At 46.5% G+C, this 72,089-nt stretch overlaps 1 protein-coding gene across 1 annotated transcript; it reads left to right on the top strand.

Annotated features, from left to right (window-relative positions):
* The first annotated feature begins 35,126 nt into the window (after window positions 1-35,126).
* LOC119450121 (uncharacterized) lies at window positions 35,127-61,310 on the top strand. Its single transcript, XM_037713487.2, has 4 exons — window positions 35,127-35,500; window positions 56,490-56,928; window positions 58,973-59,112; window positions 59,855-61,310. The coding sequence occupies exons 1-4, from the start codon at window positions 35,498-35,500 to the stop codon at window positions 60,956-60,958; spliced, it is 1,686 nt and encodes a 561-aa protein (XP_037569415.1). The 5' UTR covers window positions 35,127-35,497; the 3' UTR covers window positions 60,959-61,310.
* Window positions 61,311-72,089: the final 10,779 nt, after the last annotated feature.

The raw sequence follows: 72,089 nt of genomic DNA, 5'->3' as shown, positions 1-72,089 counted from the left end.
CTTGATCTTCTAACCAAGACGAATTTTCCCAAGATAGCTAAGCTTCCAGCACAGTTTTCTTAGCGCTAATTTCAGGCAAATGCCGTACAAATTTCTCTTTAAGGAAGCCAATATGTGCGGAAGAACTCCACTTGGGTGACGCAACGAGAAGAAAAAGACTTTTTCGATTAGTGTCAAATCCCTTGCATATCACCTGACATCTGAGCAGAGCTAAGAAGATCTACGTAAAAGACCTAGATTTAGTTGGTGGACTTCACTGAACATTCCTTGAGCTGCCGCGAAGGATATGCAAGGATATAAGAACGTAAACACAGAAGCGACGTGAAAGACATTTTCCAACATGCAAATTGCAACGTGCGAAGTGAACATGCCGAAGCCACATAGCGAACGTTGTTCTGGTCTGTTCTAAGTCAATTGCCGTGTAGACGCTGAGGCTAGATGCTACCTTGGCGGCTGCATTTATCTTTCATAAGCAGAAAGACAGCAAAATAAAAAGTTGAGTCACCTGGTATAACGTGCCCAAAGCAACTCTTTGGCCATGAGAGGGGCAGTAGTGGAGGGCTCGGGTTCAATTTTGACCACCTGGGGTTGTTTATCGTGCACTGAAATCCAGGCACGCGAGCCTTGTTGCATTTAGCCCCCATTTTAACGCGATCGCCACGACCGGGATTCCAAATTTCCACGTCGTGTTAAGCAACACGCTACTGGGCCACCGTCACCTCCCAGGTCAAGAAAAAGAAACGAACAAATTAAATCTATCGATGCGGGTTCGGACGTGCACCGTGAAGAGCGAACGTAAATACGAGAACACATAAACGGCATAGCAATTTGGCGCGCACAGTCATGTACTATAAAAATGTGTGGTTTAGACGAAACTTGAATTCATGAAACCAGTTCAGTCAAATTGCTGACTGTGTAGGCGTGAACAGAAGACTACAGAAATGCGGTCTCAATTAGCTTCGAGCGCCATGAGTTGCCTGGACAGCAGTTCTATTGAATTATTTTTATTTTGCGTGCGAACAGCTCTTAAGTGCGCTGATTAAAGCATGAGTCTTTTGTTAAGGAGACACACTCATGCTAAATAGGGTAGGTTATCTATTTATTTTCTGTAAACAGGATTTCAGAGAGAGCTTTTTCTCCGCAAAATATAATACCACTCCACGCGCATTAATTGCTGCGCCGCTAAATCTCACTCATTAACGCAGGAAAGGCGCTGCGTGGCCGCGAACGGATGCGGCCGCGGATGCCATGTTTCTCGTAATGTATTCCGACAGCATCAGCTGCGGACCCCAAAGAGAAACAGAGGATCGGAAGCCAAGGCACGGGTTAAGGCGAACAGGAAGAGAACAACCAAGGTTAATTAACACTGCATTACAACTCGTGGCTTGCCTGCCCGCTGCTAGCCGTATGCGGATTGTGGCTGTCAGGGTCAGGAGCTAACGAGGCTCGTCCTTGGCGTCGGCACGGCATCAAAAGCTGCGAAAGTGAAAGGCCCGGACCGGCGCACGCAATTCAATGGCGACGATCCGCACCACTTCGGGCAAGCTTTGTTTACTATACGTGCTGGCGCGGATTGATTGTGTGACACGACTGACTCATTGCGAAGAGCTGAAAGTGCCACAAACACGTGGATGTGGCCAGGTGTAGCGAATTGATGCGCGCGTGACGAGATAAGTGAGCCGTCGTCGGTACAACTGGACCACCGAGCATTGCGGCAGGATGTTTTCGTCTTGGCGTTCAGGTTCCGGTTTGGAGTCGGGCGCATACGCGTGGTGTTGCAACCGAAAGCCTTCAAAGGATGCCTTCGGCAGTGAACTGTAAACCGCTTTGGCGAAAGTGAATGACAGAACTGTCAGAAGCGTGGACGTAATGCGCCAGGAAGTATGGGCGGATAGTAGAGATAATAAATACGAAGGGATTTTGTTTACCTATAAGAAGTTAAGTTTTTCCACGTACGTGTCCCCGTGCAGAAAGGTGACGAGATTGTCACGCTACACGTGCGCTCGAGTCGGTTCTATTGACCTGTACGGAAGCGACAGGTGGAGCCCACATAACCTTAGCAGTCATAGATGAGCAGGGTTGATAATGAAAGAAAATGCAGCACAGCTTAGAGATTCATTCGGCTTCGAACTCATTTACTGGCGATGGCGCGTAGAAGGAGGGCCATTAGCTGCAACTTAGACCGCCATCTTACCCAATGCACCCCAAGTTTGTGCAAGACTTCTGTGAATCTGTACAAGCTCGCCAAACTGCAGTATGCGACGGCAACCGATGCAGCAGAGAGCGACAAAACGACGATACGACGACGGCGAGATGACGACGACGGTCGAGATGACGACGATGGCGTCGCGACGACGACTGCGGCAGCGGTCCTGGCGACGCCACTTTAGTAACTGAAATCTAAGACAGCGATGAGCTGTCTTTTCCGAGAACCACTGAGAATGACCGTACTGAGCTGAAAACCGCTCTTTCCGAATGATCGCTGCATCCTGCACCAGCTACGTTGCAACTGCCCGTTGCCTGCTGCTTTCTTCAAAATACATATGCGCTGATATCACAAACCTCAGAGTCGGCGTGGTGCACGCGGCAAACCCCGCGCGCACAAAGAAGCACGGAACCTGCAAGATACCACAGTGCTTAGCGCGACTGCAGTGCCTAATAATCGATGTGCAAAATCTGCAAATGTGCTTCTCGGCGCATTTGGTCTGCCCGAACCAAAATGGCGAACTCCAGGCTGGAATCGTGTATAAGGCGGCGGCGCACAGATTGATGCCACCTCCCCTGTTGCGCTCAGTTCCTCACCCTATATATGCAAGCTTGAAAAACGCGCTTCTTAGCTTCAATGGTGCTGCTTAAGCAATTCTAGGTCACTCCAGCACTACTATCTGGAGGTAGGCCGTTTTGGTTAAGACAAGTTAGATGTGTTGGAAAGCCTGCTTACGGAATTTTGCAAATCGTACATTGACAAATCGGCATGAGTTCAAATCCCAGTGAAGGCGGCGAGTGTACTTAGATTTTCTTCACCACATGGTGAGGGTGGGGTCATGGGTAAGGAGGTGTAATGACGACGACAGCGTGACGGAAAGTCCCGAAGGAGGAAACCAAGCTTCAAGTTCCTAATTTATGTCGACATAAAAATGTTAATTTGCTTCCCACAAGCGAATTTTAGACTTAAGCTTGATTGACTGGATAGCCGAACACATGTCAGTGTTTCACTCAAGGACGTAGATGGCGCTTGTATGCTTGAAGGATTAGAACACCGCACGGCTGCGACATAGTTGCAGAAACTGTTATGCAGAGCAAGGCTCAGTGCTTGTTATAGTATCTGCAGCATGTTTTCCCCAGATTCAGGTAAAGATTACTGTTGGATAGGTATAGTCATGCTTTGCTACACTACAGAAAAGCAAGTGTTAGCACTGTATCAGAACCTCTGTCGGGCATGACGTTGTGTATAATAGGTACACATGCCGGAGCAGTGGGACGCTGCGCTGTCCAGCTGGGAACCGGACGACCAGATTTGGCTGGATGAACGCGCCAGACGGGCAGCTAAGGCCGCGGGAGTCCTGAACTGAGGACCCATCCACAGGCGCTCCGCAGAACCCTACCTCTGAAGCAAATAAAGTTTATTCTCTGTCTCTGTCAGGCAAAGATACACGGCAGCGGATTGCTACCATTGCCGTATGCTGACATGAAAATACAGATGGACTAAAACTTATTTTCTTGTGCTTTTAGGAAGAATGCTTCGCGCCGATCTGACTGGATATCTAACTATACAGGACAGAATTTGTCGTCAGCCAACACTGAAAACTTCCAAGTACGATCAGATGCTGGAATGTTTACAGGCGCAATTATTGCATGCGAGAGATTAACATAAACTGTCTGCTTAACTATCATGATTCAAGATACTGTAGAACTTATCGGCAAGTTTATGATAATAACTGTCTGCATTACAAGGACAAGCCTCACATCGGATGACTTGTCGAGCCCCAGCAAGCACACTTATACACAATTCTCGAATGGCTTCGTGTACTTAATCCCCTTGTTCAAAAATTCCTTTTCATGATTACCCGAGTTCTTTTCTATGTGTTTGTAGTAAAGTCCTGGTGCTAAGTCGCCTCGTACGATGAAAGCTGCCTCAAGAGCTGAATCTATAGCAACACAATGTACCCATGTATATGGAGTAGCCGGAGAAACGATGATTTGTGGAGACCTTACTAGACGGCCACCCGTCTGTCTCGGCCACCGGCGCATCCAGTGGCCTCGTAAAAGTTTCAAGGAGAGCGCTGAGGTCGGAAAGCTCAATAGGGCGATAAATATTTTTTTTGTGACAGAAACGAGCAGAAGACGGCATGCATAAATCAATGGTATGTAGGTTAAGCATGTCGTAAGCACTTTCAATTGGCTGCGTTCGTAGACGGTGCGTGCTTGTTTCTTTGCAGCAAGACATATAGTGGCTAATTCGACCGGCCGCACCGGCCCAGTGTTCGTCGCCAAGAGGTGAGCTCGTTGAGAGCGTATAGCTGGGTTTCAGAAAAATAAAGCAACCGGAAACATTAATAAAAATGTTAATCAGACCTGCGAAAGTCCGCTTCACGGTCGTCGGGTCTTCCGCTAGTCGTGCCGAGTCCATCAACGGGGTGAACACCGCCGTGGCTGGGCAAATGAGGCGTAGCTTGCGTTTTCTATATACTTTTTCATTCGCCTCGAGCAGCGCCATGTGAGTGACCAGCTCCTTGAGAGCGCGTCCTTAGCTAGCATCAAAGGAAGCGAAAGCTATTAGCAGCTTCGTAAGGGGTCGCCTTTCCGTTCGTACCAACGGGTCGCAATCGACAAAAGCCTGGAGATGCAGTTTTGGTCGCCCTTCCATGGCTGGCACGCGTTCGCTCGCAGGGTCGACTCCATTTGTCTTGAACGAAGGGTTTGTCTATATACGACGACTCCTTGGGGAGCACCGCAAGGCTTATAAATGTCTCACGCCAGGTAAAATGCTTCCTGTTTATGGTCCACTGTGCTGGCCGCCTCAACAGACTATGCTTTATTTGTCAAACCGCTCGAGTAGTCACTGTCGCAAAGCGGTCGTTTGGTGCTGCTTCTCCTAGTTGGACAGGCAAATGTTGTAAAAGCGTTGCGCGAGTATACACTTTAAACATCTCGTTTCTTCGGCGGATAGAGATAGCACGACGGTGACGGAGAGCAATTGCGCAAATTGTGTTGATAAACTGTCAATGCTTGCTCTTTACAGCATCCACCCATTATAATTATACACAGTGGCATGGGCATGAATACTTCTCATTTTCTTTTTCCTTCTTGCTCCAATGTATGCTCTTTCTTCCCTTTTCGCCTTCCCCCCGTGTAGGTTAGTCAACCAGGCTGATGTATTGGTTGATCTCCCTGCCTTTCATTTCTCATTCTTTCTTTCTTCTCAGATATAGCTTGTTATGTTATTGTCTTTTTCCTTCCGCACATGTAGGGAAGCCAACCGGACGCACCCATGATTAACTGCCTTGCCTTTCTTTCTCTGTCGCTCGCCAAAAGTCATCAAGATGCGGTCGTCTTGGGCGCTTTTTACTTAACTATACACATATATTCAAGTGGCTTCGTTCATACTCCTACACCTGTTAGAAGTAATAAAGTTTGTAACCCTCAAAAAACGACACATTTCGCATCGTTCTTGTACTGAGACGTCGCGCAACTAGGTCTAAAATTTGTAAGAAAAAAAAAAGAGAAAGTGTCGCAAAATATTCTTTGTTGGCGGACATTGAAGCACGGAGTGACAGCGTGTAACCAGTGGGGACGTAATGTTGCAACGATCAATTTCTCCTTTTTTTTCCAATTGTTCTTTTCCATTCGTCATTGGCCGGGATGCCACCGCACCACCGTTATCACCATCAACAACTTCGTTGCAATGCGCAAAATGTCGACCTCGTACGCTACAGTATTTCTTGATCAGTCCTCTTCAAAGCAAGGCAAAGACGGCGTCTCTCTCATGGTATGTGTGGCGAACAAAATCCCGCTCAAATGGCCAAGCGTGAAAGTTGCGCGAACGAGGAGGGGGAGGATGGTTCGGATCTATGCTCCGCCCGAGTGTCAACTTTTGAAGTGGCGGAATAAACATACCCCCGAGTTAATCGCTGCATAAGCAGGTCTAGCGCTACCGAGACAGATGAAGGTAATTACAAGGAGTAGACCTATGTGTAGAATGCTGCCACTCCAAGTTAACCACGTGTACCCAGTGAGAATATCTTTACTGCATCAAAAAATTAGCAGCGTTTAGCAGTATTTGCGAGGAGTTGCCACCCACCGGATAGCTAGACGTATCTTGACAAACAACTTCAGGAGGAGGCGGGACACCTCTCTCCTGGAAATTCGGTGTCCCCGCGGGTAGATGATAAGCCCACCACAGTAGCTCAGGGAGCCACTCTTGACCCTACGTTTGTATCAAAGAGTATTCTGTCTTCAGTATGCTGGTCCACAGATGTGGGGACTCGTGGTACAGTGACCACTTCTCCAGTTACATTCAGTTTAACTATAGCCTTTCTACAAGCCACTGAGCTATGCTTGGCTTGAGTTGCCACAACGTAATGATGGACTTCCTCGCACCTCCTCCTCCAATCATTATTTCTAATTCATTTTCCTCCCCGTCCTTTTCCCCCAGTGTAGAGTAGCAGGCCAGAGCAAGCTATAGCTCAGGCCAACCTCTCTGCTTTTCTGTAAATGAATATATACCATTCTGGACTCTGTGTTTCAGTCCATCAAGGAGTGTATTGAGTTAATCCACGAATTCTGGACATTCTAGCAAGCAATGTTTCAAATCACACATGAGCGCGGTAGAACGAACACGTTCGTGAGGGCGACAGTCTTATCGTGCGTAATCGCTCGATGGTTAGAGCGTCCATTTCCAAACTGCACATTGGCATTCTATCCCCAGGGGCGCGCGGCAGTTCACAGTGTTTTGTTCTTCGTCGGGATATGAGAAGGGTAGAGCCGATGATGAGGAACTGTCCTGCCGATGATGACGTAGTTGACGATGACGACGACGGCGTGACAAAAAGGACGGGACGACGGACGGATACAGCAAACCCAGTTCCGGGCTTATAACTGCAGTCGCAGTAATAGAAAAGCACAGACATTTAGACGATTTTGCGGCGAGCGAGTTCGTCAAGTCTTCCTGACAAAACGCGTGGAATGGTGAAACAAATCATTGCGCACCATACTGCTCCCGGCGGTTCTGCGGAAATCACGAAGCGCGACGGATACAATGGGCTCCGCCGGTGGCGGCCCGCTCTTCACTCGTGCCCGCGTGGAAGAGCAAAAAGAAAAGTAACTGCCCGCTTGTCAATGGAAAACCGTGACGGCTCATAACGCTCTTACTCTCTTTCGCTTCAAACCTCGTCGTCCCAGGAGGCCATGAACGGAGAGAGCGCAAGACGCGTGGAATTTTCCCCGAGTTATGTAGATTGAGTAACGCCTCGCTTGTCTTCACCCCAACACGAACGAGTGGGCACGCGATGTGTGTCTATTAACTTCAATGCAGGTCTAACCAAGAAAGAAAGAATATTGCTGCTGGGCTGCCCGTTTGCTGGGCTCCCTGTTACTGGAACTCGAAGTCCAGATTTGTCGTGGGATGGTATACCTTGTTATCTATTATTATTATTATTATTATTATTATTATTACTATTATGCGCAAAAGTTTTCTTTAGCTGAAAATCTTACGGTTACAATATTTAGGACCTTATGGAAGGCAAGGAGAGCAAGGCGTAGGGCGCAGCGGTTCTGACTCATGTCCCACTGCGCAAAGCATGTACCTTACACATCTACATTTATGGCAGCTCATTTGTGCTGGCACTAGTATAGTGCACGTAGTGTGCGTTTATTGTTTTTATAAGTACCGATGATTCAGTAGAAAGTGAGTTGTGGCAGATGGGTGAACATAAATTGTTCAGCCATATGGTAAAGCTAAGCGTAATAAAGGAAAGACACGGCACTCGGACAATCGCCACTTTGCAAATGAATACCCAGATAATATTTGTGCTTCTTTTTTTTCTTGAGAGGAACTTAAGTGTTATGAATTTACAATTAAAAATATAAAGGTAAGGCAACAGAGGTGAACGGTCGCTGCGAGCCGACGATACACCAGGGTCCCGCCGATTTGCGGGTCGAGAAGTTTTGAGGCGGTTGCTGAAGGGAAAGGGGCGGCGAAGGAGAGCGGCTGTTGGATGTCGCTACGTTTTATAGCGAAGCTTTCTTTACGAACCCTCCTGGTCTCTGGTCTGTGCTGACCATGGCTGCTGCGGCTGTCTTGCCGGATAGCTCCCACTCTGGGCAGAACGTGCATATAACAAATCGACTTATATATATATTCTTCTGTAGTGCCCCTAAGATGACCTGCTCTGGTGACCGGCTCAGTTCGTTTTGGCATTAGGTGATAAAACAACGCTACCTAAATATATTCACCGCAACAAATATACGCCTTTAAGTGCATAATTCCTATATTAAAGGGGCCCTTTTTATGCCTTCTTTCTCAGGGTTTGGCGCATCGGCTCGGTCGGTTTCCCGCCGAGCAAAGTGGGCCGATCCTGGAGACAGTGCGCGAAGTGGGCCGGCACTAGAAAAAGTGTAATCCATGGTTTCGTGGGTCCCGGTTGATATCCGCACTCCCCTCCCGAAATACATGCACAAACACCTTACATTACAGTTTCTGCTGGAGTGCGTACAAGGTCACAAGAGGACATAGGAAAATAAGCGAGTCTTAGCTCGCGATCCTTCAACCTCGTGGAGTGGCCTGGGACCTATTGCCCTAGAGGTGTTAGAGCCGAGCATCCAAAACAACTCCGTAATCGGCTGAAATGATCCAGAAATCAACTGCTTTTACCATAAACTCTACCAACCGCACACTATAGAGAGGACGCTGTACTAATCCGCCCGTCACAAACCCAGCAGCCAACGATGCTTAATACCAGATTGAGAATAGACGTGGAATGCCAAGTCCGTGGCATATACACCAACGCACCCCATACTTACATGGGATTACCCTGGAGCTCTTTCTTCCCATTACAAGAACTGATATTTGGGCGACTTTGAAAGAATTCCTACTTGCGCTCGTCCTCATTCTCGTTCTCATGCTCATTCTAGCGCTCGTTCTGTCTGGTCTTTCTTCTTGTGACCTCGTTTCTTGGGCTTTAAGCCAAGTATGAATTTCTCACACTGTTTATTTCCCTCAAACATCCCATCATCCGTTACATACACCTGGCCGAGATGGGCCGCTCCACCGCAAGAGCTGAGCCCTGTACATTATGGCCATTGCTGGTGGCCCACACCAAACACGTCAATGGGCCTAGGCACATGGACTCACCATCAAGACCAGGGACTCAGCTGGACTCCTACAGCGACGACTCGGACTAAGAGTCGTTCAGAAATAAAGCATTACAGCGAAGCTGTTCAGGGGCGTTCCGAAGCCGCTTCTGTGCCCCCTGTAGGCCGAATTCACAAAGTTTCTTGTTAGTAAGTGTTTGTTTGTCATTTGGTCGGCCGCCTTAACTAATATTATGTCTGTCATAAAGATTGACTGAAATGTTCTCTTACGAATAATTCTAGCGTAAGAATTGTAAGTGAATGCAGGCCTGGTAGCTTTGGTTTCTCTCGTCACATTTTACCAGCTTCACGTGGGAGGTCAGCTTGTACGGCTGCTGGGTTCCCGCGGCTGCGGAAACTGATGGCGTGCTCAGTATCAAATGTCAGCGAGCAACGCAGACTGCGTGGGAGCCCCGAAGCGGCCGTGTGACCAGGACGTCGGTGAGAACGCCCGGACGGCGTCGGTGATGAATCATCACTAAGAACAGCTAGCAAATAAAACCCTAGTTCTCCCAAAGGGTGTGAAAACTCGCTCGTACAATTTCGCTGTCGTTCATGCACCAGTCCTTCAGGGAATGAATTCAAACAGCTTTTATTTCGAGGGCGTTCTTTTTCGTTGGCCCTCGCCAATCAAATATCGAGCATTAGGATTGGCTGGTGTTTTCACTTGCGAACAATTCTGTCGTAAGAGCTTTTTATGAATACGTGCCCAGACTGGCATACATCTTTGAATGTTTTCTTTTTTCTGTCTCTCTCTCTCCACGTCTGGCCGGGCAGGCAAATAATAGATATGCCGCAAAACGCGGTGCAGAAGATGAATAGTTGTATTGAACTTAATGAGCCGCTTTACAGAAACTTCGATTCACACAGATTGCAATAAGCGCGTTGGATGTACGTACATAATTTATTAATTTTGCATCCTGAAGAATATTTCAAATATGGGTTGCATGTTCCGAGAAATGCATTTGTGAACATCGTTCGGAAATGTTGAGTACAGCAGAATAATACGAAATGACGTCTTTCAAAATTTCTTGCTACTCGTTTTTACAGTTACAATGTTATGTTTGTCGATCCCATATCTTCTAATATTTTCACTTAAAATTGGAAATCAGCATGGTGTCGCATAATTTCATTGATACTTGCTAGCCTAGAACGAGAACAAACAAACAATCAATCAGACAGACAAACAAACAAGCAAACAAACGAAAAAACAACAAACAAGCAAGCAAGGATACACACAAATAAGCTAACTAACAAAAAGTTTAGCGATGTATTGGCGACGTTTCCCAAGATGTTGAATGCAACTTTGACCTCAATGAACATTCGCATTGCATTTTCATTACCCCATGAAAAAATAAAAGGAAAAGACTCATCAGTTCAAATATCCACAAGGTCATCTAATGTGTCCAGCGAGAACCCGCGTTTGGTACTTCTGGCCACCCAGGCGCGTCTGATAAAACGTGTGTATTATCGAAGTCATGATGGTTCCCACCACTGCTGCTTCAACAAGGTCCTCTCACTAAGGTGATTAGCCCGTGTGGCTTAACTAAAATCACACGTGGAACTTGTTCTGTATGTCCCGAAGCCCTCTCATCTTACCGGCAGTGTAGGCACCATCAAAATGCATGCACCATCACCACCGCCATCACAAGTCGGGCCCTTCATGCGCAACGCAGCTTTCTTCGCTAACCCCGACGCCACCCCTTGGCTTTCTGATCACTTGACGCTTGGGCATATTTGGACGCCAACAAGTGAATTGTAGATGCTCGAGGCAGCGTAAGCGCCGTCTGGAAGTTCAATGAATAAAACATGCTCTCCGAGTCGCAGCTCAAAACGCCCTGCAAACCCAGAACGGTCGCAACGGGTCTCTCTCTTAATCGCTCTTGAATGACTCTATGCGTTGAAGGGTATCCATATTGAATGCATTAGCCTCGTGTCCTGTTCTTCAATTGCATCGAACGCTACATTTCGTAAAATCAGCTACACAATGATTGCAGGTATACTTCCAACCATGCGGCTTAGGATCATCAGCAAAGCGATTTGCGGGTAGTTCCCTCCTACACAGGAATAGACGATGACATCAAATGTGCGAGTTTCAACGAATATAGATAAAATGTCTTGTAAAGGGGTACAAAACACAAACTTGCCCAATAAGGTGCATTATAGTACGACAAGACGCTGACCTACTAATTGTGCGCGGCTAAGGACACTGCCGCACCTTGTCGGAGGTTCCGCTGCCCCTCACCTTTCCGACGCCGCACTTTCACTCAAGAGTATATAGAAACTAAAACGAAGCAGGGAGAACTAGTTTCCGCTGATTTACAGAGTCATTTCAAACGTATACGCCCATCGCTGCTCCATGGCGTACTCACCGTTCAAACGAAGATTATTGCGTCGTTATTGCTTCGTTCCTTTTTTTTTTTCGTCCTTTGTTTGTCTGCCTGCTCACTCGCATACTCCAGCGGCCGTGGCGTCCGTGGCCCGGCGAACCCGAAAGCTCGGCATGCCGCGATTTCCGCGTTGGTAGATTGAAGGTTGTCCTCCTCCGGCAATCTCGCACTTTGAAAAGTTTGGCTCGAGTGGTTGCTGGCGTGTACATGCGTGCGTGAGGCGCGTACGTACATTACTGGTGGAAAGAGCCGGATGATGCATCGGCGGCGACCTATTGTGCCAGGCCAGTAGCGATTCTGCGAAGAAGCTGCTATGAAATAACTGGTCACTCCTCGCGGGAGCGTCACGTTATGTCCGCTCGGCGCCAAATTGTCGAGATGTAAAGAACCTGCAAGGTATATCTAACCTGTTTACAAGTGACTGCACGGTGGCGAGTACGCGTTTAACGTCTCCAGATCGTGAAAGCCCTATCAATCTCAATCGAACGTGGCAATTACCGTTCTTTAAGGATGCTTTTCTCATTCTTGTTGTCTGCCATGTGGTCGTCTTCCTGTAACTAAACCTAGCCGAGATGTTCCTGGCGCTTTTCACACGAGTAGACGAGAACGCTAGATTTCTTTAAAGGCTCGATGCGGGGCAACTTAACGGCATAGGCTGTGGCTGCGAACAGATATATCAAAAATCTATTCCTACATCACATACGCATGGATGATACAACTGCTTGCAACGTTACCGGTTGAGAAAGAATAATTCACGATATTTCTATTCCCTGTCAACATTTCAATGTGCAGATTATCATCGCACTAGAGTGACTAGGGTATACTGTCCACAAGTACAGTCACCGCCTTTATGAAAGTTACTACTTTAGTCCTACATGTCGACGATCATGAAGCATCGCAAGACAGTTTATGCTTGCTATGAGGTGAAAAAGTTAACCCATCTAGCTAGCAGTTCATGTAGTCTATGTTTAAGTGTCACTTTCGTGGGAAAGTAAGCTGCCTTCTTACCAGGAAAGACCAATTAGTACGAAAACTTTGCGTGCAGACGATCGCCTTCGAATCGCTGGTAATTGTACACTGCTATAACACCAAACTTATCGTTCGAATATATCTAAAAGGGCTGCTATTCACTAATGGCTCTTTGACTTCTACAGACACTTTTGACTGTGCGACATGGCTTTGCCTCTTGCGAGCACAAGCGCCACCTGAAATATACATATCTCAGTTACGTCGTGATCCCCCTGTCCACAGTATAAAGCCCCGAGCATGATCTTCTAGCTAGCCTGTTTCATTTTTCATTTTTTTCCCGTTGCTGCTACCGTATAAGTTCACAACTGTTCAATTTAAATATTGCGAAATGATGTGCATTTCGATGCGTATATATAGTCATGGTCAGATGTGAGCTTCACGCGACACGTGAGCTGAGCAATACATCACGTCTGCAGCCGCCTATTGCATGGTAGGCGCATAGGCGCCAAACCCGCTGACAAAGATTTGATCAAATGCATGTAGCTTCTTGTATGCGACTTCAGTCACGCTACACACAAGCCAACAAAGTCATTAAAAATTTACGAAAACCATTTGCAATCTAATGGACAGAAATGCAATGTACTGCTGAACCCCAGTTCAAGATACTGGCAGAGATAGAAAGCACATAAAGCAAGGCAGGGAGGTTAACCACAGATAGTTAACCATGGCCCAAAATGACCATCCCGCATGTATACTCGAAAGTAAATTGATTTGATTGATTGATATGGGTTGTTGGCTACCCTGCATAGGTGGAAGAGGTAGGGGGGTGAAAAGAGAGGGGGAACAAACGAAGTAAATCGCGCACATAATCTAGCAGTACTAGGCCGCATTCTCAAAGTACATTAGGCAGTTTCCGAGAAATTAGGGACTTGAGCGGCGCAGATGCAGGAGCCATAGATTAAACGACGGAATAATAGAAAAACTAAACAGTCTAACGGCACCGGGGTTTAAACACTGACCACAATGACTACATCCGGCTTTCTGCACGCGGCATGAAAGAACACGCGAGGCTTCCTTGACTGGCTGAAAGAAGGAATGACTATCCGTTTAGCGTGTACCCGAAAATCCTTGATGCAATGTCATCAGGACCACACACAACTTTCTTTCTTACTTTGGGTAAACGGGCCTCCTGGGCCAACTCTAAGGTACCAGAACCACTCTTGTCTCACCAAACCCAGCTCCACCATCAAGAATCCCAGTGGCAAACGGTCGTTTCCCTTCATCGGAAACGCCGCCTGCAAAAACAACAAACCCCGGGTAAGCAGGACCCAGTCGGGCAAACCGCGGCATCGAAAACCCAGGCGTCAGCCACCGACGCGAAACCCAGTTCGCCAGCTACCTGCGAGGAGCGTGGAGCCCGAACACCCATTTCTGAAGACGCGACTGCAAGGAGCAGGCCTCGCCGACGTGCGCCTCCGCTCCCGCGCACCGACATGAAAATCATCATCCGCCCGGCCCCGGGCCTCATACTTCGAAAACTACAGACCCATCAAGTGGCCAGGGCGATCGTCCAAGCCACCGGAGGGGCGCCGACCTGCAAGGGGGACGATTTCATCACCCGCCTGCGACCCGGCTCGAATATCATCATCGTGAGCACCCCTCACGAGGGTACGGCGGCCACCCTCATGAAAATTATGAGCCTCACGTTCCACGGACGATCACACCCTGTGAAGGTGTATCTATCAACACCCGAGGACCTGCTTAAAGGTGTCGTACACGGCATCGACGTAGGCACCAGCGAAGAAGAGCTTATGGCGAATCTTCGAGTCCGCACACATGGAGTCCGCATCGTGCGGGCCCGTATGCTTGGTCAATCTCAGACAGCCCTGCTCCACTTTGAGGGACCCCAGGTGCCTAGATTTGTGTACTTCTACGGAGGGGAGATGCCTTGCCGAGACTACCAGCCGACAAGGCAGTTCTGCCCCATCTGCAGAACCACCGGACATCGACCAGACGTCTGCCCCAACCCAACGGTTCGCGCGTGCAATACCTGCAACCACCCTAACCCAGAAGCCGGTCACACTTGTGTTCCGAAGTGCGCCCTGTGCGGAGGGGCCCATCTCACGGCCGCAAAAGACTGCAACAATAAACTAAAGCGCATTCGCCCCCGAGGGAAACCAGCCTCCACCACCGCCCCCAAAACCCAACGACATCCCCGCCCACGGTGGTTCAGCTCCGAGCGGGAAGACTCCGACTCCGACTACTCGGAGTTGTCGATGACCTGCAGATCCCGGTCCGGTTCCAGCCCGAGGTCCAGGTCCCGCTCCTGTTCGCGGCCCCGGCCTCATTTCCGGTCGCCCAGACGGCGATCTCAGTCGACGTCCAAGCAACAGCAGCAGGGTACACCCATCATAGCGGCGCCCAAAGATAAGGGGTCCCAGCAAAACCAACGGAAGACCAAGGCAGCCTCACCCAAGAGGACCAACACCAAAGAACAAGAGGTAAGCTGGGCAGCAGTAGCCTCCCCCTCGTATAAAAAACCACAGACGCCACCGCCCACGAAATTCGAACAGGAACTCGCGAGCATGCGCGCACAGATACAAACACTAACACAAGAAAACAGACAACTCAAACAACAAGTGATACAGCTCACACAAAAACCACAAGAGATGGCACCACACCAGGCCATCATTGACCTAAAAACCAATGTCGATGCCATTCAAACCCAGATGCAAGCCTTCATGGATGCTACACGCGCCCAGATGGAACAAATAACACAGACTGCCCTACAACGCACAGAGGCAGCAATCAAGCACATGGAAGCCGCTGTAGACAGCAAGCTTAAGGGCCAGCTTCACTCCATAAAACTGCGAAAAACACTACGACAGAACCTCTGCAAAGTCACACCTGCGGCAGGACATAACCGACACCAACACCCATCACCGACCATAACATCACCGACCACAACACCCAACAATGCCTAGACCACACAAGCAAGTCAAAGAAAACTTAGAAATTTGGCAATGGAACTGCCGTGGGTACCGAAGGAAAAAAGGGCTACTGACACAATTGATCGCTCAATCCTCAAAGCCGCCAGGGGTCATAGCCCTACAAGAGCCCGGTACCCGACCAACACTACATGGCTACGAGGAATACCACGCAAGTCAAGACGACAAATGGAAGGTAGCCACACTCGTGGACAAAAACATAACAACTATACAACACACATCTATACACGACGTAGACGTACAACATGTACTCCTAGAATTCGTGTACAAAGGCAATCAGACAAAGAGTGCCTTTGTTCTAAACGTCTACTGCCCCCCCAGCCAAAGGCGGGCAAACATTGACAAACTCTTCAGGGACACTCTCCGCCTTGCCAAAGATCGCCCTCTGGTAATCATGGGCAATTTCAACGCTCAGAACACGCTATGGGGGTATCAGAGGCAGGACTGGAAGGGTCTCCAGCTAGAAACACTAATGGAACAGAGTCACCTCACACTGATCACAGACCCGAACACTCCGGCGAGGGAAGGGAACAGCGTAACACGCGACACCACTCCCGACCTCACCTTCATCACACAAACCACGCGAGCCGAATGGCTCAACACACTCGAAAACTTAGGCAGCGATCACTACATACTGAACATAACGCTACAAACCGGACGCCTACGCAGGCAGATCGGCACAGCCAAAATCACTGACTGGCGAAAAATTAGGGAAGCCCAAGAACAGGACACAGACACAATCACGAACCTGGAAGACTGGTGCGACAACCTCCGTCGACAGAAACAACACCATACAAAGGAAATCGCCAGAACGGAAGAGACCCCAGAAGTGGATCCCCACCTACTACACCTGTGGGACGCCAAACGAGGTCTCACCCGCCGTTGGAAAACACAGAAGTACAACAGGAAACTGAAGACACGCATAGCACAAATAACAGCGGAAGCAGAAGAATATGCCATGCAACTCGCCTCGGCGAACTGGTATCGATTCTGCGACTCCTTCGGTGGCACCCTGGGTACCGCCAAAACGTGGCACATACTCAAAGCCATCCTGGACCCCACCAAAACCAAAGGAGAGGGGCACAAGGCCCTGGAGCGGCTACTACACACCTACCCAGGCAGCCAACAAGACCTCATCGACGCCATCAAGAACAAGTGCTATGGAGATCCAGCTCCCACGCAACCATGTACAACACCATACATGGGACAACCCAACCCACTTTTGGACGAACCCATCACAGAAAACGAGGTGAGAGCGGTCATCGCAGCCACCACCCGTAACACAGCGGCGGGCACGGACCGTATCACGAACGCCATGATCAGAAACCTTAGCGACAAGTCCATCTCCGCGCTCACGGCCTTTCTCAACCAACACTGGGAACAAGGTACGGTGCCGGCGATGTGGAAACACGCACGCATAATCATGATACCCAAACCGGGGAAGAAATTTGCAATTGAAAATCTGAGACCAATCTCGCTCACATCCTGCCTCGGCAAGGTGTACGAGAAAATCATACACAAGAGACTACAGGGACACTTAGAAGACAACAAGCACCTGCCAGACACCATGTTTGGTTTCCGCGGAGGCTTGTCCACACAAGACGTTTTACTGCAAATCAAGGAAGAAGTCCTCAGCAACGTTCCCCGCAGCGGCGAACATGCCCTCCTAGCAATCGACATCAAAGGAGCTTTCGACAACGTCAGCCACCAAGGAATCCTAGAAGGGCTCGCCAACACCAACTGCGGTGAGCGAACGTACAAGTACGTTCAGAGCTTCCTAAGCCACCGCACGGCAGAGCTGAAGATTGGGGAGATCCAGACTGCAGTATACCACCCTCCCAACAAGGGCACACCACAAGGAGCAGTCATCTCACCCACGCTCTTCAATGTCGCCATGATCGGCCTCGCAAGAAAACTGCAGGACGTAGAAGGCCTCCGCCACGCCTTCTACGCAGACGACATAACACTCTGGACCACAACAGGGTCCCTTATTGAAAAAGAAGAACGGCTGCAAACTGCAGCTGACCTCATCCAAGAATACGTCAGCCAACGGGGACTACAATGCTCGCCCGAGAAATCTGAACTCATACGAGTCTGGCGAGGCCGGGGTAACCACACAGTCCCCACAGACCCAACACGAAAAATCGAGGTACACCTCAACGGGAGCCTCATACCAGAAACGTCATTGCTCAGGGTGTTGGGCATGTGGCTGCAGTCTAACCAGCGTGCTACACACACCCTTACGCTCCTCAAAACCAGTGTCAAGGCGATATCACGCATGATATCCCGTGTAACATCGAAGAATAGAGGCATGAAGGAAGGGGACACACTCCGACTGGTCAAAAGCCTGGTGGTGAGCAGAATCACATACAGCCTGCCCTACTACCATCTCACACAATCCGAGACGAAACAGGCCGACACGCTCTTGAGGATGGCTTTCAAGACCGCTCTCCGCCTGCCGATGAGTACATCGACTGAGAAATTATTGGCGCTGGGGTTACACAACACCCTCAGCGAACTCACAGAAGCCCTTCACGTCTCACAACAACAGAGACTTGCGCGGACTCACACGGGCCGGCAGGTCCTACAAACTTTGGGCTTCAAAGCCACAACACGAACCCAAGAAACCTGCACGATACCTCGTCACGTCCAGGACAGGTATCACATTGCCCCAATACCACGCAACATGGACCCTAACCTACACTCCGGAAGGAGGAAAGCAAGGGCCCAATACATAGAGAAAACATTCAGGTTCGATACCACGGCCCGTTTTACGGACGCCGCTATGTACGGAACGAATAAAAGGGCGCAGTGGCAGTGGTATGCGACCGCCGAGGCCACGTCACCTCCAGTGCATCGACCCGCCCCTGCACGATCACGGAAGCGGAAGAACTGGCCATCGCGTTAGCCATCCGCGAAGGTCAACACGCAAAAAAACCACTGACGATCCTCACGGACTCCCAGCAGGCCTGCCGCAACTTCCTACAGGGAAGAATCGCAAGACCTGCGGCACAAGTCCTAGCCCAAATACCTAAGGAGGACACTGACGACAACACCATCATAACCATCATTTGGATACCGGGTCACGCTGCCATCACGGGTAACCTGTATGCCGACAGAGCAGCTCGAGAATTTGCATATAACCGAGCACTCATCACGCCGACTGCAGATGACCCTGACCCAGTTGACCCCGAGTATTCAGCAATCCTGAACTACCACAGAGGGAGTCGCTTGCGATATCCCCCACCCCATCGAATACTAAAGACGGAGGATGCCGCTGCCTGGCGTAGGCTCCAGACAGGCACTTACACGAACCTACACATATTACATCGCCTGCACCCCACAGCCTACAGGGACGAATGCCCGTGGTGTGGGGCCACACCAACCCTATACCACATTACGTGGGAGTGCACGCTACACAACATAGAACACCATGACACGAACACCACGAGGGAGCAATGGGAGGCACTGCTGTCCAGCTCGGCCCTCGACGACCAGCTCAAGCTGATCCAGAGAGCAGAGAAGATGGCAAGAGCCAGCGGAGCCCTGGACTAGGGGCCCAGACCATTAGCGATGCCCCATTGGGGCAAGACAAAACTATATTTGAATTAAAGTTTATCTATCTATCTATCTCACCAAACCTTGATGACAACAGTCATCAGGTGAGAAGAATTGTGAAAAGAAATACGTTTATACAATCTGCACGATTGCTATAACTTCTTCGGAAACGGCATTGCATGGTCGTCGCTGTAATAATTGTCCGTTTTTGGTGCCAAGTTTCTGTATCTACATCGGGCACCATGGTGGTTACAGCACTATTGCATCCTGTGGTGCAATGCTGTAACTGAGACGGAGCTCGCTAGGTGCACGCATCCGGTTGGTACTGCGCCCCAATAAAGGCAAGAGAACAATGGACGACAGCGCCTAACCTTACACTTCCCTTCCTGTTTGCACCAGTGGTTGACTAACGAAAATGATGAATGGGTGTTGATTATAGATTGAGAACTTCCTATTATCCTCTCAGTCTAAGTAAGGTGCGCGGGTGGCGTTCTTTGCCGTAATATGCTCTTTTTTACATAGATTAAATTAGAGATTTGAACTATTATAGAGGAGTTGCTTCAGCGGCAGATCGCAAAAAGCAGACGGGTGACTCTTTCTACGTTAAATGCGCCTGCCTGTCTGCTACGACGAGAACGTTCCGCGGCTCGAGGCGGCCTATAGCGGATGTTTGGGCGTAATTATACGATTGGCTATTGATCTTCATATTTGGTTAACCTCCCTGCCTTACCCCTTTCTTCCGTGTCTCTCTCTCGGCTAATAATAGTAACTTTTTGAAAGCAGGTCGGCAGCATACGAAATTATGGCTAATTTGTAAGTCATAACACCGTACACAGGCGTTTTGCATTTATAACCTCGTTCTAACTGGCCCCAAACGCATCCAAATGGAAGCCTATGCCTGGATTACCGGTCAAGATGGGAGGACAATAAATCGAAACTGAGGTGATCTAAGCCTGGTGTTTGGGAACAAAGAACAAGATTTATGACAAACATGTTGGAGTTGATGGCTTATTTGTAGACAACCTATTACGTTAAACTAATGTCAAATCCCACATGAACGAAGGAAAACAAGATGTAATGACTATACCTCGCTTAACATATGTGGCATACTATGTACTATATCACGAACTATCTTGAATTCCGTGCTGGAGGAAATCGCAATAATTGCTCTTACAGCAGCCCTAATAAAAAATCATCTATTTAACACTGCTACACTTTAGTATACCTTCTAAAGCTATGGACTACCATATTGAATTCAATGCGCTAAGTTATGCAAAAATGTGCCTGAAAAAAAGAAAGGAATGCAAGAAGCAATGTTCTTTTCCCGATGGTATCGTTTACTTTCCTACTGAAGTAATTAGGAAAAATAAACGCGGAAAGGTCAGCGTCATTCACCTGTAAAAATGTACTGCAGCCGTTGACGCCGAAACTTAAAACAGTGTTGTTTAAGCTGAACTTGCAGTTCATTCCTTGTTGTAACTTTTTCCGACGGAAAGACCTGAAGACTTTTCTGCTGACGTTTCACCTGAACGGCGGAACGCATAATTGAGTTATGTCGGCTGGAGGGCTCTTGCGGAAGCCTGCCCCAGCGGATTTCACAGATCTGCGACGCAACACTCCTCCTGGGGTCTCTGTGTATAAAGACCTGTGGTAATCCTGAGAGGATTAGAAACATGCACATTGAACTGGCCACTACTTGACCAATCACTGCCTTTGTTATCTCCTTTACTCAACGAGCTCTATGTGGGAACATATATATATTTTTTTCGTTCTGCTTCTAGCGATGGTTTCGTAAACGCATGTCTAAAGATTGTTGCTGCTCTAGAGAAGAGGTGTATAGCTCACTTGAAAGTGCAACAGCATTCGCAACAATATGCTTTTTCAAGATACTAACATTCATCATGTAGACAGATGCACGGTACTAATTAAGGATGCCACTAATTTTTGTTTCCTCAAGAACAACAATGCCTTGGGGTGTAAACAACACATGTTTTTTTTTTTTGACTAACTGCTGCTGCGTTTCTGTCAATTCCTGAGGATCCTTTAAAAATAATAAAAAGTTTATGAAATAATTTAGTTTTTGCGTAACTTATACAGTTAGGAGCCTTTGATGCTCATGTTTCATTGAGTGCATGTAACTGAACCTAAAAAAATTTCGTCGTATTTGATGTTTAATTTTTTATTAGTGCATATGAGTTGAATGCATCACGTGAATGACCGTAAGGGTAGGCAGCTTGAGATTTAATGAACAGTTACATACTGTGATATACCAGGTGTTTTTTAAACACCCGTTTAAAAAAATCACCTGTGGCAGAAAGTATAATTCTAGTCATTGTGCTGGATTACTTAAAGAGACAGGCATTACTTGCACGATCAATTTAAATGTACAATAGACTAACTAACAAAAATCATTAATTAATTTTGATTAATGAACCTATGGCACACATTGCAATTTACGAATTGTAGCCGGTGAGTATGCAAAATGTATCCACTTGGAACGAATGTTCAGGATGGCACCAGTTTCAAGATATTCATTTCCAATCTGTGCGACGAAATGCATTGGCGTTCCAGTTACTTCTGTGCTTCAATGCATAAGATGGCGGCTTGTTAAAGAAAGTTAGTTCTACAATAGTGCATTTTTACCTCAAGTTTCACGGCGCATATCTCGAAACCCGTGTGATCATTAAAAGTCATTAAAAGTCTATATGCCTTGCAAACTCACCGGATAGAATTCGTAAATTTCAATATGTTCCTTAAAGTAATTAACAGCAAAGTTAGTGAATTTTCGTTAATTAGTTGATTATGCATTTCAATTTCTCGTGCGAGTAATCACCACCGCTTCGCGTAATCCAGCTCAAGAACTACAATTGCACTATCTGCAACAGGCGATTTGTGAAAATTTCGTATGGTTAAAAAAAATAGCACCCCGTCGATAAATTGGCCAAAGTAAACGGGCACGAATTACACAGGGGCCACAACGCTATGTCCCTGAAAGCCGATTGTGTGCTTAAGCATATAAGGTAGAATAATAAAGGTGACAGAACGTTGATTATGAGTCGAAAACAAGAAGAGAATCTGTCCGGTTTTATTAATATTGCCAGGGGAATTCTAATTGCGGTGCCATTGCCGTTCCTGTTGACAAACGTTATGTCGCTCAGAAACCACGACGAATATATCAGTTGCCAGAAATGCATGTGGAGATATAACTCATGAAGAGGGAACGTGATGTTTTCCCCTTGATTGTTGTTCAGTTAGGTTTGCGTCAACCTCAGAAGAAGCTTACTGGCAGAAAATCAATTTTTACAGATGAGTGTTTTATTACAGGTAGTTCAGCGTACACTATGGTGTTTCCGGCCCTATAGGTCAATGAAGTCTATTCAAGATTTCTCGCTCGACTACATCAACTATAAGCAAGGCTTTGTGCCATACTGGGTGGAACGACGTTTATTTCCTTAACGAATGTGCCACAAAACAAAGTAGCCTGCTTGATCTCTAATTCAATGCTAAGCCTTCCGTACAACATTCTAGCGAAGTGCTGATACAATGACATGATTGTTTAATATGACATTGTGCAATATGTTCAACATGTGCACACCGCGGCATTTCATGGACATGATTAATTTTGGTGGGTATTATTTGAACACGTTCTGTGTGATCATCTTAAATAATGGGGTTTTACATGCCCAAACCAAGATCTGATTATAGGGCACTCTGTGGTGGGAGAGTCCGGGATAATTTTGACCACCTAAAGTTCTTTAGCGCGCACCCAATGCATGTTACATGGGCGCTTTGCCATATTGTCCACGTCTAAATGCGGCCGTCGTGGCCGGGATTTGACTCCACGACCTCGCGCTTTGCAGCGCAACGCCAGAGCCAGGAAGCCACCACCGCGGGTTGCGTGATCGTATTATACAGGCTTTACAGGGACAACCACTCGCAACTGCGCTAGCTCACGCTGACGACAGACCATTGTCAGAAGAAACCAATTTGAGATGTGAACATCATAAGTCGTCGCAGCCGTGGGTATTGTTACAATTCTTTAGGACAACAACCCTGCACAGACGGTTTTTAACGTTATCTGGTGTTCATTGTGACCCTGAGCTGTGATCATGCATTGTAATGATGTGCATGCACTCTGTGCGTTTCTCTCTGTTTCTTCCATACCAATCTCTCGTCGGCCCTGAAGGCAGTGAATCAACTTTTGTGCTTCTTAACATCAGCGCGAGCCGCCGTGAACGCCCTGCTGCGTTATTTAAAAGACACCGAACTTGGTGACAAATTGTTAATGTACACTGTGTGACGTAGGATGGGACGCTGACACTGTGTAACACTAGAACGCCTTCGCAGACTGCGTGACAGGGCCCACAGAAACAGTTCTGTTTTACGTGTGTGTGTTTTCCTTTCATTATTATTTTTTCTCTCTTTCTTACCTATCGCATCCCTCTACCCCTCCCCCGGTACAGGGCAGTCGACCGGAGATAATATCTGGTTAGCCTCCCTGTCTTTCTTTTGTCTTCCTCTCTCTCTCTCTCTCTCTCTTTGTGAACGTATTTGACTGCGTGATTCCGTCCACCTGCGTGCATGCATTCGCAACATATTTACTTCCTCTCTCTCATAGAGATTCCCTTGTTCCCTTCCCCTAGTGCAGGGTGATCCACAAGATACATTTCAGGTTAGGAGATTCGTGCTAACTCCGTTCCTTTTCTATTCTCCTCCTGTACGTTTCTCTTTTTTCTTTCGACCCCCTACGTTACTATGGTGTAAGGTAGCAAACCAAATCATCAGTTCTGGTTAACTGTCCTGTCCTTTCTCCTCTTATGTCTCTCTCTCATCCCAAATTGTATTGTTTCTTTGTTTCGGAAATGACCAGGCAGACTTAATGGCAAGACGTGTTCATGAACACGGTGATTAATGCATCATTCTTCCGTTCATCCATGACATAAAGTGACATGAAAGAACTTTTTGTGACACTATCATTTACATGTTTCAACGATGTTGCAACATACCAAAGATTAATTATCTGCGCATCAAAAAAAAAAAAAAAGATCATGAAAAATATTAAACATGAAAAAGATAAGTTATCTGCGCATTGTATCAACAAATATTATTCAGGGGACGAATTCACCGAGATTTTTGTTCATAAGTGTTGCTCGCCATCGAGCGACAGGCTTTGCTAATATGTCCCAGCTTCACGATTGGCTGGTATGAGCTCTTACGAACAGCTCTAGTGTTCGGCAGCATATGGAGCCCGCATCACATTTACTTAATTAATGCAATAAAACTAATCAAAATCGTTCAGCATGCTTCGTAACATCTCATATGGCCCTCCCCACAGCACTACCGATGTTCAATTATCGCTTAGATTCAACCCAATCGTGCATCGCCGCAGGATGCTCGTCCATATATGCTTGTTTCAGCGCTTAACATAATTTTCCACATCTGCACAGAAAGATACTGACTCCATCAGCCCGCACATCACTTCAACTTTTCAACTCTTGCGCAATTCAGGGCCTACGTGGTTCAACTAAAGCTTTTAATAAATCATTTTTATATAGTGCTTTATATAGTGCCATAGAGTAATGCACCAAATAACCTGATATATTTATTAGTGAACGTAACCCGCTAATATTCGGGCAGCTAAATTTACTACTTGTTCATTACGATTACTATGGCCTACAATTTTTATTTATTTTGTATGTTCCGCTAACATTGTCTTCTTGCTTAAGTATTTTCGCTAAATAATTAGTTTCTGTTGGAAAGTTGCATGCTTCCTCTGCTTTATCCTGCATACTGCACCCTCCCTCCCCCTTATGTAATACCCCGACAGGGACCCCTAATAAAGAAAAAATGTCACAGTTTCGCCCTAAGGGCGAAGCAATGAATGCGATAGCAACACAGCAATGTCATACGAAGTAAGGTGAGCGGCTTTGGTAGCAACAACACGCAGAACTGTTGTCGACGCCATCGGCGTTTTGCCCGCGTTAGCTCAAAATGCGTGCGGCGTTGGTGACTGTTGCTGGAGCCTCTGATATAAATAGGCACTTGGTGCCGCAGCTAAACGTCGCCTCCCTTCCCTCCCCCTCCCCCACGGCCTCTCACGCGTCTGAAGAAGGCGCGTTTGCTCTACATATATGGTGATTGTAAAGGAGAAAAGAGACGCCTACTTCTGCAGCCCTTAAGCGAGCACGGCGCAGAACGCGCGTTTGTTCTCCGCCGTGCGTTCACTCCTCGTGAAAGACGCGCCCCTCGCGCCCTTTCACTCGCACATACAGCGTTCGGCGCGCGGCGACGATTTCTTCTCCAAATGACGTCATACGGAACCTCACGGCGACGGCGACGGCGACGGCAACGGCGACGGCGACGGCGACGGCGACGGCAGAAATCTGCTTTTGAGTGTCCATATAATTGCTATCGCAATAAAATGTATGAGGATGAACTTTCCTGTGAATTTATATGGTCATTTAGCATGTGTTGCTAACTTGTCCGCTTTATGCCTAGCACAGGCGAGAACAGTGTGCCAAGTTTAGAGCGCGAGGAAATCGTACGCTTTCTTCAGGAACGACTCTTCAGCTTTCCTAATAAATGAAGGATCAGCATGTTGCGCTTGTGTTCTGCCATCCACAGGGACGCGTGCGCATTGCTGCAGGCAAGTAGCCAGTGTTCTTGAGGATTATGAAGCCTGGATATTATCACGTAGTAGTGATGGTGAAGAAATCAGTTGCAAAACTGTCAATGACGAAACAAACTTTATTGAGCGAACCTCTGCCCACAAAAGCAAGTTGCACTCGAAGGTAAACGATAGCGGCGAACACAGTCGGCGATCGTCGAAAATCTGATCAGCGGCGAAACGCGTCGGCTTTTATACAGGAGTCATGGAAGGTTCGAGATTAATTCCTGGTACCCGCATGTGTCTTCCAGAAAGTTCTAGAAAATTCGCGTCGCTTATACAATCAGATTACGTGAGCGTTGGTGACAACAGACAACGGATAGAAGCATCGATAACGTTCGAGAATCTTCCGATACATGCAGGCGCGCCCTGTGCCTAGCGATAACGTTTAACATTTGTTAGTCGGTGAAAAGTATACGTGTCAACATTATCTGGATTTTTACAAGACGTAAAACGTGTACGCACCAGACACATTTGGTAAACGGCAGTACAGCTACATATTTTTTCACATTGCATAATTTGCTACAAGTCAATTGGACCGTGGTCCCGTACTAGATGCGTTATGGATTCTAAAATTGTTCTCGGTCCTTTTTTTGCATAAGGACACATTACATATTTCTTGCACTACACCAAAATGTGTCCAACCTCATAAATGTTGACTATGTACGCAATCGTGCATGAACTGAGAGTGCCATAAATTGTACTGTATAATGCATCTTGCTCAGAGTACGATTCCTCGGGAATGACCAAACCCTGGCCGTCCAGAGCGCCCACGATCGGGCCGTCAAGCTCGGCTTGGCGGTCCCTACGTGGGACTAGCCGGGTGGCGCGGGGTCTCCCCTGCGTCTTCTCTGCACCTCAATAAAGTTATTTCACTCACTCACTCACTCACTAATGAATTTCTGGAAAATGTCTTTTGAAATTATTCATGCGCAAGGGGGCTCTATAACGAGTGCAATAGCTGTTACCAGTGTTGGAAGGATTTACCTGGTCATTTATTCGATACAGTCTCCTCTACGTTCCATGCGACCCGTGTGAGCTCATTTGCGCCTTGCACAGCTGGTGCACATTCGGAGCGGCGGAGCGTCAAGTCATGACAATAATGACACGTCATAGTGCTATAACATTAGAGAAAAATAAAAGTTTAGTTTCACTTTAGGCACACTGCAAAAAAGAAGTGAACGAAGTTTCTGTGCTCGTGAGCTTGATCGCACCTGATGAGCTTGAACGCAACTGATTATCAGGCTTATATATGGCCAAACATTACCTAACCATTACCTAACCAATAAACATTACCACGTGCACATACGCTGCGCAGTTGCCCTGATGAGTGAGCCCTCAACGCTTTTCCATTATGCGTAGCTTCGAGGCAAGATTAAGTAAAATGTGGCTGTTAAGGGTTTCGCCAGTGAATCTTTGTTCATGTTCTGGCGCTCATGCTATGGAAAGATTCTGTCCGTACTTTTTCAGGCGCTTTGAACGAACCAGTGCAAGAAACATACATGCCCCAAACAGTTTTCTCACAGGGAACGTAATTCAAGCCATAGTTGACATCTGTCCACCAGTGGTACATTCGACTGGTCGCGCACGGGCCTCTACATTCCGCTGGTTAGAACTTAGCGCTCGGAACACATTCGTCTGGTTGATTTAGAGCGCCGAGCTCCACGTCTGACTGCTCGAAGGCGCTTGCACCTTCAACCTGGAAGCGCGACCGAGGTCCGACTGAAACTCGATCACGTGGCTACTGCGTTTGTTCAGGGATCAGCTAGCACGTACGGCTGATACAGGCTTTATCTGGCTCCGATCTCAAGAGAGGTCCGCGTCGCTGAAAACCAAGTTAGAGCGCGGTATATGAACTAGTCGAATGTACCATAAGAACTACATCAACTCACAGCCTTGCTGTGACAGTGGCATTGGGAAACTTTCTGTGAGATTGGCCTAGTTCTCTTGCAACAATTGAAAGTGTTTGCAGAGAGTAACGTATGCAAATAAATTTGTCACCCTTATGTGAAACATAAGACCAAATAGGTAGTACATTCCTCTTCGTGAGCCTGGAATCTTTACTGCGAAGAAAGCACCAAGTATCGATGGGTGAGAGCTCAGGAATCCACACGAGTGGCATAGAAAGGTTTTGTTGGTCACGTGCTTGAGCTTCCTGATATAGGCAATGATAGAACGTGAACTTTCATGCGAAACACAAAACTAGCCCTGCATTTCATCGCCCTGTTTTGTACCACGTGATCTTTACTTTTTTGTTTGCTCGTACGCCCATCAAAACACGGATGAGTCACAGGAAGTGGTCTTCATTTCTATCCGTTGCGTGCGATGACACACGGGAAAACCTCGCGGACGTCAAGGGCGGCCGAGTATCTTTTCCTGGAAGGAAGATGATGCGTTACACTGACTGACTTCCATAACCTATTACACTCCGAACGTCCTTGCGCGGCAACTGTACAAGAAGTGTATAGCAGAGAAGGTCATGTTGTCGACGCCATCGACGTTCTGCGGGACCTTAGAGCTGTGATAGCGGCTTTTTGAGAAAAACGATTAATGCACCTTGACAGGAGTTCCGTCCGTGCTAATGACGAATGTGGAGATGTTCAAAAGCGTCATGGGGAGCCCCTTCTCCTCTCTTGGGAGCTTTTCATTTTGTGCGTGAGTTTTGTGTTTCTAGATTTCAATGTTGAAGTATTGTTACAGCACGGCTTACTCACCGCCATAGCTGTCTGACAAGTCACGCGTTTGAAGTCACACAGAGCACACATCGAATGATAAAATCACGTGACAAACTCATTTTAAGCAAAGCTTTATAGGCTTTATAGGTGGTGGCGGCGGCGGTGTCACGTTGAAAAGTGGGCCGATCCTGGTGATAGTGCAGAAAAGGTTCAAGCTCAATGCCACATACCAGTGACAAAAAAGAAAAAAAAAGACAGATAGAGAGAAAGAGATAGAGAGAGAAAGAAAGAAAGAAAGAGAAATAAATAAGGACAGAGGGAAAGAAAGACAGATAGAGAGAAAGAGATAGAGAAGGAGAAAGAAAGTCACCACGGAGGTCACAGAAAGAAAGAGAAAGAGAGAGAGAAGGGAAGAAAGCGAGAAATAAAGAGAGAAATATGAAGAAAGAGAGAGAGAGAGGGAAAGAAAGAAAAAAAGAGAGAAAAAAAGAAAGAAAGAGAGAGAAAGAGAGAGAGAAAGAAAATCACCACGAAGGTCAGATACACACACGACAAGCTTCGCTTACCTCCATTTTCTCGACAGGGGAAGGGCAGGTGATTTTTACTCCGCGGCGCGCAGATTGGCTTGCAAAAACTTTTTCATGGAATTAAGACAAGCTGCACGCAGAAAGTGCAATGAAAGAAATAGAAAACGAGCGGAATGCTAACAGAATGCAGAGATGATTTTTACAAAGATGATACGAACACTCTCTTGGTCAGAGCACTGTATGTGTAGGCATTTCAATTTCCACCCAAGAGAATGTGACATAACTCCCAAGGTTCTCAACAAATGTTAGCCAAAGTGCACCCTATGTTTGTAATGTTCGAGAGGTTACTTGACGCATGGTTGATAAAACTAATGGAATGAGCTTTTATCATTCTTACCCATTGTCAGGAAAGCAGAAACTTTCGAAGCTCTTCTGATAGCCAATAAAGAAAACGAAATTAAATTGTTGCCCAGTGGTAGACATAAACGGTTTTTGTTTTAAAAGTGTATTACATTTATTTTCAGGATAACTAGTGGCAGAAGCAATATTCTGAGGGATTAACTATAAGCCGACAAAAATTAATTAACTGCGCATGCGCTAGTGCATCGCGTTTCACGTTTTTCACGTTTTTACCGTCGCGAGCACTACGCAGATAATTTATTGCTTGCAGCATACCCTGGCGATGTGGTGGAGATGTCTGGTGGAATACGTACTGCTGCGCTCTCGCAGTATAGCAGGGCCAGGGCCTAGCACGAAATCTACACGGCTCACTGCGCTTTCAAAAAAGTGTTCGCTGCACACTGCGACAATCAAAATACAGCAGCATATATAATGTCATGGACGAAGGGTGGAAGTGTGACCGGAAGCTCGATTTTATGATCTCATACTGCTCATACGATTCATGTGTTTTGGTGTTCATACTCTCTCACACCTTGACCTTAGGACGCGAAATTTGGTGCTATCAGTTCGGATTTTCCTGATCCACTCATATTCGCATTCGTGAAAATTTTCCGTAATCAGTGAGGAAAATATTGCCACCCCCTTTATTTACTGTTTCTTATGTTACGTACGCGAGTCTCGCTAAATAAAGGCGTTGATAGAAACAAAGCAAAAGAGGAATCGGCAAAAGCCACCACCAGCGCAATGTCAAGGCCGGGGCAAGCAACTGCTTCGCAAACAAAGGAGCCGCGCGAATGAGGTAGGCCGTCGTTTTTTCTTTCAACTTTAGTTTTGTTTGTTCTTGTCTTATCCCCGGAACATGTTTCTGTGAATGGGAATGAGAGTCTCCCATATATATACGCGGGAAAGCCTTTTTGCCGCTGCAAGTATGAGGCAAGCATCCGCCGCCGCTCTTTCGCCGTCGATAAGCGAGCAGAAGGCAGCAGGCAGGAAAGTGGCACATTCACATGCGACACAATCGGCCGAATGCAGGAAACGCCGTGCCCTCGTTTCACCTCCAATTAGTTGCGAGCCAAACGGAGTCACTCCCTGCTCAGCTCTTTTCCGCTCTAAGGGCACCTCGTGACAGTTACACGGGAAGTGTAAGGAGAAGCAAAAGGTGCCGGTCGCGCGCGCGGATCAGCATTTAAGCGATCGACGTGTATACGTACCGTGAGAAAACGTGGTGAATAACATCTGTCGAGCACTCAGATGTCTTCAGTACCACCGCGAACATAAGTGATTGTGTTGCCTGCTTGTTTCGAGGCTTGATTGCGTACTTGAATTTGCCAATAATTAATTCAGTCATTAATTCAATTGGTGTAACGTCACCAAGCAATTATGTCATTAGATATGTCATGGCGAACTACCTGGATGAGTTCGAACAAACGCTGCTTCTTAAACGTGCACTAATAGCCAATACCACTGCCTTCGGTATAGTGATAGATTTAGCTTGGGGATGAGGTGATGTTGGAAGTGTGAACTTCCCGCTACTGCATTTCACTTCTATATGTTATAAGGCGCTATGAGTGATGAAAGTTACTGTAAAGAAGAAAGGTGATTAACATGCAAAAAATTATAAAGAAACAAAGTGTTTGTACCCTAATGAAAACAAAGAAAAAGAAACAAAAAGCGCATTGCGTGTGTCGCTCTGTTCTCTGTGCTTCGTCTGAGCGCTGGTCCTCTAGAATTTGAATTAAGAAACAAAGTGGACGAGCTAATGTTGCACTTAAGCGCACATCTTGAAATCTATGTATAGCTATGCTATGGTTTAGCGTGTAATTAAATACTATTTAGAAATAAATGCGACGCGTAAAATTTTCCGCAACGCGTACGATGCAATGTTTACGCACACACACAATGCACATTAGATACGCAGTGACCTGAGAATGGGGGCACGCCAAATATAAGAATTGGAAAAGAAATCCTTGAATATTGTGTGCTATTCATATAAAAGCTCTGTGTATACACGAGATACCCATGAAGCTACATTGTATGTACATGCTTATGGTGTTATTAAATGCGCGGTTACGCAAAACTGAGATGAGCTGTACTGGCATTACTTCGGTGGTCAACTTGTAGTGCTCGTTAAAGAAGCGGCATTGGTTCGAACTCATCCAGGTAGTTCGCCATGACGTATCTAATGACATTATTGCTTGGTGACGTTAAACCAAATGAATTAATGACTGAATTAATTAATGACAAATTCAAAAACGCTATCACGCCTCGAAACAAGCAGGCAACACAATCACTTATTTTCGCGGTGGTGCTCAAACGCATGCACCCTGTCAGGATTTTAACCTCCCTGCCTTTCCCTTATGACTTATCTCTCTCTCTCTCTCTCTCTTGAGGCTAGGTTGCGGGAAACAGACAAAAAATTCCCGCAGCACATAATGCCCCCTTTGCAAATTTTTTGAAGAAGGCGTTGGTTCATGAATATAGATAAATAGATTTTATTGATGGGAAAGACAGAGAGGTCTACCTGAGCTAGTTAGTCTAAGTGCAAAACTGCCAACTGTTCTGAACTTGACACACATTTCTCCATGCAAAAGCTCTGTTGGGCAAAAGATGTCCTTGTCCGGATCCCCACAAGCACACGATGGTTAAGTCAGCGCGCCTTATTTCGTGCAGGAGGTAATTGGTGAAGGCTACACCTCGCCGAAGTCGACTAAACAAAGTTTTTACGTCTGTCCGCAAGTTAACAGAAACTCTGAATTTCAGTACAGGATGCACTGCATAAAGAATAGATCATTTTGCTGCATCTTCGTACCCCGTTGCCAAAGATCAATTCACGGAAAGTTTCTTCACGATGTGTCTTACGTCATGGCTTTGATATCCGCATTGTGCACTGCCTGCGGGAGTACCCAGTTTGGCAAGATGGTAAATTGCAGGTGCGCGATGATAGCGAAATTCTTAGCAACATTTTCAAATCTGAAGTTGCATATGAGTAAAAGAAAAAAAATCGTGAAGGTGCGCAGAAAGGCTGAGCGGCAACCACGGTTTTGTACTTCAACATGTTGCGGCTCTCGTTTTGCACGCGTGAGTGCGAAGTAATGGGTAGGCGTGATACACGGATTATAGGGTATTGTCAGTAAAAGGCATACACACTGGGTATTACTTTCAGCACTAACCCAAGCACAAATCTGGGAACTTCGACATCCCTCCCCCCATCGGAGCACGGTCTTCGCGGCTGCGAATCAAACTAAGGATGTCGCGTGCAGTCGGAGAACGCCATATTTGCTAAGCCTCCATGGCTGGCACGAAAATGAGCGAACATATTGGCACGCCAAGAAGACTTCGGGCCTAGACTTTTACATGTGGATACGTATCATTCGGATACGTATTCGGATACGTATTCTGAAAATCAGGCGCTGAGCACCGACGGTCACAATTACACAATTGTCAGAAACGACCACTTCTAGGAACAAGAGAGCCTGAGAGTATTTGGTATAGCTTCTTTCGCTCGTTAGCAGGCTTCTCATTTCAACACTTCTTCACGGCAATCATTCATCGAGTCTCTGTCTGTCTTTCATCGGCGCCGGCTTGGAACAAAATAGGATAACCTCGCCTTTCTTTCAACAGTTAGCTATGGCGACACTATTTCATATCCAACACTCTGACGCAAAAGGAGATGGCCATGTCAGTCTTCCCTTTGCCGAGGGCCTATAAACCGCTTTGCCCCGAAGCGTCCCCGCCGTTTATTCCCGTGTTTGCTTGCGCCACTACACTAGCGTGACTCAGCGAAGACGGCTGACAACAAAGGGCCAAAGAAGAGAGCGTTTGATTTATACGGAACATCGCTCGCGCGACGTCCCTGGCGGCCCCTCTGCGCGCACTGCACACACTGCGACAGGGCTTCCAATCCACGCTTTTTGCTCACGTCATGGCTGACATGAACCTGTACCGTAGAGTTGCTTCACCTTGCGAAACATAATCGCAGAGGCCAAATACAGACACGCAAAACGTAGAGGCATGTAAATGAAATCCAGTATTGTTATTCATTAGGTTGATGTGAAGGACGACATGGTTTTCTTTCCTCCAATCGACTCTAAACAAGAACAGTAGCTAAGAGCTGTACGAATGGCATCACTGCCTGGAACGGCTAAATTAAAACGTAGTATTGAAGATTAGACCAGAGAAACACACCCCATGCGTAGTGCTCAGGTGTATAGTGCAGCAGTGTTGGTGGCCACAGGTGGACGTTGTCGGTGACAAAATTGTTTCGTGCTGCGAAATAATTTCTGGCACCACGTAATACAACTTACACAGCGCTCTAAATAGCGCGCTGCAGTTTCGGACCAGTTATTTTATTTCGTCGTTCACATAGGCGTGAACGAAGCAGAAAATACAGGGCTGTTCCTGCTTTAAGATGAGGCGATAGAGGTAAAGAGAGGTATATCGAGAAGATAAAGTGTCGTGAAAGGAAAGAAACGGTTGACGGCCTCTGCATATAGACGGCAAAGTTGACAATAAAGATGATTCGGAACCGTGTTCACATGTATTCAAAGCAACGCTTGACTGCTTCCCTCAGGGAGAAATCTTGCTAAGGTCAGTAAACTTGACACCGGAGGTAATCCAATCTGATGCAAAGTGCAACGCACAAGAAAAATAAGCTACCAAATGACGCAAGAGTATAATACTAGTGTACTGCATAAAAAGAATTCCTGCTTTGCTGCCGATGAAGTTTACTCGAGGGCAAATGTAACTGAGGACACAGCAGTTTTCGCCATGTTCCCTCAGATTAGATCGTCTGGAATTTTCCGGCTAAGTTAAAGATTGTCGAAGAAAGCAGCGAAAGGGTACGTGTGCGCGTGCAAGCGCGCACGTGAGCTTAGAGCCGTAGGTAGGCGCGACACCGAAGGATCGGGACGCACGTCTACCAACTGATAAGCAACCACGGGGGAACAAGAGGAACCCTGCTAGTCCGTGGCCCTGGAATGCTCCCGGGGTGAGACGACCACATGATGGGTCGACCGGCGCCCCGTCGCGCCGAACGCGGCGTCCATCCGACCGGGCTTACCACAGGGATCTCTACGGCGACGACGAAGACGAGAGGCGCCCGCGCAGAGAAGAAACGGCGCACATATCTCGCCCCTCTGCCGCCTCATCTTCGGCGCCAATCAAGCCGCCGCTCGCCCAACACCGGACAGAGCTGCCGGTGCACAAGCTTACTCCCTTACCACCCGCACCCCTAACGCACGCGCACACACACACTACTAACCCCCCTCCCCTCCTCTTCTCAAACTCACCCCAGACTCATCTTCTCTCGTTCCTATGCGCTTGTCTTCCTACCCGTCCCGTGCTGCGGCTTGCTACCTGGGCGCCTCAGGTGGGGCATCTGAGGAGAGTGCGGGGTTTAGGGCGAGGAGGAAGGGTACGCTCGGCCGGAGCTGTTGGTTCGTGATGGTGATGGTGGCGGCGCGGCGGCACGGGCGACACGAAACAAAGCGCGAAAAAAAGAGAACCCCGTCGGGGCGAGGAGAGGGGGGAAGGGGAAGTGCTGTGGGAGGGGGTGGGGGGAGGAAGGAAGGGTCGTCCGTAAAGCCGACGTGCCATCCTTCGGAAACGCCAGTACAAGCCGATCGCGCACGCAGAACGTGGGTCCGGTCGCATCTCTACCGTTCTCTTCTCCACGGTCGAAACACCGCGGTACAAAAAGCTCGTCGAGCAAACTCCTGATCGGGTCTTTAGGAGCCGTACTTCCAGTCCGATTCCAAACTTTCAGTGCGGAGAAATAACTCGATTACATCTCAGGAACCAGTTGGTCAGCAGAACATCCCCTTCCAGGGCTGAGATCACTTTCTCGTCGACTCCCGAGGTCCTTCCTAATTGGCCGCTGACTGTGGTTGCCCCGGAATCCTTGCGGAATCAAGCTAAAGCTCAGCCAACATCCTTTCTGATTGCTTCGTCCACCATGGTAAGTACTCGTCGTTATTATTTATCGCACGCAGCATCTAAGCTGAAGTAACCGGCTTCCACACCGCGGTGTCTAAACGGTGGCATAATTGTTAAATTCGAAATGACTCAAACGGAAATAAGTTTTGACGCGGAAGGACAGGTTAATCACTATCTGCCCTCGACGTGTCACTTAAATCAGCGGGGTCATCTCAAGTATGAACTCGTATGGCGCAACTCCTGTGTAGCCATTTCATTTACATCCGTTTTTCTTTCCCTTTCTTAAGCTGCGCTTCAGCTTGTCCCGAGGGTCTGCTCCAATTCAAATCGATAGCTTGATAGCACCATCAACTCCATGTAATGCGAGCGGCTTATTTCGCTTGCATTTCTTACATTAACTTTGAATGTATTACCTTAACTGGGCATTTTACGCATACTCCGAGGACAACCAAACAAGGCTATATTTATGGGTAATTTTTTAAGTGTGTGAGAGAGGCGATAGTATTGTTTGACTGCAGCGCTTCCGCCGCACTACAGATGTAAACACCCCTCATGACATTCCCGTGACGATATCTAGCTGTTCTTAATTTTCCTGCTCGCGTTCAGCAATTTTCTTCGAGAGAAAAGTTATGGGAAGTAGGCGACTGTGAGCTATTGGCAGCGCCGGCAATCTGCTTTTCAGAATTAGCTACGCATCATAGTCATTGTCAGCTGAACTGAGCTCATTGCAGCACCTGTACAAGTGGTCCGCACTTGCTCCATCCGACGCCTATACTATTCCCACCTTACAGCTGCTAACTTTCCGTCCTCTTACCTCAGTCTCATTATTTGTCTTCGGAACCACAGTTATATTTCCTTGGCAGCGATTCAGTTATTCTGGCGCCACCAATCTGGCTTACGCTCATCATGAAGCACATATTGTTGAAGCAACCACAATAAAAAAATACACCTCAGGCGAATCACATCTTTTGGAAGCTGAACTGCCACGGCGATATTGCAATGAAATTTCAGAGGGAATAAGTACGATACCGCGAAAGAGAGAGAGAGATAGATAAACGAGATGCGAAAGGCAGGCAGCTATGCAGAAATGTAATGGCCCTGAATATCGCACTAGATAACTATCATCGACAACACTGCGCTCGAGAAGGCGAAAACCTCCCGCGGGGTCGAGGGGGACAAAGTGGTAGCTGCATTTTGTTGCTTCCTGTATTTGCAAGTCCTTTCGCCTTCGTTCCAAAGATAACAGCTTGAAACACGGAGGCAGGCAGCCACCCTCGTTTAAAATTCCGCTCGCGAGCTACGCGACCGCCTCGGCGCGCGGGAATCTGAACAGGAGACGTGTGGGCCGCTCTCCTTTAGCGTGCCGTTACACAGCTTGAGCAGCACCGTTCTGTTGGGTGCACTTAGGTCAAGGATAGGTACTTCGCTGCCTCTACACAAAACAACAAACTGTTGGCGTGAGCCCACTGCTGCGCATTGATACTAGACACGCAATTGTACTGCTGAACTATATGACATAAATGTTTTTGCATATATGTCCACTGTGTTTCATGCTACAAGAGATTAGTGCACAGCGGTGGGTGTTAAGTGCTCGGCTCTCAATGTGTCCATGGAATAGGCGGCGGAAAAAAAGTTGTCGTATCCAAGTGCTCAAGACATTGATTAAAATAAAATCAATGTGAAAAACAGTCGAACCCGGATATATCAAATCCCGTATATACCGAATCTGGAGGGGTTCACAAAAAAGTTCGATCTATAGGTACTTCGACATACAAAAATTTTACATAAAAATTTTGAAGAGGATTTTACTGCTGCTCGTTATACATAATAATTCGTTATATGTGGGTTTGATATATCCGGGTTCGACTGTATTGAAGTTGGACACTAACTGCGTAGATCCAGGGAATCATTCAGCTGATGTCTCGTCACCGGAACAGATGACGCTGTATGTGGTGGCCCACTCAAGGCTACTCTTGAGTGACCCTCTGCATTTTTTATGAGTTTCGATATCCCAGCTAAACATTTCTTTCTAAGGTCCGATACGTTAAGATCATTTTTATAAGTATGTAGACACGCTCTTAGAGTGCACGTAAGATAGATCACGAGTATTGTTTGGGGGCAAGACAAGCTCCAAAGGGAGCACAATTTTCATAAAGGGAGCCCCTTCTGCCCTACAGCCACCGAGCAGTTCCAATGCTATTGGGTGACCACGTAGTCTTTTCAAACGAAGCTTGTATACGCTAGCCTGCGTCGGTGATGTAACGCTAAAAAAAAAAGCAGCTGCTCCCAGAGCTGCACAAGTGGCTCGTGCTCGGCACGCGCTCGTGCAACTGCTCCCACATTCGTCGTCGTCGTCCGCTTCCACAGCTGGCTGCGTGGCTGCTAATCATTCCAGTGTAGAATTTCACTTCTCTTCTGTCGTCGTAACGGGGAGGCCGCGTTTATGGGGCATGATCCATTGCTTAAGGGGGTATGAGCCATTCATTGTCTTACGTAACAGACAGATATAATTTTGAAGAAATTTCATGGAAATCCATCTAGAATGAACCCACTTGGGAAAGGGCTCGTCGGCGAGGAGCCGAATCTAGCGTGAGGGCTTCCGAAGCCCAGGCAAAACGTCAGCGAAGAGCCGCGGACCATGGAGCGTGATGTTGAGGCCAAACGTCAGCGAAGAGCCGCGGACCCCGAGTAGAGGGAGCGCGATGCTGAGGCCAAATGTCAGCGTCGTCTAGCCCTCCAGGAACCCGACAACGGTGGCGCACGCCTCGGCAACTGCTAGCGCCAACTTCCCCGGTGCTACGTCCAGGTTTCAACGCGAGTTTCTCAACCGGAACTTCAGAGCCAGCTGCAGTGCGTGTGACCGGTTGTGGTTGGAGCACAGCGTGGTACTCGTCAGTGCACTTCGCTCGGAGGAACACAGAAGAAGCACACTACAAGCTTCGCTTACCCCCATTTCCTCGACAGGGGAAGGGCTACTAATTTTCTTTTCTTAAAAGTATGGTTTAGTGATTGCGTGTGCTAACGTGTTCCATACGGTTATCATTTCTAAGGCAAATTGGTATTTCTTCGAAAAGCCATATGACCATACTTACCAACCTTGACACGTTGTTTGACTGACCTGAATTGTTCGTAATTCATGAGGCTGTGCCCATTGGCTCATAAATGCTTGCGAACGCACGACACCCAAACTCGTGTCGTAACATTTCACAACTTAGCAGAAACGCGACGCAACGTGCGCCTGAGAAATGTTTCTACACGTAAAAAAGTACTACGTTTGTGCACACCGGTACTGTGCGTCCTAGAGAAATAAGGCAACAGGTGTCACTACTCCATACGTCGTATTAATTTGATGCGCTCGGTCGAGCCAGTGTGCAGCCAAATCACGCAGAGAATAGAAGTCATCATACGCGCACGAATGTGAACCTTGGAAAGGCCCATGCACGCTGATAGAATATTGATATTATGGCACCTTCGGCTCCCATGAGAAATTTACTATTGTCCATTTCTATGGGGTTTATTAATTAGTTGTTTCTCAGTTTATTGCCCAGCCAGCTTTACTACTGATACTTTTCTTTTTTGGTAGTCTGCTCTTCGGGGGAGAATATTTTGTTTACACGATGCACGAAAAAAAAAAGATATCAAATACCATAAGCCCTCCCGTGTGATTGTTGTACGTCAAAGACTACCGACGCGAAGTGCGCGCGAATGGCCGCAGATGCACGCAGCAGTGCGGTTCAGCCTGCTTGCATCAAGTAAGGAAACTTGTACGTCCTACACTCTCTGAGTAAAAGGGCACAAAATTACTGTAGCGGAGGCAAAAAAAAAAACTATTCAATTTACGATAACTTGAGAAGAATCAAAGAGGCTTTCGGTACTTTTTATCTTTTCTTTCGATGTTTACGTCGGTGTTACGCAAAACAAGGCGGCTGATGCTGCGCTGTATATTTATGCACGCGGCGTATGTTTGTCGCACCAGAATTATACTTGGAGAGGGCCGACCTTGCCACAACGTTCTTCCTGCTAATTTTGGATTTGGCGCTGAGACTCTGATCCGACGGTCGCCCAGTTCCCAAGGTCTCAAAGCAACTAGTTAAACGTTCCACTATAACCAGCTTCGCGTGGCATGCCAGGTATACACGGGTGCGCATCAATGATGCACTCTTTCGGATGACTGCGTATTGGTTGGCCAGCTACTAGACAACAGTTGCGTTGTCAGAATTGATCCGCGACGTCATGCGAAAACACCGAGATGTCGATAGGACCTCTCGGTGTTCTCGCATGACGTCGTGGCTTAATGCGGCGACCGCACTTTTATCTAGTAGGAGTCTAAAAGGTGCCCACGCTTTTGCCTAAGGCATTCGAGCAGTGCTCCTTGAGGCACAGATAGCAATATTCTCGAATAGCTGCTTGCTTTGAAAGGTTACGTTTGTGAGCAACGGTAGTTACCTGTACACGTAAGTCGCAAAGTTTTCAGCGTTGAGCACAAAAACTAGTGACCGTTTTGGTTTTACTCGTTATTTGCATTGCAGCGCGTTGCTCGAGATCACTAGGCAAGAGTGTGAACGTTTGTACATTTCAATCTAGGATATGAACAACGGTTAGCAGTATCCCCTTCACCTACCCTCCTAAGCATGGTTTTCGGTTACAACGTCAGCTCTGATAGATAACGTCGGAGTCTGAGCGACTTCCCGTTGTGTAGAAAGGTTTGCTTGATTGTTGTCCGTAAAATGTTATGTAACAATTTGCCACGAGCCAAATCACGCATACTGAAGGTACAAACTACATTTCTTTTCTATTACCTTTCAGCGCATTTATAACGGTTTCAAACTCCGTGCTTCTTATATACTTCACGCCGTGAGATAGAAGGGCTGGTGCGTTTATGCATGAAGTTACTTCGTGAAATGCCAGGGATCTGATAATTTCACGCCTTCCTTATATGTAATCGAACGGACGCAAGTTATGACAACCGCCATAAACCTCAATCTTCTCTTACGAGGGCTGCCCTTTATTTTCGATATTGCATTAGTGTCCGCGGTGATAAATGCTGGCCGCAAGCATTTGACACAATGGTGCTTTCTGCAGCATCAAATCAAGTTGTCAATGCGTGTGCAGCAGGGCGCATACCCAGCTTAGAGGTCTGGCAAGATGTTATTGCAATCCTCGAAATATTTTAACGAGTGATTGACTCGGAACACAGTTTGCACCGGCTTACTGAAACCAAGCGAACTTGGAACTTGGAAGACCCTAATTTATGCCTTGCGTTCAAAAGCAATTGGAAAATATTTAAGCTAAATGGCTCGTAAAGGGAAAATGAGAAATCCACCCAATCGTAGCAATTGTTACAAAGAAAACCCATACGGGTTCCTCGAAAGAAAAGCCTCGCAGTTGAAGCAAAAATTCGTCCTGGTCCGGTACTCGAACCCGGCACCACCGCCATTCCGGGGCAGCCGCTCTACCATCTGAGCTAACCAGGCGGCTAGCAGATGGCAGGGCGAAGTTGAATTTATCAACAACTCGAAGCAAAAGGGAAGTGTTTGACGTAATAGCTCAGCGGAAATCCGCTAGGAGGAGAGAAGTAATTAAAGGGAAAATCAGACATCCACCCAATCGTAGCAATTGCTACAAAGGAATTGCTACAAAGGAAGCCCATACGGGTTCCTCGAAAGAAAAGCCTTGCAAGCTTGCAAAATCGTGCAAGCAGGGGACACGTTTGGATGCGAGCTTTTATTTACAATGTTTAGTAGACTCCACATTTGAAGCAAACTAGAAGGCGCACGCCGACGAAAGAAATTGCTTAGCAAAGCTACAGATACCCCGAGTTTTTCGCACTTTCCGAAGGAATATTTGACACGAAGATCACAGAGGACCTTGAGCGACAAGAAGTGCTAAGACAGGAATCTATGCAAACAAGTATCTGGCTGTGACTGTGAAGCTCTATTAATGAGGAAGCAAAGACGAGTCGGTGCTTGACGACTGTCCGTGTCGCGATCGTCTAATGCCAAATTCCTTAATATATATACATCCAACATTCTTCTGTGTTACCTAGGCCACTGTGAACATCCTGTGCTCTTTTGTTGAACAAAATTTGCCAAGAGTGGCCTTCATGTTCAGCACCACACTTATGTGACCTTTGAAGTGCATGCATAGAAGAAAGATAACGATGATGTAAAAAGCAAGAAAAATACCCAATAGTCGTGTAGAACGTGCGCTATAGCCTAGCGCATACATCTCAGAATTTATTTGTTTTCATATTTGAGCACCTGAGTAATCTTTAGCGATTAAGAGGGTTTTACTGTGCGGTATGAAACGCGAAAGCCAAATAGAGCCTTTTAAACTGGATATACTTTATGCCTAATTAAGCTGGCCTGGCAGTGTCTGTGCTTGCAATGAAGAAACAAAAAGTGTGTGTGCGTGTCGGGGAGGGGGGGGGGGGGGGGGCAGGGGCTCTATCGCGTACGTTAGCCCCGTTAGGCATTTTCTGCGAGCCCGTAGCAATTGTTATCGCGCCTCATCTACTTTTCACGAGTGACGTCTGCGGCTAGAAAACGAGAAACAAAACACGTCGAGTTTCTGCAGACGGGTGCGGCTGGCTTCCCACCGCTACAATGCTACATTCTTACTGCGCTTGCAGCAGCGTGTACAGTGTACAGAGAGACGGCACAGAAGCTTCAGAGTAAGAGCACAGCAACGAACCGTCGGCAGAGCTACGCGGCTACATGAGATACTTTTTGAGCAACGCGGTGCAGACAGGACGGAGGTCTTCCTCCGTGCTTGTCGCCCGGAGCGCGCACGCTTGCATGTATTCATGGCGATCTCCGAACGGCCCGGGACGTTGCTGCGCGCGCCCAGGAGTAGGCAGAGGCGCGCGGAGGTAACCCCGCCGAATGATGGCGAGGGCGACCTGTTTATCTCGGGGCGGCGGCCTCGCACGTACAGCGCTGCGGTCGGAGGTCATTACCAGAAAACGCCGAGCGCGAGCCGCGGAGCGTTTCCGCACCGGCACCATTTGTTAATAGGCTTCGAGGTCATTAACAATTAGGTAAAATGGAAAAGTTGCCCCGTAAAAAAAAGGAGGGAATGCATCTAGCGACGTCCCCCGAAGTGAAGCCGTGTGGCGAAATAATTCACTAACCCACGTTGTATCGTCAGGGCTGAAGGAAGACGGCGTAGCTTGTTTTGTTATTGCCTGCACATTACGCCTCTTCAGTTGTCTTTAACACACCTGCTTGTAGTATGGCAACGATGACTTACGGCAACGATCCTTACCGTTCTGTCGTCCACGTTCCAGCAAATGGAAAGTGTGCGTTTGGTGTCACTCCGGTCAATGTATGAAAAGGGGCGTCTTTATCTTTTTTCAGGCATCCACTAAGATACGAATAACGCTCGGCATGGCACCAGGGCCGGGATAACGTTAGCATTATATTCCAATGCTACTCCTTATCGCGCTCCAATAGTTCGAATGGCGCCCCGCCTGCGTTATCACCGATATCAGCTGGTCATGAACAAGTGGGTGATAAAAAAGGACTAGGATAGGAGCAAAAGAAATATTTACACTATACTGGCCCAGGTTCAAACGAGAGGTTCTGACGCACCAGAGCGAGTTCTTGAGACATTTGTTAATTAGGCAATTCTCATGCGTAGCGGTTGCTGCTACCTGAAGCACCAGTCAACTTAAGCTTCGAAGTTGCGAGGAAGTTCATTCTATCACGTACCTACAATGATTGCACACGCAAATGAACACATCATGAATAGACTGTGACGATTGCCGTAAGAGAAAACGTCGCAATATGTACGTACTTGTCATCGTTTGCAGCAACAACTTGGCGCAAAATTTTGACGATTGCCCTCACAATATTTAGGGGGACAAATGGGGCGTCAGCTGAGGCCGTTGATTCTCTGCACTGTTTTTTTTAACCAATTCACTCGCTAGAAGGACAGTGCAACTTTGTTGAACTGGGTGACAGTTCTATATTGTGCATCTGCGATTCCGCAAGGTTAGAGTCACTTTTCGTATGGTGCTGTCACTTCAAAGAAGACAACCTGTGCAAGTTTATTTGCCCATCAAGTGCCGGTACCTCAGGAAAGGATACATTACTTGTTAGACAAGGTCCGACATGTCGGGAGTCCTGCACAACGCTAGAACGTCAGCCTTCAGACACAAGTTGAGTGGTAAGCACGTCAGGCATACGTGACATAGTGCACCGTGCCACGTGAGAGGTTGGAATACTGTTGCTATAATAGTCAACTTTTGCTTTGATAGAGTGATTCGTGTTAGAAGGGCTGGGGCTTAGGTGGAAAAAAAGGAGCTATTGCGCTTCTAACTGTCTCTCTGGTGCAAGGACTCGTGAGCAGAGCCATATAGGCTAATGGGAGATACGAGAAAAAGAGAGGAGGGGAGTGGAGAGTGAAGGGGCTTAACACGCGCACTGGTTAGGGCGCTTCAATGCGCATCTCCTCCCCCGCTCCGTGCGGAGGAGGCAAAGAGCGGCGGGCGAGAAGGATATAAAGGCACCCCAGCACTGGCTGGAAGGGGGTTTTCTCGCTGACTGACACTGGTTGGCTGGCTGACACTGGAAAATAATTCTGTCCAAGGCTTCAGAAGGGAGTTTGACCGGCGTGAGGGAAAAATACCGTTCACCCCTCGAGGGGGTGACGACAATGGAAACGATACTCGCACACAAAAATAGTATTCCCTTTCGTGTAAAGCGATGTACGGTGAAACGGTTGCAAAAGGCTGAGTGCTGCTGCATTGCATGCTGCTTTGCCAAGGGTCACGTCCGCGGGTGCAAACGACGACGCGTGGATAAATACGGGCGGGTTTCCGGAAAACAAACTCGAACGTGTCTGTGTCACCTGCAAACCGGACAATGAGAAAGCTTAGTGGTCATGTCGTCAAATTTAAGCCCGACAGCCAAGACGGCGGGAAGGTATTCGTGGTGCTCACGGCTTTGCAGGGTGCATGACCGCAGGGTCTGGAAAGCAGCACGAAACGGTTAGCATGATCACGTGCCATCGGCAGCGGAAGTTAGCAAGGAATTTCGTACACAACATTTCTGAACACGCTGAGTCCAGTTGTTCGGATTTTTTTTTTTGTTCTTCTTCTCGCACCGTGTTTTTTACTTATTTTTTTAACGTTACAGCGTTCGGACGTCGATTACACGCCTAGAGATTGCTACCTGAGAGTGTTCGGTTCTGTCTATACGCGCCTGTCCTTGGACGCACTCTTTGTCGCCTGTACAGCCGTTTTCTCCATGGTCAAACGTGTTGCTTTGACAATGACATTTTGCACGTGCGAAGCAGGGAAGTGTTGTCGGACACCCTGCGACGCTTCCACAATTTCAATTTGCTTGGAGCGAAGAATGCTTAAGATCAATAGAATAATATTGGCAGGTGAGAAATACACATAGATGATGTAGGTGCACGTGCCTGCAGACGGAAAACGCAAACATCTATAAAATTCACCACGCACTCAGCATCGGGTACTTCCTAAGACATCCTAAACTTATTTGGAAGTTGCAGAAGAAAGCGCCACCAGGACGGATGACATTGTGTGACACATGAATGAAAACTCGCACCTATATTGACTCATCTCCAGGTCTCCCCGAGACATGCCATTCGCTTCTACCTGCTCTCACGACGTCATGGCAGCTTGCCAAGCGTTTCTCGTCTGTCAAGCCCGAAGGAAGCCTCGACAGCAACAACGAGAAAGTTGGCGCGAAACGGGGGGCCAATAATAAGAATCGCCAGAGGTAATGACTGCGATAGCTGGCATGAAAGACATTTATTGTTGATCGATAATAAGCGCATACCTTCCTATTTTATCCCGCAATCGTACTACGTGTGTGTTGAATACAAGACAAAAATAAACAAAAAATTATTTCACAGAAGTAACAAGCTTTCTGCTTTCCTCGACGGCTGCATCAGGAGAACGCACTTCAAAAAGCATTCCTCGAATATAAACGTAATATTTGGGACCAGGTACGAAAGAATCGTATTGTCTCTGCAAGTACTAGATCAATGCATTTATTTAGCAACCTGTGTTTTACTTGATGTTAGGATACAACAGATAGGCGTAAAGCATAATAAAAAAAAACATTCCATTATGTAACAGAAAACAAACTTTCAAAGGGGTTTTGAAGTGCGACTCAGTGGCCCAAAAGAAAGCCAGGAAGGCATGGTATGTCGTTTCACATGCGAAGAGATACTTAGGTAATAAAAGTGGTTCTGTACATTAATACCTATTCTTCGTCTGCGTTTCAGCAGTTTCATTCTGGAGTAGCAATCTAGGGCTTGTAGTTTGGTTAGGCTTACATCTGCGGCTCACCTTGAGGCCTTTAACTCAAAACTCTCTTTCTTCATTCTTTAGCAGCTAATGCAAATTCCTTTTTTACCAAGAACCATGGAAATCCCGTGGATGACAAAACGAATGTGCTTGAAGCAGCGAGTACCAAGTTATAGGACGAGGGTTGCTGCAGTTGGACACATCTCACGCCTTGACGAATGTTGGTATCGGCGTTCGTATGAGTAATATGATTACACTATGACTTGAGCAGGGTCGGTGGGCCGGCACGCGGCAATTCTGCGTGTATTCGCGGGCTTCTTTCACACTCGGAAAAACACTTTTATGTAGCACGTATTGAGCAACAGAAAGCTGTATCGGGAGTTTTTCATGTTCTACAATTTTCTTATTGACAGTTTTCATCTAGTTATAATAAATTAGAAGTTGACCTATTAAATAACACTAATTATTTAATAAGGCGGAATGCAAGAAATAATCTGAGTACCTCCAAGTGACGGCGAACAAGATTACCTTGGTTCTGTCCAGCTACGTAGTCATTTGGATATTTTTAAAGTTTGGCCCAAGTTAACTGAAACAGCCTGTATTTATTCGAAGGAATGCATGTTGAAAACACAACAAATTTAATTGGTACGTTTCTGCCGAGGCCCCGCCTTTATCAAGACTATATATATATATATATATATATATATATATATATATATATACACGGTATATCATAAGAAGCCAACAAACAATGACACCAAGGATAACATAGGGAAAATTACTTGTACTTGCTAATTAAAGAAACGATAATCACGTGACATCCACAAAACGAATGTTTTGTCATCCTGGCTAACACTCCCAGGGTTAGTTCTAGTTGTAAAACATAAATACCCCAGAAAGTGGATGGGAAAACGGCTCCGCGGTAGCTCAATGGTAAGAGCATCGCACGCGTAATGCAAAGACGTGGGATCGTTCCCCATCTGCGGACAGTTGCTTTTTCATCCATTTTCATTTCCACTAATTTATCATTTCCTTAATTCAATTAGTAAGTACAAGTAATTTCCCCTATGTTGTCCTTGGTGTCATTATTTGTTGGCTTCTTATGACATGATTAATAAAAATCGGGCGCCTCGGTTCCCTTTCTTCTCGTTCAATATATATATATATATATATATATATATATATATATATATATATATATATATATATATATATATATATATATATACGAAATACAGGAAGATTACCTACAGAATAACTCTGCTTAACTACCCTTTACTGTGGAAGGGGAAAAGGCGTATGAAATATTAGAACAAAGGAAGAAAAGTAGGTAAGGCGGTATGTGAACTCATTCAAAAACTGTCTCGAGATAATGAATTCCTTGACGTGACCTCCCGCCAGCAAGTGATATCAATATAAAAAAGTACAGAGACACAAAGTAGGCGCTTGTGAATTCCGCATAAACAACTATATGGCGAAAAAGTAGGTGTCTGAAATCCTGGTCTCCACGCAATACAACGACGACTTGCGGAATAGAAATTGGCATCTAGAAGTTGATCACGAGCCCGTTCGTAATAATGACAACGAGATAATGCATGCGAAGGGTGTCATATTGCTCCTTAGCTGGCATTTCCTTTCTTTTTTATTTTTTTTTTCCACTTTCACCCAGAAGTACCAGTAAACGGCGCCGCAGCGCAGGAAGTAAGAAAGCCGGGCGCTGCTCGCCGCAGCTGGCTTCCGCAGAGAAAGCACAGAGGCGTGAAAGTCAAAGAGCGGTCGGAACTCATTTGACCCACATGATGGGTCCGCGTTTTTGCCCTCAACTATAGAGATCAGGAATGTATGTATGCCTACTCGCAAACGCGCGTACGGCAGTTCGCTCACGCGTGCAGCAGCAAACAATAGCAGCAGTGTAGCCGCTAGGTCATTACCCGCCTCGCCGCGTGGTCGGGCAGAACACTGAGGCGGAGAATAAGAAGGCCGGGCCGCTGCCGGGTTCTTCTTCCGCGCAGGTCGCGCTTTTGTTCTCCTGAACGGCCGGGAGCGCGCAGTGCGTAGCGAAGCACGAAAGAAAGGGAGCGTGGGTGCGCATTGCAGAGTGAGCGCACGCGCGCGGCGAGATGTATAAAACACAAAGGAGAAGATGTAACAACCAGCGACGGTTGAAATATGGGCCGCTGGCAGGCATCATATGCGCAAGGTGCCAGGCGTTGGACCCTTCTAACTTCTTCTAACTGCTGCGTTTCTAACTTCTACCGCACTTGCCACTTCAACGGCATGCAGGCGGCGTACATGCTCGAGGGTTTGACTGAGTTCCGTCAGGTCAGTACACATGACAGCCGAAATTTAGATCACTATTACCCGTTTATCACGTGGCGATCTCGCTTTTGATCAAGATACCGCCTTCATCCTTGATCCCAGTTGATTGTAGAATTCGTAGAAGTTCAGAAACATGATCTTTATGCTGGGTTGGATCTGCGATCGCAGTTTAACTTTTGAGTGCGTTGCAATTATGGGACACAGGTATACGGTCGGGCGCCACGAGCAGTCGTCAACGCCCAGGATGTTACAAGTGATTCGTTTTAATGTCGGGTGCGCACATCCATTGAAAATATGCATTGTGATATATATTACCACACGTAAGATCTTGACTACCTTTCCAGTGGCGCCTCCTGCTCGAGCAATTACTGGTGCTTAATCACTGCGGTGTCTTGTATTCATTCTGCCATGAACCGAACTAGCTGCGCACAACTTAACCTCTCTCGCTTCGTACCACACTCGTTGTGTGGAAGTGATCGAGTAGTGAAACTTATCCGCAAGACTGTCCGTACGAAAGAGCTTTAACCTTTTCTCTTTCATTCCACCCCCCCCCCCCCCCCCTCAAAGAGTCACTGGAGCATAAGAGACACATTGTCGTGAAGCAGGGACAAGCGGAGTATCAGATCCTAAATTAGGTCACCTTCATAACAAGTATCTGAGGTCATGGCCTACTGAGTAAAGTGAATACTTCTCCATTCATGGCGCACTTTGCTTTACAGTAGTCCAAATGCGGTTGTGGTGACGCGACTTGCACCTCGATCAAGGAGTTTGTCGGGCGAACGCATTTGTTCCCAATGTAGCCGGTTATCTAAAGTTCGTGCGCTCTGTGCTACTGGCAACTCCCTCGTTCACAATGACAAGTTGAACATAAAAGGCAAGGTTTCCAGTCATATAGCACTCCGTGTGAATAGTGTCCGTGATTAAATTCTTTATTTCGCTTGCGTGTTTCTACAGGCCCTATCGGTATTTATTGTGGATTCCTATAAAACGCTCGTTAAAACCGATTGCCTCGCACATCCTTCAAAGAAAATTGAAGGGCTCACGTTGTACTATCTAACTATATTTGAACGAAATACATTTAGATCTGGCGCAATACGAAGGATTAAGGCACTGTGGACAATCAAGTGATTCTTGGTGAAAGACGAGAACACTGGAAACACCACCTTACATATCTGGCCATTATATCTTGTCAGTATTACGTCACACTCAGTGTTGACGTTTGATTAACTCATTCCTAGTGAAGATATCTGATTTCGAGACGTAGAGTTGGGAACATCGGTGTAATCAGGAAGTCCAGTACTTCTGGCACTCGGTTTTGGGAGTGTTTTGGGAGATTGCAGTTCGCATGCCTTTATCTTTATGCGAACATTGAAATAACCAGTCTTTTTTTTCTGTTTGTCGAAAACCAGGACATCTCTTACAGCGTGCAGGATCTGTTTTGTTGCTAAACTCTCTGGGTCAAAGAGAGGTCAAAATGTACCCACTGTATTCTATAGGACCTATTCTATAGGAGTGTATCCTATAGCTAAACTGCTGCGGTTCTTTCCCGATTGAACGTTTCCGCAAGAGACCTACACCATCGTCATTCGCAGAGTCCGATATCGCGGCCACCCCAACAACAGCTGCCTATTTTTTTCTGTGCTTGTCTAGAAGCGAAGTGATGCGCGCGGTTCGTTCTACGTGGCTACGTGCTTGCACTGCCAGAGCACTACACGGTAAACCTATATGCATGCATGCGCACACACACACACACACACACACACACACACACACACACACACACACACACACACACACACACACACACACACACACACACACACACACACACACACACACACACACACACACACACACACACACACACACACACACATGCGCAAGCACAGGCCGAGTACAAGGTAGTCTGAGGCCCCAGTCCGCGGTTCGCTGGCCACGGACGCCGGCACCACTGCAGTCGATAACAATGACGGAGATGAAAAGGACAAGCTGGGCCTGCCAAGGTCGACGGGCCGTACGCGACCCGCGTCCCCAATTGCGCGCCCCCGCCGCCGAGAACTTTCCCCTACGAGTGGCACGTTCGGGCCAAAGCTGCCGCGCTAGCTGACCGTTTGCGCGTGCGGGGCTGGCGAGGAATTTCGCAGGCCGCCCGCGCTGCCCTTCGTCGGATCGCTGCTTGACGCTTTCGTTTTGTTTCCCCTGACACAAGCGCAACGAGAGTCCCTGTGCTGATTCTAGTTGTCGTCATGTGTTATTTGACGAACAGGCGACAGTCAGGCTTCGTTAGGTATCATCGCCCTCTTTGTTCAAAACAGGCACAAGCAAGGCTTACGTTTATTCTTTCGCTTTTTCCTTGACCGAAACTGCGTGGAAAGAAAATGAGGAAACGTTCTTCTCATTTGCAACGAAGCAGTATAATACAGAAGCGGTGAATATTGATGCGCATTTAACGAACAAGAAAACTAGTCACACTTGTGTTCGTTGACGGCGTCCGAAACAGCATTGCAGGCATGTGTGGCACTGAAGCAAACGTTGAAGTCGGGCATCCCGAGCTTACAGCAGCACCTGGTTGCCTTGCGTATTCGTGAGGAAAGGATATCCTTGAGGGTTTGCGGGGCGTCCGAGCTTGCGCGTGTGAGATACGCAGCTGTCTTGGCGTGTAAGTCAATACTATATACTCTCAATCCTGTTAATATAATGCCGTATTTCTACAGTTGCTGACTTGAATCAGTGGATTAAGTGCGCCGCAGATCTTTCCAAGATACACTTCGTGTCTGGATTGCGTCGAAGGGTGGGCATGTTCGCGTGGACTCGTTACCGCTAATTCAAAAGAAAACTTACAGGGACTTACATATTTTAACAACAGATAACCTTTTGCAAGTAACGACTTTGAGAAAACTTGACCGCTTTATTAACCTACGATATTACCCACAATGCAGAAAAATTGCACTAGGATTATAAGCACAATACATTAAAATTGAATTACTCGAAGACATGATATATACCGAAGAAAATTTTGTCCTGGCTTACGACTTCGCCGTGACTTCTCCGAGGATTTGTTTAAGTGCTTGCCAGCTTAAGCAGCTAACGTATAGTTGTTACTATTCATAAAAAATGTGGGAACGTTTATCGCAATCTTAAAGTAAACTAGAACCGCTATATAATGTACGTCATAACTAACCTCACTGACACATTTAAAGAACGCAACACTTTTTGTTGCGTTTGTCCCTCTGAATACGCTATCAACGTGTACATCACACATTAGTTATTTAGTTATGTAAAGCACCTTATAGGCCCTGCAGAAGGCACATCGAGTCAGGGGGGGGGGGGGGGGGAGGAGATACAGACACAGTTTATTTACAACACATTTTATAAGTCATTGTTGCACTATCTGTATGAAATGGGACTGTATGCTTATATTTATCTCCATCATGACGTTATGCCGCGTGGTAACGCAAGCGCAAGAAAATCAAAAATAAAGCAGAAACACAATACATCAACTTATAAGTACATTAAAATATACGAGTGGTAATAATAGCAGACAGATCGTCAATCAATACACACAAAGCCAAGAAGTGGCTTATCTAACTTCCTCGTTTCAGAGCTGTAATTATCTTCACAATTGCATATCTGAAGGTGCGTATGCTTTGCTTTGTCCTCTATAATCATTTCAACGCTGCTGTAGGCAGAAAGCATTGTTCAGGAATGGAAAAAATAAGGTTTGTCGTAGCTCGGTTTAGTGGCTCAGTGGTTGTGGCATTCTGTTGCCAAGAACGAGGTCACGAGCTTGATTCCCGGCAAAGGCGGTTGCATTCCGGGGGCTGCGAGTCTATACCAAAGCTGGCTTACTTAAATTTATGTTCACGATAAACAAACATGGGAGGTCCGAATTAATAGAGAGCCTTCGACTACAAGATCCAAAATTACCCCTTGTGTAGCTTATGAGGCACTGATCCAGGAGCAGTGGATTCACTTGGCTACTTAAGGAGCTCTCTCCGGACAAGCCCATTACTGAGACCAGTTTGAAAAGGACACTTCCGCTGTTAGGTGTGGATTCAATATGCGCCAGCCTGTATTTCATGAGCGTTACAGAAAAACGTTGCAGGTATGAAAATGGCAGCAATGGTCATTTCTTGTTCACTGCACTTTAAAACACACCGCGTCGGCGCGTGTAATATCTCCAGTCTTTTCGTGGTCTTTGTTGTGTTTGCTGGTTGGCACGCCAGACATGGCTTTCAGCTGACAGGTCCGGGGATACAATGTTCTTTAGTGACAAGCAGCCCACAGGCGTTTTCGTAGAAGAATACGTATATACCTTCTAAGAAAGTATGGGCTACACTTGAGCACGATGTGAATTTCGTCTGTCTTATATACAGGGTGTTCAAGCTAAAAATAGCCAATGTCTTAAAAACGACGGAGTGTGCTAGGAGGCTCAAACCAATTCAGTGGTGTTTATGATTGCGTGTCCTAGTCTGCGGTATTTTTATTTTCGTTTTGCACAGTCAATTAATTAGTATAAACCAACTGCCTAGCTTTTTAAAATATTGGCTTCACCAAGAAAGTGCCAATACGAAAGTTGTAAATCACATTTAAAAATGGCCGACTGAAGTGTTTGCAACTAAGTACCATTGATGGAGTTTCTTGTAATTGCCTTTAAATAAAGCCCGCGAAATACAAAAACAACCACGTGATTGCACCACTATTTCAGCGCACCCAGACGACCGATCAGTAAAGGACATTGTTTGCAAGCTTTTTTCGAGACTCACTCGCGTGACGTGTCGCGATCGGGCGCACAGAGCACAGAGCGAGCGGCGGTGGTGAAGGTGCGTCGCGCTTCGACGTGACGTGGCATAAACATATCATTCGCTCCGTTTGTGTAATAAGGCACGAACAATCAAGGCAAGAAAGAAAAAAAGAAGAAAAGAAGCTCGGGCTTAAGTAAATGTTGACCGCACAACTGGTAAATCGGGAAGGAAAATGCAATTATCATGTTATTCTTTTCGTTCGTGATCATATCTTACTATATCGAGAGTTGCTGGCGCGTACCTTGCGGCCAACTGAAACGCGAAGCCCGTCCCTGAACCGTTGTACAGATATGCGGATTTCGTTTTTTTATCTATCGTGTGGGAGCGCTGAAATAGTGGCGCTATCACGTGGTTGTTTTTGTATTTCGCGGGCTTTCTTATAAGGCAATTACAAGAAGCTCCATCAATGGTACTTAGTTGCAAACACTTCAGTCGGCTATTTTTAACTGTGATCTACAACTTGCGTATTAGCACTTTCTTGGTGAAGCCAATATTTAAAAAGTGAGGCAATTAGTTTATACTAATTAACTGACTTTGCAAAACGAAAAAAAAAATACCGCAGAGTAGGACACGCGATCCTCAACACCACTGAGTTGGTTTGAGCCTCCTAGCACGCTCGGTCGTTTTTAAAACATTGGCTACTTTTAGCTGGGTCACCCTGTATAAGACAGTCGAAATCAACAACGTGCTCAGGTGTAGCCCATACAAGTGTAACTATATATATATATATATATATATATATATATATATATATATATATATATATATATATATATATATATATAACTTATTATTACCTGTGCCCTTGGTAATGCGCCTCTAATCGCATCACCTCAGCTACCTATGGCCTCAGAATAAGCCTTGATAACGCAACCATGAGCTTAACTATTATCCTTCCATAACGCAGAATAATCGCACTGCAACTAGCGTCGAGTAAACAGTCGAGATTATTTGGCCCTACTGCGGTTGTGATCTGACTTAGTAACGATGGCCTCATCCTTGCATTCAAGGAGCGAGCACTTGGCTTACCACTCTTAGTGATTCATCATGCAAATAAGAAGCGTGCTAGCATTCCACGTGGCGCCCTGTTTGGCCCTCGGCGCGTCAAGGCAAACGTCCTAAATGAAGCTGTTCCGACCAGTTTCGAAGGAAGAAAAAGAAAAGTGGGATCTAAGCGAGCGCTGTTTCTTATTTCCGCTTTGAACAAATTCGCACCAAAAAAAAAATTATACTTACTATACACAAACGTTCCGCAGGAATTCAGCGTTTTCTAGTGATAAAGGGCTTCCGTACAGAGCCACACGAAAGCTTTGACTGCAATAGCTCGAAGGAGCGATGTGCCAGACGAGAAATCCTTGAATGAACATTGAAGTCGATGGCGTAAAGGTGGCAGTTGATTCTGAGGCACATCATGTAACACGATGACGAGTCGTAGCTTTTGCGATGGCGGTGTATTTTCCTGTCTATAGAAAAACCCGGAAATAAAATTTTGTCTACCCTGTGCCATAGGCGTCATTAATTGGATTTGAAATGACACTGGAGAAAGTCCAACCTAGATGAACAATACATGTATACGCACCTGTTTCACAAAGTTACCACTGGGCAATTATAAGTGCTCGTTACGCTCCGTTCTGCACTTACATATGTACATAAATGGCGACATTTATGTTTGGTTAACGGATTTGCATGTACGTTCAGGTTTCTCTCCCAGGTCCTGCGCCACTAGTATTGTATATTATAGTAATGTATATCACACATTTAACTGAGAGCTTTTCGTTTGGAACAATCATCCCCACAAATACAAGGAAAGCAAAGCGTAAAGCAAGCATTGCGAAACTTGATTTACTTTTGCAGGCATGTTGAAAGCTGGAAAGCTGCGCAAGAAAGCTGCACTTTATGTAGCGCAGCTTTCCCGGTTGAATCTGGAATTTATTAGAATGCATGTGCTCCAAACATCTAGTTTGCTGTGATCTTATTTCGAACTTATGGAGCACTTGGTCATCGAGCTTGCAGAAAAACAACAACAAATGTATTGTTGAAGCGTGATGATGAAATCCATTCATCTGCTTCATTAAATTTCGGACTTATTGCCCAGGCAGTTAAGTCACCCTTCATGAAGAGCTCGGTCAAAACGCTGGTTCGCAAAGTATTCCCCTTCGATCACGCTGGCCCAAGGCAAACAGCCACTTTGGTCTATCGAACGCTAGCCACTCCCCCTGACCTTCACAATCATCAGACCTAAATAATTTCGCTGTGGCAAAAATACCTATCCGAAAGATTTTCTATATTATCTGTGTCCCGCGTCAACCGAACTCGCGCCATGACACTGAGTTTTCAAATATAGTCACTTCATGTAGTTCTTGTTCGCTCTGTTTCCTGCTTGCCTCAAGTATAGGTTGAGGCAGTGCACGCAAGTTACCACTTTCATTCCCTATGCCGAAAACAATGTATGACTGGCCATTAAAAAAGAATATGCGAAACTTCTCGTACAAAATTTACCTTCGCACTGGGATCACTACTCTTTGGAGTCGAAATCGGCTAATTCTGCGTCACAACATCTCAGCTGGACGAAGGTCTGAAGCAGCATTATGCTGTTGATGATTCGAGTTCAGCAGGATGTCAGTGAAGCGAAGTTCATGTCGTCTGTAAAATCGATAATATCGCATTTTGGCTTCGCGCTCAAGTAATGTCGTCGTCATTGCAGCAAGTGTTACTTTTGTGCACAGTCGTATTCCGAGTACACAGTTCAAACAACTTGTGAGAGGTTGCGTCCGTGTTGTCTCAGTACGACTGCGTCGTATTTGTCTACTTACCTCGATATTCTGGCACTCTTTGAGTCCTGATATAGTCTATTCTTTTTTGCCCTGATTGATTACAAATTGCCAAACGACATTTTATGCAACCCTACTTAAATATGAACATCGTGATGCTGGTAGAAGAACCGCAGCTTGCGACTTCATTTCCCTATTACGTAATGCAGCAGCAGTGTCTATACCCGCACTAACGTTAATGAGCTTGTTAAAAAGTCACAACGGGTGCTTCTGGAGTTTCTGCTCCGCGTGTTTCTGTAGTGCAGCTCCTATAGCGTGTTCAGCTTTACAGTACTTTGAACAGCCGGTAGAAGTCAGCTGTGAAGAATAGCAGAATTAAGGCTACTAAAAATTTGTCTTGTAGGAATTCAATTAAGGTGAGGCGATTTCTCAGTTTTTAGTCGATGAACGAACTTTTTGGCCGTATAAAGTGGATCGATGTAGATTGTGTGCTCTTCACAATACTTTTGAATACAACTATTTTCAAAAGTTTTCTTTCTTACACTATTCAATTTCTCTGTTTGAACCCTCCCAACAACTTTATCACTTCCAATGAGGCGCAGTATTGGAGGCGTGAAGTTCAGTACTCTTATGCTTTGACTCATCGGGCTTGCATGAAAGATTGTGACGGTAGTATGCACGACCCATTCGGTTGTGGGTGCAGTACGGTCTTCATCGCGCGTATATATATATATATTCCTTCTAAACTTTCTCGTGTGCAGGAAAGTAAGTGAACTGGAACCACCCATTAATGCCCTGACTTTCAACGCCCTCTTCTCTTTCCGTCGTCTTTAGGGGTCGGCCAAGCTAACGACAATGGCGTTCCTGGTGTGCGCCACCTTGACCTGGTCGCTCTCCCACGCGGCGCCGGTTATGACACTGGTCGGCTCCTCGACTCAAGTCAGTATCCACGCCGTCACCGATCCTAGCCCCACGGCCGCCCCGTCCGAAAGCAGCAGCGCCGTCTTCAAGGCGGAGGTCCAGAGCGGTACCGAGGCAGCAGCATCCACTGTCGGAGCCGCCTCGCCATCCGTCACCACAGCTGCCACTTCCGCCGAGTCCACGGTGGCGGTGTCCTCCTCAACCGAGAGCCCTTCTTCTTCCTCGGAGTCTGCGTCGACAGCTGGGACGGTAACCATGGCAGCAATGGAAGCCGACCACGAAGACAAGTCCGTGAGAGTGACCGCCACTTCTGGTCCTGAGACTTCACCGGTGGTGTCGGCGGCGAGTGAAGGTAAGCCTGATCGTTCCTAGGTCGAAAATCGTGAGGGTGAGCAAATGTCTGTCCTGGGTTCCAATAGCGGTCAAGTAGCCGATAAGTAGAGAAAATTTTCATCTTTTAGCCTTATGTATAGTCAGATCTTGTCATGAACTTCATCTCAATTTGTGTGGTGTGGAACGAGACGACTGCTTTCTCATCGTGTCAACACGGCATTTGTCCTGGTCTCCAAAGGAGCAGTGAACCTGCTTTGTAGAGTATATATAGGCAGCTGAGGCAAAAGCTGATTTGACATAATAGGGCACAGCCAGATTGGACAGGTAGGAAGTAAATCCCTGCTGATAGTGGAAGCCGATGAACAGGAAGAAGATTGTAGTTAATAAAGTAAATTCACGTAAATAATCTAATTCATCCTCACCTGTTCGTGTTATTTCTACTGTTTTATGTTTTCTGGCTGGAAGAGATGGCACTTGCCCGAATCAACGCGCACAACTCGCAATTTTTATGCGTCGAGCGACGTGCACTGCCACTACACCTAATTAGTGTACTGGCTGATTGTATTAATTGTACTGGCTGATTGTATTTTTCATACGTTGAATAACATGTGCTCCATTCCCCATGCATTAAACAGCATGCGCTACATCTAAGCACCGGAACTCAATACAACATTCCATTACCGTACAGCTAAACTTTAATTCGATTCCCTCTAAACATACAAACAACGATCCACCTATATATATATATATATATATATATATATATATATATATATATATATATATATACGTATATGACTGAGCTAAAGCAGGAGCATCCTCGGAAGTTCTTCTCGCCTGGGAATTGCCGAATACTTAACCTCTGGATGTGTTTCTTTAAGGCTGCAGTACCGGCCCAGAAATCTGGCATGCTTCCTCTACTGAGACCTCGACTTAAATTTTACTATGCGGAGAGGGCTTCCTCCTAGTTCATTCACCTCTGCACAGCATGTATATTGTTATGAAGTGCAAGAAATCTCTCTCACTATCTCTCTCTCTCTCTCTCTCTCTCTCTCTATATATATATATATATATATATATATATATATATATATATATATATATATATATATTCATTCCCTGCGTGTTTAGCCTGTTTTCTATCCCAAGGCAACAATGCGCCGAAAACCCCGCTCTCAATATCTCTATATCATCTCAGACCTTTAGATTAGGAAGGGATCAACAGAGGCGAAAGAAGAAAATCCTCTACTTGGAGCCAACATTGCGAAAATGGGAAAATACAAGTTTCCTTGTAAGAACACCAGTTCCAGGCCAATGTTTCTCTTGTTTGACCACTGTTTACCAATTTAGGTATTAATCACCCAGTGAACCTTTTGTCTCGTTTGGTTCCGTCTCTGTACAACTCAGTGCGAAACATAAATGCAGGCGCCCATATCTTTGTTAACTTAAGTGTGCGCGAGCTGTTTTACTAAGTTCCCAACATTTCCAAAGTTTTCTTACGGATGCTTCAACCATATCACACTGTTCGTTTCAAAGGTAATCTTTACGGATGTAATTTAACCGCTCTTTTTAAACTTGTTGGATAAGTTACTTCACTGCCCTAGAAATTAGATCAGAATAAAATAGCCGAAGTACACTGCTACCCACCTCACATGCCTACGCTTTAAATTACAACGCGGTCAAAAAGTAATGTATACAGGTGGTGTGCCGCAGAGACATCGATGTCTAGTGCTTAAAATCCCTATCCCGGCTACACCAGGCTCTAAACTCGAGATGTGGAGGAAAGACGACGCGTTATAAGCACCACTCATGGGTTCTGTGATTTTAGTAGAAGACAACTTAAGCCTAAGCACTCGAGGGCACTGTGGCGGCAGCCCCACCGGCTCACCTTGCCTATAGACCTCAGCGCTGTAGCGTCGTCGACCTCCCAACGACGCAGTACGCATACAACTATAGCTTCGCTTGTCTGTTTCGATCATGCTTCATTCTATTCCTTGCTGGTGCGTGCCCTTCCACTGTCTACCGTTTGTCTCGCTTTAATGACAACCGTTCCCACGTCGCAGAGCGGTCTGACGAGTCCAAGTCCACGACGGCAACGGCGGAACAGCCAAGCAAGAGCGAAGCGACAACCGCCACCGACGGGCCGGCTTCAGTCACAACGGCCGCTCGCCAGGAGGAAGCGGAAGGCCGATCGGGCGATCAGGTAGGGAAGGAGAAGACGGAATAACGCACGTTCCTACTGCAGCTCGTTGTCATGCAAGCAAGCAGGAAGCAACAATGGCCACCGTCGGTCGTGAGCATGCACGCGCGCGCCCGCCCGCTGAGTCTGATCAAAGACACCCAGCGCGCACCTTCGCCCGACGATTATGATCAAGACAAGCAAGGAGATGATCACATAGTCGCATAAGAAAACGTTTCCCCCCAAACACTGAAGTAACACGACCTGGAATATAATAATGATCGTATGTTCATCGCGCTCGCGTCTGGGGTCGCGCACTGTGTAGAGTGTAAGGTCGTATCCAGGGTATTGATGCGTCATTTATGTACACGAATAAGCGCGGTCATCGCTTATAAGGAGTTTCCTGGCGGCCGAAGGACGCAATAGCGTGAATTCCTATCCCGCTCGTCTTTTCAGGAATGGTGGGCAGCATATATAGCACGTGACCTTCTGGCTCGCAGCTGCTTCGCCACTCAATGATTGTGCCACGGTATCATCATTGTCGTTGCTAGCAGAAAGTTCGATGACGCATCTATTGCGGCTTGGAAAACGTAACGTCGCTATTGACGAAGCGATTCTACTATTACATTGAGCGTCCGTATGTTTCAGTTAAATTTAATTTACGAGCATTGAACTGCTTGGTTAAACGAAAACCCCCAAAGACGTAATTCATTCATCACATTTTATTCATTTTGTTTTCTTCTTGGGCTTGTTGCATATTTTTCAGAGCACAAACTCATCGCCAGTGACGACCCCCGCGGTCGTTGCCGAGGCAATGGAGAAGGCATCGGAGACGTCACCAGTTCCGGTCGCGGAATTCAGGGAAGACGCTCCGACCATGGAAGCTCAGAGCAAGGATACGTCGGCATCGGCACCCGCTGAGTCAACCACCACCAGCGCAAGCAACCCTCAGGAGGCCACGGCAAGTCCGAGCTCGCAGGCTTCGACCGAGGCATCATCCGTAAGCACCGAAGCGGCGGCCGCCGCCGTCACTGCTCACGCTGCCGTCGAAGCCCACAGCGAGACACCAGTCGCCGTCACAGCAACAACAGAAAACGCCCCGCCATCGAGTCCTGCCAGCACCACGGGATCACCTGCGAGTGCTGAAGTCAAGGCCGAGCCCTCAGAACCCGTTCAGGCCGCGTCAACCGTGAACGAAACCAAAGTGGAAGCACCCAAAGCTGTCGTCGATGCGGCGGCACCAGCTGTCGAGAAGGCAGCCGACACCGAAGGCCGCTCTGAAACCGGAGTGCCGGTGACCACCCAGGTCCCGGAGACCAAGAAGGAGAACACCGAAGAAAAAGCGTCGGTGACGACAACCGTCGCTAGCACCGCAGCCCCGGCTTCGACCGATAGTTCCACCGTTGCAGCGACGGAAGTGGCCGCGCGAGCAGCCGCACAAGAAGAGGAGACAAAGAGCAGCACGCAGGTGGCTCCTCAGAGCGAAAGCAGCACGGAAGCTCAAAAGACGAGTGACGCCGCTCCTTCCACTGTAACACCAGCCGTCTCGGACGCTCAGCCGACGACTGCGGCCGCGGTCGCCGAGGCGATGGAGTCCGCGGACAAGGCTAGCGTCGAAGTTTCCATGCCGACAGAGATGGCTTCATCCCAAACCGCTGAAACTATGGCAACGACCATGGCAGGGGCTCCGGCAGCAGCAGCTATGAGCGACGTGGCAATGCCGTCTTCGACGAATGGATCGACAGAGTCCAGCTCAGCCCCGGCAGCTACTACCGCAGCTGCTGCGAATGAAGAGTCCTCCACCGCTTCAAAGGTAGAGACGACGCCAGCAGCGACGACTACCGCTGCGTCATCGACCACGACTGCGTGATTGTCAAACTGACTTTTCGTGCTTGCTTCAGCAATTCAGTACATGGAGTTCGGCCGCTAAATTAATTCGCGAAGGTGTGTTCTCCTCAGCTAAGGAATTTGGTCTTGAAAAGGACAATGAAAAAGTTTTAAAAAAAATGTGCGCTGAATATTTTGCTGCTTTAACTCTCCTCGAATTGTACAGATTTTTTTTTCTTTTCTGCCAGCTTAACGAAAGTGTCATCGACAATCACGATGTGTGGTTTCTTTTTAATCTACTTAAGCTGAAAAAAATAAACTCGTGTTAGGGGGTGTTTTGTTCCTATTTACGGAACGAAGTGTGATTGTTAAATAAAAATGTGAGAACCAAACTATTTTTATTTTTGTCTCTCTTTTTCACAAGGCGGAATCTTTTGTCCTGCAGTAAGCGCTACTTCCATAATATTGCCGCTACGTATACGTAAAGAACATATCCAACCAGAAGTAGGTTAGTGTTGGCCACGTTTTGAGGGCATGAAGCTGGGTAACCATAGATTGTGTAATTAACCTTTGATGTAAATGCCTTTTAGTTACGTACACGTCGTCCAGTTGAATGTCGAAAGCAGTCATTCATCGTTTTCACCTCCAGGAAACGTACACTAAACGCCGTTCAAGGAAGCTCGGAGTATGTTACGCTGATCACATTTGGGGGGGGCGAAGACCCGGAAAAAAAGAAACACCCACGCACGCACATTACCGCAACGCACTTTTCAAACGTCGCCTTCAGAACGGGCAATCGCCGAATTACGTGGTGTCAAAAGCCGGCGAGGTCCTTAGAACACGCGAGTTATCGGCGGCAGCGGCGCGAAGAATGTGGGACGGCCAACAGAAAAGCCGGTGATGTAATGTGTTGCGGGAGCGGGAAGACCTCCACAAATGCGGCGGCGAGGCCCTTAGCTGCGTACGCCGCGAAACAAGGCGGGTCAAGAACGCCGTGGAACGGCGATGAAAAACACCCGCGGGGTCTTCCCCTTCAACGCCGCAGACGCGATGATTCGAGACCTCTTCGCAGCGCCGAGGCGATGATCGCAAGCGACGCGCATACTTTGAAACCTTTGAAGGGTGACGTAACAATCAGTCGGTAAAAGATGCATGGATAGATGGCGCACTCTAACGGACTTTATTGTTTGTCGGTACATGAACACGCCCGTATTTGTCGCTCGTTTATATAGGACAAGGCTAAAACAGCATTATCATTGAGGGTAGCTTGCTAGGCAAGTTAGTAGATAGTTCTGATCAAGGGAATACCAGCGAACCGAAAAGGGAAAAGGAAAACCGAAAGAAATAACAAACCTAAGTTGAAGGTAGGGCGCTGGACTTGCAACTAACTTCCAATAAAACGTTGTCGAAGACAGACAAAACGACGCATGCGCATTCCAATAACGCGTAGCATAATGAAGGAGCAGGGAAGCTTTCTTAAAACAAGCGGATGTATATGCATTACATCGCCAAAGAAAGAACAAAGAATCATTGTGGTGATCTTTCCAATATCTTATGCGCTATAACGTAAAGCTATTCCAAACTTTTCTATTTCATTTCTGCAATCAGCCCTACACGATTGGCGAATTTTTTTCGAGCCGCAGCCCCCCCCCTCCCCCCTTCGCTTGTTTGTCACGCGACGTCAGAAAACCGTGATAGCTCGATTCTCATCTGATATGACGTGTACACACTGATGATGCATGATTAGACGGAACAAAATAAAAATAGAAATTTCCAATTCTACGCCTTTTTCCCCATGAGCCCTCCGCAATAGGTGAAAAGTTCTCAGGCTGCGCCCACTTCGCCTGTCTGTCACGCGACGTCACAAAACCGTGAAAACTCACGGCGTCAAATTAACGTGCACGCATTAAAGATGCATTAATATGCCGAACAAAACTTAATTTTCTTTCGGAATAGCCGGAGATTGCCCCGTTCCGAAATGAGTAGAAGATGGCTGCTCGCCGATCGCTCTGGCACTGGCTACTCGGAGCTGCCGGGCAAAATAGATTTACTTGCGTATAATAAAATTTTTGCGTGGCAGTGTAACGCTGTCGAGCCCTTTCAGCACGCACACGACATTGCTATGCCAAAGTTTCTTTGCTGAGGATCCGTTTGAGCTTTCTATATACATTTTATATCAGACATAGAAAGCGAAGTATGAAGAAGCGGGCCAGTCGCAGACGCTGGCACCACCACCTTCATCAGGTTATCTACTTTCACTGCGCCAGCCTTACACCCATAAAAGCCCTCTCCCTTTCTGCGTGCTCCTCGACTCTGGTCAGCCAATTAGGTAAGAAAAACATGTCAAGTAAGGTTATGTTATTTGCTTTGAAAGCAAACAAAAGTGACCTCCTATAAACGAAAAAAGCGTTTCATTGGCCTGCTTCAAACCACACTGTGAGTCACCGGCTGACGCCTGCGTCGGTGATTACGTAAATTTGACGTCAAGAGATTATAATAAAAACATATTGGAGTAGCTTTAGGTTACTGTACACACTGCCTTGTGAAAGAAAGGCAAGAGAAGGGACAATTTTACCCATTTTGATTTTTCATAGCATAACTGATCTAAATGGTGTAGCCGGGGTATTTTTAAACGTCCACCTATTTACAGCAGAACAGGAAGAGATGCGGAAAAGTTTGGGTCCGGTTGGCTAGCCTGTAGTGGGGAAGGTGAATAAAGCGTAGAATGGATAACGAAGAAAAAAGGGGGAAAGAAAAAAAAAAGAAAGATAAAATGTGCAGGCATTGCACAGACTCGTGACGGCTACATCACGCACCCAACCCGACAACCAATCTGACTAACCATCTGTGACCTAAGGACCTTACAAACCAGCACAGTGTCTTGTCTCTTGGGGTTGCGGACAAAGGAAGCTAGAGCCTTGCTGTCTCAAAATGGCTTGCTGCCTAAACTATACTTATGACAATGCAACAGACATCTATTTACCCTTCAATGGAAGAGCAGTTGCGTAGAGAGTGTTTTACCACCCGTTTCTTTTCACATTCACAAAGATAGGTTTAATATCAGATCGGTATAATAACAGTTCTCATCGTAGATTGAAGCTCCACGGACGAGTCAAATACAATGGTTGTCACTCAAATGTAGACACCTTCGCTGTTCCAAAGTGTTCTCACGAGCAAGCGGGTGTAACTAGTGCACCGCTACCGCTCTTTAAAAAACATGAAGCGACGTACACGGGATTGTTTAAACGGAGTCCGCAGCTCCTAAGTAAGTTGCCTTTGATTGTGTAGAGGTTCGCTACCCACTGCGGCATCAGCGCAAGTTCTCGTGTTCCATGTTTAAGAAGTGCTCTTGTGGGTGCCTTTCAGTTAAGACACAATGTCTCAACTGCCAGCGTACAGAACTCCTCCACGTCCAGAGGGCCTATACTAAGACCACCTTCAACTGCCCTTTCTGCGCTGCACCAGCTTGGGAAGCAGATTTGTTGAACTTTCCTATTTTGATTGCCGCAATGCAAATTTAGAGCACACTCGGGTAATTTGACGAAGTTATCAAATGACACTGGACACACTTTCTTGTGCACATGGTACCGCAAGTGCACATGACGAATACATTTCTGAAGGTCTTTAGGCACCCTGTTTAGTCACGAAATAAATGTCACCAACTTAATTAGTGCTTAAAATTATTATTATTACGAAGGTGGATCAAAAATAAGGGGTACTTTTTGTAATGCTCATTTTCAAGGGATTAGCGCGTGCTGCCGCTTGTGGGCGTGTTATGTAGGTAGGTCCTTTATGGATAGCATTTCTAGATATTAAAGGAGCTTATGACAACGTAGACAAGGAATTGTTGTGGGATATTCTTCAATACGAAGGCATAGATGACGATTTCGTGGAGCTACTGAGGGAGATATATCGAGACAACCAAGTACAAGTGGCATGGGAAGGCCGAAAAGGAAATGAAATGGTGGGAATTCACCAAGGATTGAAGCAAGGATGCCCTCTGTCACCATTGTTCTTCACGCTTTACGTCAAGGGTATAGAAAAACGACTGGAAAACAGCAAAATTATGTTTTGATTTATCCTACATGCGTAATGGACAAATGGTGCAACAGAAGGTCCCCGGACTGATGTACGCAGACGACATTGTGCTACTAGCGGACAATAAAAAAGATTTACAGATACTTGCGAATATCTGTGGGAATGCAGCGACAAATCTAGGCCTTAAGTTTAGCACAGAGAAATCAGGGATTATGATCTTTAATGAACACACGAGTAACTTCGTGGTGTCAATTCAACAGCAAGTAATACCCATAGTGAAGCAATATAAGTACCTCGGCGTACACATAAACGAAGGAAAGAATTACTCAAGCAACCACCAAGATAATCTGAAAATAAAGGGGAAGCGGAATGCAGCAATAATGAAACACAGAGTACTGTGGGGCCACAATAAGTATGAGGTGGTGCGTGGAATCTGGAAAGGAGTAATGGTGCCAGCGCTAACATTCGCAAATGCCATTATATGCTTAAAATTGGATATATTGGCGGGTTTGGAAGTTAACCAAAGAACAGTAGGCCGGTTGGCTTTGGGAGCCCACGGTAAAACCCCAAATGAAGTAAAGTGCAGGACAAAATTAGTTTTGAAGAAAAACTCATGAACATGGATGAAAATAAATGGGCGGCTAAAGGGAACAAGTATCTGTACCTGAAAAGCGTGAACACATAATGGAGGAAGAGGTCAAGAAAGTTGGAAAGAAAGGTAATTGAAACTGTAAATGGAAAACCAGGAGTCACCAGAAAAAAATTGAGAGAAACGGAGACAGAGAATTGGATGCAAAGCATGGAAACAAAAAGGACCATGCGGATTTACAAGAATGAGAAGAAAGAAATTAGAAGGGAAAATCTGTATGATAGCCCAAAGGGCTATTCGAGGCTTGAGCCAGTTGCTTAAGGACAAAAACATACGGAAGCAATTATTTGGAACTAGATGAGGCATATGTATGTTGCACATGCTGCGCATCTATGCTGCGTGGTGGCGTGGAGCAGAGGTAGAACGCCCGGCCTCTAATCTGAAGGTTGTAAGTTCGAATCCTCATCCAGTCCACTGCATTTTCAGACATGGAGTGGCGCCTGACACAGGCAAAAAAAATATCGCCGAGAGCTAGTGGGGCTATACTAGTCTAGGTGCAACCAAATTAGGAAGGCCCACTAAGCTTCAACAAAGTCACTCCGTCACCAGAACAAGAGTTGGCCTCCCTGGTGCAGTATTCAGGCCACTACCTCCCTCATGACTCCTGCAATTAATCCATGGCCCTCATTCCCCAGCGGCTGCGGAGCACCTGACCGAGGCGGCGGTCAGACCTGCTACGCGGCAGAGGGTGCTAAGAATCTCTGGGTCCGGACAGGCCGCCACTGGAAACTGAACCTGGCAACGTGCAACACGCGCACCCTATCCAGTGAGGCTAGCTTAGCAGGGCTATTTGAAGAATTATCAGGTATTGCCTGGGATATTATAGGCCTTAGTGAGGTTATAAGAACTGGTGAGTACAGTTATTATAACCTCACTAAGGCCAATACAGCGCTGACTAACGGCCGCGTCCTCTGTTACAGAGGTCTTCCAGATAAGAGAGAAATCGGAGTAGGATTTCTAGTCCATAAGGACACAGCGGGCAACATTGACGAATTAAACCTACGTCCCAACCTCCAGTCACGATGATGAAGAAATAGAACAGTTTTATGAAGATCTTCAATTAGCATTAAAAAGGTGCAAACTCAGTATACTGTAGTCATTGGCGACTTCAATGCAAAAGTGGAGAAAAGGCACGCTGGTGAGCAAGCAATTGGCATCGGTTCTAGGAACAGTAGAGGAGGGATGTTGGTAGAATTCGCGGAAAGGAATAGACTTCGAATAATAACTACCTTCTTCAGGAAGCGCAGCTACAGGAAGTGGACCTGGAAAAGCCCTAATGGAGAAACAAGGAATAAAATAGATTTCACACTGCCAATCCCAGCATAGTGCAGGATGTAGAAGTGTTAGGTAGGGTAAAGTGCAGTGGCCATAGGTTAGTGAGGTCTAGGATTTCTCTCAATTTGAAGAGAGAAATAATAAAATTAGTCAAGAAAAAACAGGTCAACCTAGACGCAGTAAGGGTTAAAAGCAGACCAATTCAGACTGGTGCTCGCAAACAAATATGCAGCTTTAGAACAGGAACATGAAGACAACATAGAGGTAATGAATGAAACCGTAACTAGGCTGATCTCGGAAGCAGCAATTGAAGTGGAGGGTAAGGCACCACAGCAACCTGTAGGGAAGCTCTCCCAAGTAACAAAGGACATAATAAAGAAACGGCAAAACATGAAAGTGACAAATTCGAAAGACCAGATAGAATTCGCTGAACTGTCAAAACTGATCAACAAGAAGAAAGTAAGGGATATTCGAAATTATAAAGTGGAAAATATTGAGGAAGCAGTAAAATATCGACGTAGCATGAAATCAGTGAGAAAAAAACTTGGCATAGGACAAGGCAAAATGTATGCACTGAAAGATAAGCCGAGTAATACCATCAGCAATTTAGATGACACAGCAAACGCAGCGGAAGAGTTCTATACTGACCTGTACAGTAAAGTCAAGAAGAAACAGGTCAACCTAGACGCAGTAAGGTTATAAGAACTGGTGAGGCTTATACAGCGCTGACTAACGGCCGCGTCCTCTGTTACAGAGGTCTTCCAGATAAGAGAGAATTCGGAGTAGGATTTCTAGTCCAGGTATTCCCAGAGCACCCAAGCTACTTTCATTCGAAGTAGTGATGAACAGGATCCAGAAGCTCCTTCTATAACTAGCGATGAAGTTAGAAGGGCCGTGAAAACATGACCAGGGGAAAAGCTGCTGGAGATCGAAGATGGGATAACAGACGATTTAATTAAAGATGGAGGAGATATCATGCTTGAAAAGCTTGCGGCCCTTTAAAGGCAATGCCTCACGACTTCAAGTGTACCAGAAAGCTGGAAGAACGCCAACATTATACTAATCTTATTAAGACGGGAGACGTTAAAGAATTGAAGAATTATAGACCCATTAGCTTGCTTTCAGTATTGTGTAAAATATTCACCAAGATATATTCCAATAGAATCAGGGCAACACTTGACTTCAGCTGACCAAGAGAACAGGCTGGCTTCAGGTAGGGATATGCTACGATGGATCATATCCATGTCACCAATCAGGTAATAAATAAATCTGCGGATTACAATCAACTTCTCTATATGGCTTTCATAGATTATGAAAAAGCATTTGATTCAGTAGAGATAGCAACAGTCATAAAGGCATTGCGTAATCAAGGACTACAGGAGGCATACGTGAATATCTTAGCAAACATCTACAAGGATTCCACAGCTACCTTGGTTCTCCACAAGAAAAGTAGAAAGTTACCTATCAAGAAAGGGGTCAGGCAAGGAGACACAACCTCTCCAATGCTATTTACTGCATGCTTAGAAGACGTGTTTAAACTCTTAGACTGGGAAGGCTTAGGAGTGAGGATCAACGACGAATATCTCAGCAACCTTCGGTTTGCAGATGACATTGTCCTATTCAGCAACAATGGGGACGAATTACAGCAAATGATTGAGGACCTTAACCGAGAAAGTGTAAGAGTGGGATTAAAAATTAATATGCAGAAGACAAACATTATGTTCAATAGCCTGGCAAGGGAACAAGAATCCAGGATCGCCAGTCAGCCTTTATATAGAGTCTGTAAAGGAGTACGTTTATCTAGGTCAATTACTCACAGGGTACCCTGATCATGAGAAAGAAGTTTACACAAGAATAAAATTGGGTTGGAGTGCATACGACAGGCATTGCCAAATCCTGACTGGGAGCTTACCACTGTCGTTGAAAAGAAAAGTGTACAATCATTGCATTCTACCGGTGCTAACATATATGGGGCAGAAACTTGGAGGTTAGCAAAAAAGCTCGAGAACAAGTTAAGGACCGCACAAAGAGCGATGGAGCGGAAAATGTTAGGCCTAACTTTAAGAGACAGGAAGAGAAATTGGAGTTACTCTTGAGCCGCGCCACCAGCTTACGCTGTGACTGTGCTGCGTGTGTAGTAGCGCAGGCCTGTGACTTTTTTTCTAGAAGAGTCCGTGAAAACTAGTGCGACAGAAAATGAAATAAAAGAAAAGGCAGGAAGGTTACCCAGGCACCTGGTTTGCTACCGTACACCGGAGGAAGTGGGAAGAAAAGAGAAAACTAAAAGAGAAAATGGATAACAAGTGATGCATGCGGCGCATCCAAAGGCAGTCGTAAAGCTCAGTCGTCTTCAAAAAGTTCAGCAGCGCTCTTGTGACCTACTGCGCAGATCATGGTACCAGAATTTTGTGTTCTGTTAACGCTCTGCCGTCCAGCCTGCTAAAATCGGCACACAAAGTTTATCTGTCATTGTAAAAAAATGGAGGACGCTTAAGCTTCGCCTTTAAGAGTGAAACGCGATAGCGTTATCGGGCTCCGTTCGCATCACATTTTCTTTGAGTAGGCTTCACTGCAACACACAACGTCGGAAAGCCTGCTTACGAAGACCAAGCTTACGCTGATCCCCTTGAAGTTGGCTTCACTTTTAAACACAAATGCATTGCTGGGAAGCCAATTTCACAGGAAACATTTAAGCCATTTTATAATTAAATGCGAAGGCCCTAGGACCTTTTGTTATTATTTTAAGAATTGCTTGCTGTTGCCCTGAGGCGCGCGCGTGTTCAAAATTTAGAAAGGCTCGGTTTTCAACATTCCCCTCAATGTTGCCTAGAACCAAAGTACAGCGAAACACCATCAGAATTGGAGGACGCCTTGAAGAGTGGAACGCGATAGCATTCAAAGATCCCTGGCTGCTTATCAAGCTTTTTTCTCATATATTCAAATTACAATCCGACGCTATCACGCCTGTAGGTTGCGGTTAAGTCGTATTTTACGATTTTTCTGACTGATTTTACTTTGAGGAATTCAATTTTTGTTCACCAACGCCTTGCGCCACGCGGAGGGCCTGTGTGGTCGGGGTGGTTCGGGATGATGTGGTCCAGCATGATTATTTCCGCCAGTCGCCGATGCTTAACGCCGAAATCGGATATTCAGCGATAGCGTTAGCCTTAATGCTATCGCGTTAGAAGGGCAGCAGATGAGGATACGTGGTGGTTGGTCTCAATCACAAACGCTGCGCGATGCGCTGTCCATCATGCCAATACGGAAACAGTAGGCGTTCGTAAAGGTGACGCCCGACCACAAGCGACACAGTAAGTTTGCGTCGCATCGAGATAGACCAGGCGGTAGTCGAAGGCACTATGAATGGTCAAGTGTCTGGCAGTCGTGAGTTGACCCGTTCCTCTGAATTTCAATGTTCTAATGCTTTGCAATGAGTAAGTTGGCGAAATTGACTATTTCATTTGCATCAGGCCTTGATAATGGTACAGACACACGTTGGACATCTTGATGGGCGTAACGTGCGGCTTCGTCGGCTCTTTCGTTGCCGATAATGCCGCAATGAAGCGGTAGCCACTGAAATGTGATTATGTGCCCATTTTAATGGTATCGCTGTGTTGAGGTTCTCTTAGTTTGAATACCAGCTGTTCAAGGAGGGCCGTGAAGTAGGCTTGACTAATGTTTGGAGGGCTGCCTCCGAATCACGAAATATGGCTTGCTGGTTAGGTGGCTGTTGATGTATGTAGTCGAACGCGACTCTGAGAGACATAAGTTCCGGTAAGGTCGATATTATTACGTGAGAGCACTTGAATCTGATCGATGCCAATCTTGATGGGACGATCGCACCGGACGAGCTGTTTGCAGCAACCGAACCATATGTATATGCGTGCGCACAATCAGAGTATGTCTTGTATAAGTGCTCCAAAAAATGACTTCTTTAAGAGCCAAACACCGCAAGGCGACCTAGTGATATTGTCGCCCAGTATTAGGGCAGATACCAAGTGAATAGCAGAGTTTTGAGTGGTTCAAATAATAAAGAAACGGTGAAACTGTCGGTCTTTTTGTGACCTTTTATCTGACACTTTGCGGGTGTCTGGTCAGAGTCTTATTTTGTAATGTTCTATACCTTGTCTGATCTCATTGTCTTATTTTTGTAGTGCTTCCAGTTCGTAATTGTTTGCGAGCGTCGGTTATATGTACCTTTCTTTCTTTCTTTTTTTTGCGTTTACAAGCAGTAGTTGGCAACGACTGCGGATGCCAACATCTTCTAGTATAATTGTGCAAGTAATTCACATTTATCTACGCGAGCAAAATTATAAGACACATTTATGATACGCCCAGTGCGGTAGCTGTCACGATCACTGCCACGTATAGTTCCGCGCACTTATGGATGGTAAAGTTTGCTCGAGGAACATGCAACGCACTCTCTAATGCTATGAAAGCTAAGGATATCCTTCGTGTTGTAGGTCAGCTTACGTTTTCGAAATGCAGAAGGAGTGAGGAAATGCAGATGTCATAAAGAAAATGCACCTACTTATGTAAGTGACATTTAATGAGAAAATAACAGGCGCGATTATTTCATCGAATTTGTGGCGAAATATTCATCTCTATTTTTCCTCGTCACGCTAAGCTCAAGTGCACTTTCCTCGTACGCCGTCCTGCCTGCGATATAAGAGCACATTAATCGCAGCCATTGTTCAGCCATGCGTGACAGTAGTTTGAGCACGTACCTGGGCGTAAAGCTCTCTTTTTAACATCCGGCCAAAATCACCTGTTTTCTTGCTTTTGTATTTTCTCCAACAGGGCCAAGAGTGTTCATGACTCATAGGGCATAGATACGCGCTCAGGCTTATCCACGGTACAAGAGGGAAAGTGTTCAGTCTTCAGTTATAGGCGAAGTAGCCATAGCAGTCATGTGGTGAAGCTGACGCATAGGATCAGGTAGTGACCTGACGATGACGACACGGCAGAGATGACAAGACGACGATTGACGCAAGCTACGGGCGGAAGATGATTGCAATTCACGGGTGGAATGACAAAGCAAAACCCAGTTTTTAAGTTTTTACTGCTGTATAGCAGTAAAAAGACATTGAAAATACTTAACCACGTACGCACGGAGACTTAGTTGCCCACGCTGCAGCTGAAGATCCAATGGCTGCGCTGTATGAAATCTTGCGCCATGATATGAAAAATTCCAGACAACGTTTCCAACGAA

The sequence above is a fragment of the Dermacentor silvarum genome, chromosome 4, assembly GCF_013339745.2.
Source record: "Dermacentor silvarum isolate Dsil-2018 chromosome 4, BIME_Dsil_1.4, whole genome shotgun sequence".
Lineage (NCBI taxonomy): Eukaryota > Metazoa > Arthropoda > Arachnida > Ixodida > Ixodidae > Dermacentor > Dermacentor silvarum.
This window is presented reverse-complemented; position numbering and strand designations above follow the sequence as displayed.

Bases quoted from the DNA above. Each gene is read 5' to 3' on its own strand.
- LOC119450121 (XM_037713487.2), top strand. The intron at 56,929-58,972 runs GTAAGCCTGATC...CCCACGTCGCAG, and splicing joins GGTGTCGGCGGCGAGTGAAG to AGCGGTCTGACGAGTCCAAG. The intron at 59,113-59,854 runs GTAGGGAAGGAG...CATATTTTTCAG, and splicing joins AAGGCCGATCGGGCGATCAG to AGCACAAACTCATCGCCAGT.